A 72,089-nucleotide genomic window follows, 5' to 3' on the forward strand; every position below is an offset into this window, starting at 1 on the left:
GCCTCTAGGTTCCATTTCCAGGACCACACACACACAAAAAAAATTTCTTTAAGCCGGGAGTGGTGGCACACACTAATCCCAGTACTTGGGAGGCTAAGACAGGAGGATCACAGGTTTGCAGCCAGCCCCATTTACTTAGTGAGGCCCTCTGCAACTTAGTGAGACCCTGTTTCAAAAATAAAAAATAAAAAATAGGGCTAGGCATATAGCTCGGAGGTATAACATCCCTGGGTTCAATCCCCAGTAGAAATAATAATAATAATAATAATAATAATAATAATTTATTAATATCATTGTTATTTATTTTATTATTGTTACTTATTAATATTATTGTTATCCCCGCGCTTGGGAGGTAGAGACAGGAGGATCGTGCAGGTTCAAAGCCAGCCTCATGGCTGGGCATGGTGGCGCACGCTTGTAATCCCCTCACTTGGGAGGCAGAGACAGGAGGATCGCGCAGGTTCGAAGCCAGCTGTGCTGGCTTAAGAGACCCTGTTTCCAAAAATAAAAAGAAAATAGGTCTGGGAGTGTAGCCTGGAGAAGGGCTTCCAAGGAACCCCAGTACTACCAAAAAACAAAAAACACACACACAAAAAAAGCCAGCCTTGCTGCCTTAAGAGACCCTGTTTCCAAATAAAAAATTATAAAAAATAGGTGTCTGGGAGTGTAGCCTGGAGATAGAAGGGTTTCCACGAACCCCAGTACCACCAAATAATAATAATTTTATTATTTATTATATTATTATTATTGTTATTTCTTGAAATGTGTTGTTTATTCCAGGACTTTGATTATGCCCATCTATTCAATTCTATTCCAGGTTGTTGGTACAGCTGGCAGATGCTGGGGTGGGCCATTAGGACTGTAAAGATGAATAAGAACCTGGAGATTCCTAACACCTAGTATCTTTCCGTATGATTGAGAATGATTTTTATATAAATGCTCACCTTTTCCGTTGCTGTTTGGCGGTGCTGGGCCTCGCATCACAAAGGCAGTCTACTGCCCAGCCCCTCACAGTCCTGCCCTTGGAAAGGCCTCTTCACTTTGTGCTGCCCTGCGCTGAATGGAGCTGAGGCTGTGTGGTGGTCGAGCGCGGGCTTGGGTGCTAAGGTGCAGGCGCAGCCCACTCCCGAGCTGTCCTGTCGCGACTTTGTCAGCTGCCTTTTCCACAGGACAATTTGCAGAGCATCTGTTGCACTGAGCTCCAGAACAAAAGCATCTTCTGTCCGGGCATGGTGGCACACACTTGTAATACCCGTGCTTGGGAGGCTGAGACAGGAGGATCGCACAGGTTCGAAGGCAGCCTCAGCTACTTAGTGAGGCTCTCAGCAATTTGGTGAGACCCTGTTTCCAAATAAAAATATAAAATAGGTCTGGGAGTATAGCCCGGAGGTAGAAAGCCCCTGGGTTCCACCCCTAGTACCACCAAAAAAAAAAAGCATCTTCTGCTGCTCTAGGAGATAACATGCATAGAAAGATAAAATCCAAATAAACTAACCAGAGGGCTGCAGATGAGCCTTCAGGAGAGCCAGAGGGACAGCCAGTCATTCAGCTGTTACATCAGACGGCAGGGCTGCTGATGCGAAAGGACCAAGTGACAAGTGTTAACAAGCCTGCAAAAAGGTATGATCAAAGCCATGGAGAAGCAAGGGACTGTGGCCCAGATGGACAACTGAATTTGAACAGAAGAGAAAAACAAAATTTTCAGATTTTAAGAAGGTAGCAATGACCTTTATTTTTACAGATGCACTTTTCTTTTTTTCAAATGCACTGTTTCTTCCTGAAAGATTTCTAAGGCTTCTTTCAGGTTACTGTTAACAAAGAAAGGGCAGTAGGGATTGGTAAGGGCTCACTGGGGAGGTGTGCATCTATGTCTCCACCATCTTGCATCCCACTAAGATGCATGACTACAATGCACCGATAAAAAATTAAAAAACCAAAACAGAAGCAAAAACAAAGGACGGAGCTGCTGGTAAAATGGTCTAGATAAGGAGCACCTGGGTGAGGAAGCTGGACGCTTTCCACAAATCTCAGAAAGCACCACATCACTTCTTAGGTTGAGTTGGTGCATACAGAGGCATGTTACAAGACTGTAAACCCAATTACAGGCCAATGGCATTGGTCAGTCAATTAACAGAGCCTATTTCCAATGTGTTGAAATACAAAGGAAATAATTTCCTGCCATTTGGAAATGAATTATCAAGGTAATGAGTCTTGCCATTTTGAGAAGTAAAATATTTCATCTTGAAACTATTTGTTAAATGAGAGTATGAATGCTATTTGTTAGATGGATGGATGGATGGAAAGATCGATGGATGGATGGATGGATGGATGGATGGATGGATGGATGGATGGACTGTGCAACTGCATTAAATACTAAATGATGAAAATGAATTCCTAAGACATGGTAAAATAAGTAACAATGCTGTGCCATCATACAAGGACACTCTTGGGGACTCAATGTCATTTGGGACCATAGCTTCACTTAAGCAGTCCTCACCTGAGGAATCAGAAATAATGGAGCAAGTCTAGAGGGTCAGTGGGACTGGCCAACCAGGAGTCTTCTCTCAGAGCCACCTACTGAGAGAGCCCCACCAAAGAGGGAATGGGCACCTGGGTGTCCTGCCACCATCTTTAAGGTTCCTAGGCATATGGAAGCATCACCCTGGTCTGTGACTTCATCTTCACAGGACGCTCCCCTTCCATGCATGTCTGTGTCCAAATTCTCCTCCTTACAAAGACAGTGATCTTTAGGTTAGGGGCCCAGCCTACTCTGGTATTATCTCATATTAACTAACTACCTCTACAAAGACTCTATTCCAAATAAAGTCACATCACATTTTAAGATACTAGTTAAGATTTCAGCATGTGAATTTACAGTGATATAATTATAGGAGAGGAAAAGCTAACTTTTTCTCACTTTTTTGAGTTCTTGGCTGGGGCCTCTGTTATAGTTAGATATAGCATGTGTATATTTATATATATAGAAAGATCGCATTTATTATTTATGGTTAGATATAGCATTTATTGGTTTCTTTTTTTTTTTTTTTTTTTTTTGGTGGTACTGGGGATAGAACCCAGGGATCTTCTACCTCCAATAAAATAGGGCTATACTCCAAGCCCTATTTTATTTTTTATTTGGAAACAGGGTCTCTTAAACCAGCCGAGGCTGGCTTTGAACCTGTGCGATCCTCCTGTCTCAGCCTCCCAAGCGCAGGGATTGCAAGCGTGCGCCACCATGCCTGTCATGCATTTATTGGTTGGTGTTTGAGTTGATGTAATTAAGTTAATGAGGATTGTAACCTCTTAAGTAGATAAATCCATTGTACTGGCGGTAACCGATGCTGGTGGGGTGTGCTGGGGAAGGAGGGTCTCTGGGGGCGTGGCCTCATGGAATTTTTTAATCCCCTTGCTTACTTGAGTTCTCTGCTTCTGGCCTCCCTGATGAGAGAGCAGAGCCCATAGGCTCTCTGTCTGTGTGCTTTCCGCTGTCGTGCTCTGAGCTCCAGACCCTGGCCTCACTTGGGATGAATCCAGAATCCCTAAAAAACTGTGAGCAAATAAATCTTCCTTCCCTAAGTTGTGTGGTCCATCATTTTGTATTATACCAGTGAGTGCTGACTGAGCCAACCCATAAAACAAAAGCCATATGAACCCAGAAAAAATAAGCAGGTTTATCTGATAAATATACCACATATACCTGGGAGAAAAATAAGGGAAAGAGTAATTCTCAAAGAGTCGGCATAAACTACAGCTTAAAAAGCATCTTCAACAAAGAACAAGAACATTTTTAAGAAGTAAAGAGACAAAGGAAAGGAACCTTAGGCCTAGCAGGGCGTCAGTTTACGCGAAAGCAAATAAATGGGAAACTAATGGTAGGTGAAGGCCGGATGTGGTTTGTTAGGTGGATTCCTGTGAGATTGTCCCTGGCCTGCAAAGCATCTAAAGTTGTGTCCAGTGAGCAGCCTCTTCCTTCCTGGCACAGAGAAAAGGTAGAAAATCTGTATGACACGATGCTCTGCTTTTAGGCAAATAGCAGCGGAGTAGAGGGCTTTTCCTATTTATGCTTCTTTTCCCCAGTGCCTTCAGCTTTGGCACTATGGATTGAACTCAGGAGCATTTTACTTCTGAGCTACAACCTCAGCTCTATTTTATTTTTTAATTTTGTAACTGGGGTCTCGCTAAGTTACTGTGCTAACCTCTCCTGTGATCCTCTAGTCTCCTTTCTCCCAAATTCTGGGATCACAGGTGTGCGCCACTGTGCCTGGCTTACTTCTATTTTTTCCCACTTTCATTTTATAATATATAAACAAAGAAATAGACTCTCCTGGTCAATTTGACTTCCTTTACCCCAATACGACGGTGTTTGGGTACTTTTTTAAATGTTTCAATTATGACAGAGCAATTTAATACAAATATATTCAAACTTATGAATTCATATTCAGTCTTTTAGTCCTCTGGGTAACTAATCAAATTGTCAAGTTCTATTTTCTCTTCTGTTATAACTTCAGCTGATAATGCATCAGTGGTGTGTAAACCTATGTATTATATCTACTTGAGAATTACTGTCTTCTTTATTTAAAATTATCAACTGGAAGCTGGGCATGGTAGCACACACTTGTAATCCCAGTACTTGGGAGGCTGAGACAGGAGGATCACAGGTTTGAGACCAGCATCAACTACATAGTGAGGCATTCTGCAGCTTAGTGAGATACTGTTTCAACATTAAAAATTTGAAAAAATATTGAGGGTGTAGCTCAGAGGTAGAATGCCCCTGGGTTCCATCCTCACTACTACCAAAAAACAAAATCTCAACTGAAAACACTACATATCACCATTTGTTCTTGCCCTCATTTTTCATGCTAGGATTTTGTGATTTTCTTAAATTTTGTCTTTTCTGAGTTAACTCTCAGTAAATCAATATTTACAGAAGCAAATAAAGCCAGGAATGGTGGGGCATCCTTGTAATCCCAGTACTTAGGAGCTGAAACAGGATGATTCCAAAATCAGCAACCCAGCAAGACCCTTTTACAAAACAAAAAAACAAAATAGGTCTGGGAATGTAGCTCAGAGGTAGAATGTGCATGGATTCAATTCCCTACTTAAAGAAAAGAAAAGAAGAAGGAGAAGGAGAAGGAGAAGGAGAAGGAGGAGAAGGAGAAGGAGAAGGAGAAGGAGAAGGAGAAGGAGAAGAAGAAGAAGAAGAAGAAGAAGAAGAAGAAGAAGAAGAAGAAGAAGAAGAAGAAGAAGAGGGACTAATAAAGATTCTTTGGTATCATTGTATATTTTAACATTCACATGTACAAATAACAATAAATCTTACAGATTTATTTCAAATATACAATTAGGAGAAGCCATTGCCTCTGGCATTTGTTGATAAATTCTTTTGAATTTTGTAATAATAACCTCAAGAGCGCTCTAAAAGTAAAATATTTATTTATAATTCATTTTTTCTTCTCAACTGTCAACAGAATATTTTGATAATAACTAGGACTTCTCTTTTCTAACCATTAGACTATCTCTAATGCTAAATTAAGGAGTTTTTCATTTCTAAAAATTGACATATGCTGTTTTTAAGACCAAATATAAGGAACAATAAACAATTAAAAAATTCAAATGCTAAATAATTTGCAGTCTTCTTTCTTTCTTTCTTTCTTTCTTTCTTTCTTTCTTTCTTTCTTTCTTTCTTTCTGCAGTACTGGGGGTGGAACCCGGGGCATTCTACCTCCAAATGACACTCTCAGCCCTATTTTTTATTCTTTTTTTTGAAACAGGATCTCACTGAGTTGCAAAGGGCCTCACTGAGTAGCTGAAGCTGGCCGTGAACTGCAATCTTCCTGTCTCAGCCTCCCAAATGCTAGGATTACAAGTACAGCGTGCCACCATGTCTGGCTCTTTCCTTTTAATGAATTAGAAAACATCTTTAAAGAATAACTATCTGTGGGTGTAGCTCAGCGGTAAAGTGCCTGCCTAGCATGGGTGAAGTCCTGGGTTCAATACCTGGCACTGCAAAATAAACTATTGAGTCGGGCATGGTGGCGCACACTTGTAATCCCAGCATTCAAGATGCTGAGACCCAAGGATGACAGTTCACAGACAGCCTCAGCTACGTAGCAAGGCCCTTCGCAACTCAGTGAGACCCTGTTTCAAAATTTTAAAAATAAATAGGGCTAGGGGTGTAACTCGGAGGTAGAACGCCCCTGAGTTCCATCCCCAGTACCGCAATATATATACTGAGATCCAGGTATGGGGGAGCACACTTCTGTAATTCCAGTACTTGGAAGATTGAGACAAAAGGATCACAGACTCAAGACCAGCAACTTAGCAAGAACCTGTTTCAAAATAAAAAGGGTTGGTGGATATATCACCTGAGTTCAGCCCCAATACAACTCCCCCCCAACATGAATAACTATCAGGGACATACCTCACGATTCACCAACCTTGCGGGACCATTAACTTCTTCTCTTTACCTGAAATCTTCAAGAATAACGTAGCCTAAGTAAGGCTGGCACACGGATCATCACGCGTGTGTGAAGGAGGTGTCCCTGCTGTTCCTGCTGGTCAGCGCTGCGCTTCCTGCGAATGGCAGGAAGTCACTCTCCCCATTCCCATCCCCTTTTCACATAAAAAAGAGGAAAATAGCTGATTAAGAAATGAAATGTGATTTTTTTTATTGGTGCATTGTATTCATATGCCTCAGCTACTTAGTGAGACCCTGTTTCCAAATAAAATATAAAATAGGTCTGGGAATATAGACCAGAGGTAGAAAAGCCCCTGGGTTCCATTCTCAGTACCACACACACACACACACACACACACACACACACACAAATTCAATAAAGATAATGATAGCAAACAATAAAAGAAACACAACAGCCGGGCAGGGTAATGCATAAAAAAATGGAATCTGGCTTTTGGCACAACTGCTTTAAAAATGCCATCTTTTGCCGGGCGTGGTGGCGCACGCTTGTAATCCCTGCGCTTGGGAGGCGGAGACAGGAGGATCGTGCAGTTTCGAAGCCAGCCACGCTGGCTTAAGAGACCCTGTTTCCAAATAAAAAAGTATAAAATAGGTCTGGGAGTTTAGCCCAGAGGTAGAAGGGTTTCCAGGAACCCCAGTACCACCAAATAAATAAATTAATTAATTAATTAAATAAATAAATAAAAAATAAAAAATGCCATCTTTCTGGACTTTCCCCTGGCTATCACTACATTATGATGTGAGACTATAATGCGCCAATAAAAGTATAAATAAGTAAATAAATGAAAATACCATCTATTTTTAAATTATTATTTTTTAAGTTATTCAAAAAATCATCCCAACATCATTTGTTTTCAAAAGACACAAAACAGTGTCCACTCAACCAAGATGATGTTCTATCCCCCTCACTGGCTGCAGGGGTCTAGACTTGACCAAACTGGGCCAATCACGGTACCTCAACCCTGGGCACGAGAAACTGGCCAAGCCCAAGCCAAGACAGTCAGGTCTTCCCCACCACGCTTCACATGGAGCTGGGTGGAAGCATCACATCCTGTCTGTGGCAGCGTACCAGGACTCTCTTTGCCCCCGCCCCGAGCAGAACCAAGCCAGTGTGCAGAGAGAGCTGGGACAGAGAGCAGAAGGGCCTCCTCGTGGCTCCCGTGTTTGATTCCCGCCATCCCTGGGCCGGCTTGAGCCCAGCCTGTTCAAAGTTCAGATGTGCAATAAAATCTTCATTTGTTTTACTGTCCAATAAAATTTCCCCTTGCTTTAGGCAAGGAGTAAATTCTTCCATCACAATCCCAAGTCCTGAATTTTACTACCCAGCGTTAGGTTTTAACACAACTGTTTCCGCGTTCTGTTCTTACTCTCTGGGTTCGGCTGGGGCACCCGTGACCCACAGAGATTGCACAGGCCTGGGAGTTAGGAGAGTTTCCTTCTCACATCTCTTCAGCCCTGCTGGGGAGCAGGGAGTAAAGGCATAGACCCTGGAGTCAGAGGGCCCTGTCAAACCCCAGCTCCAGCCCCAGGAGCTGGAAGATAAAACCTCCCGCGACACCTGAAGAAGAGCGCGTTTAAATTGCTCCTGTGGAGTCAGCGTTTCTTTTCTTGCACTGTTTGTAGGCTGGTGTATCGCACAGCTCATAACTAACTGCAGTGCCAGGGCACTTGCAGGGCATTGTCTCAATAGAACATTCTCATTCTGTCAGAGCCATCCTTTTTAGCATTCCTACCTTGCCTATCCTTCTTATATTGCTATTATAAAATGATGCAAGGAAAGCCCAGAGAGGAGGCTCAGGCTTGTAAATCCCAGTGCTGGGGAGGCTGAGACTGGAGGATGCAGGGGCTGATCATCAGCCAAGGTGTCCTCAGGACTCATCCTCAGGGTTGCTGCTGACAATGCCGCTTGTTTATCATGTGTAGTTTTCTGGGGCTCCATCAGAAACAAAATGCTTCACAATCCTAGCTGGGGGGCTTATCAAATCACTGTCATTAAGGTTTATGGCAACTGAGTCATTTCTCAAGAAGGGGACATGTTGAACCTAGGAAAAGGACACTTCTTGAGGACCTGGGGTGATTTTTGTTATGTTTGTTATAAAATCATCTAAAAATAGCAAAAAAATTAAATCTTTATTGTAACTCTTAGAGTAAACCCCAAAGAACATGTCTTTCATGGTTTTTTGTTTGCTAGTTTTTGTTTTTTGGTACTAGAAATTGAATCCAGAGCCATTCTACCTCCAAGCTACATCCCCATCCCTGTTTTATTTTATTTTTTTATTTTTTATTTTTGCAGTACTGGGGATTGAACTCAAGAGCATTCTACATCCAAGCTACACCCGCAGCCCTATTTTTTATTCTTTATTTTTGAAACAGGGTCTCACTCAGTTGCAGGGGGCCTCACTAAGTAGCTGAGGCTGGTTGCACACCTGAGGCCCTCCTGTCTCAGTCTCCCAAATATTGAGATTATAAGCATGCACCACCACACCCAACTCCAAAAGATCATGGATACTTTTTCAAGCATTTGAAAATACCTGGAAAGAAGTGTTTATAACCCAGATAGCTAACTCAACACATTATCTAGCCTATGCACACTTGAGGTAGTTATGCAAAGGATTAATAAATAAGATTCTTTAAAAACAAATTCTGCCACAGAGTAGATGTCCTAATTGTAGTTAGTAGAAAATATGTAAAAAATACGGTCATCTAAAATATTATTTTTTAAATCCTGGGGACTTAGCTCAGTGACTGAGTGCTACCTACTATGTACAAGCCTTGGGTTGAATTCCCAAGGAAGATATTGTCCCTTCTTCTTCTCCTCCTATCAAGGTACCACTTTCCTCAGTCTCCTGGAGTTCCATGTGTACACATGTGTGGGTAGATAGGTAGCAGGAAGGTTTCTGAGATATCCATCTGGAAACTTCTATGACCATCAACCCTAGAACAGGCTTACTAGATCTTAAAACCTAGAAGGCCTTAGGTGTTAGGAAGGCTAAAGCCAGTTAGAAGCAGAGATGGGGTGACAAGAGTCCTGGGGTTGGCAGATCACTCAAGTCCCTTAGGAAAGAAGACCGCTCAGTCTGAAGAACTCCACTGCAGGCTGAGCCACGCTGCCAGGCAGATGCCCACCTCCGCCCACAGCTGCCAGTGTCAGAGCCTCTCCGTTTGTTCTGCAGGTGCACGTGTGATTTGGTTTGGTTCTGCTTGATAATTTACCACTGAAAGAAAGACCTGCCTGCAGGTCATGTACATGCTGTACTTAAAGTGTAGACAGGCTGTACCACCTCCTCCACCCCTGAGACGCTCCGGCCTCTCAGTGGGTGGCCCACCCTGCCAGGGTACTGATGGGGTGTGTCTATACAGCGCCTAAGGAGATTCGGCCTGAGCGGCCTACAGCCTAAAGCAAAACTTTAAGTAAAGTGATTCAGCAAAAAGGGGCAAAGATGGCGCCTGGAGGAAGCTAGGAAGGTGTGGTTTCCCCATTCATTATGGGTGGGGAGACTGAGCGGTTTTTCCCTTTCTACCTTTAAAGGAGCTTTCCGCACACATGAATGGCTCATGTACTGGCCTGGGATTGGCTGTAAACTACGTGCTAGTGATCTTTATCCCAGATAGGCTAGGCTATTTCTCATGGAAATTCCCCTCGTGGCTTGGTGCTGTATAAAGGACTGCTTGGAGAGAAATAAATGAGATCTCGCTTGACTTGACTCCCGGCTCGTGCGTGGGTTTGTGTTCGAGTCGTAGGTACTCATCATCTCGCCAAGCCCCGTCAGCTGTCGGGCTGGATTCCCGACAGGGTACCACATGCACGAAACAGAGGAGAATAAGGGCCGTGAATTCCACCTATCACAAGAGAATAAAGGGAGGACTAAAAAGAAACACATAAAAATAGCTTTGATAGAGCCTAGACTTGAATCAGAGCCTTTCCCCCCTCAGAATAAAAAATCATTAGTTCTCTTCTGCCCAGAGAGGGATGACCCCTAAGATCCCCAAAATTAACACGCTGTCCATCTCATGTGGGCCGAGTCTACCTCCCGAGCCAGTTTGAAATAAAATCTCTTGAGTGTTTAAGTGGCCCGTGATTGATTATATCTTCCCACAACAGTTTTCCCAGCCATCTGAAGAAAATTTCCTGTAAGCAGTCACTCGGGTGGCAGCAAGTCCCCGCTCTGTGACGCCGTCTCCGCTCTAGGGTTTGTGTTGTGGAAGCCCTCTAGTCTTATGGCTTTGGCAGTCAGCCTTGACTTCAGCGGAGAAACGTGGTTTTATGTTAAAATTCCAGGTGTCAAATCATAACTGTCCTTCTTGCAGTCCATGTTCTTATTTTAGTACAATTAGTGACACTTGAAATAATCTGGTTGAGCCCTGTTCTTTCCAAGGCCGAAGCACTGATATTCCAGAAGAAATGCAGGCACTTTAATGTCATTTTGAGCCTTTAGATTCATGTTCAATTTCCCTCATACTTAAAAAAGCAGAGTAACTCAGTTTCCACAGGGACCAACAGAATGGAAAGAGGGTCAGAAGAGCGTGCTCTCCTGAGTACTATCAGAGAGTGATTTTGCCTATGAAATGTGGTATCATTAAATCCTATGCAAAATGTAAAAATGTTTATTTGAAACAGCACACTATTAAATGTATTAGGTGTAAAATCTTAAATAACGTGAAATGCTTCACGTTTAAAACTCTTCGTCTCATAATTTTAAGTCTAGTGGTACATGTGGATTGAAGACTGATTATGTATAATCTCAGGGCTGGGCTGCTGTAGATGCCCTTTCTCCCTTGGCAGTCCAACCAATAGACGCAAGCGGCAGACAGACGCGCCGCCGCCGGCCTCAGGAGCTGGGGAGGGCCCGGGCCGCTGTGTGGGCGGTGTGTGACCTACCGAGGCCTTTCCTCCTATTTACCGAGGCAAGAACATTCCACCGAAGGGACTCACTTGTTTCTTCTTCAGTGGAAGCGGCGGCTGATGTGATGGCGGATGCCTATAATCTCTGTACTTGGGAGGCTGAGTCAGGAGGATCACAGGTTCACATCCAGCCTTAGAAACTTAGCGAAACCCTCATCAACTTAGTGAGACCCTGTTTCAAAATAAAAAGTGGGGGCTGGGATGTAGCTTGGAGGTAGAATGTCCCCGGGTTAAATTCCCAGTACAGAAGAAGAAGGAAAAGAAAAGAAGATGCTGAAAACTCTAGAACTTAAGGACACGTATCTTAAATAATCACAGGATCCTTGGAGAAAGTAGTCAAAGGAAAGCGTCTTGGTGCCTTGGGTATGGCAGCAGGCACTGGGTCACATCGCGCTGAGGTTGGGTATGGCAGCAGGCACTAGGTCACGTCGCGCTGAGGGGGTTCCATGTTCCCGTGAGCTTTACGGAAACTGGATGAGGATGTGTGTGTGTGTGTGTGTGTGTGTGTGTGCATTACTGAGGATTGAACTCAGGGGCATTCTACCTCTGAGCTACATCCCCAGTCCTACGCCAGTTTTTAGTGCTTATGATACACCAGGCATTGTTCCTAGCACTTGACATATGTCAAGTAATTTCATTGGCAACAACATCATGAGGTAAGTACTTTTACTACTCATGATAAACACGAGGAAGTTAAGACATAAAGAAAATTTCTTGTTCAGATTCATACAACTAGTAAGTGCATGGCTGGAATTAGAACGCAGGTCGTCTGACTCCAGAGTCTTTGCGTATGGGGAACACTTTTTCTTCTATTGCTATAATGGCTTGCTCACTTGCTTGTATGCAGGTGAGCACACGCCCAGGTTTTCCTGTGACAAGTACATCTGCTACCCAGAGTCAGCTTTCCTTTCCATCCTCAAAATCGTCCCTGGTTAAAAAATTACATCACACTTTTAAAGCTTCCTACTACTCATACTATTTGTTGAGTGCTTACTATATATCAAAAAATGTACTTATTATCTTATTAAACATCGTAAGAATTTCATGAGGTAGTGATTCTTGTTCCTCGTTTTGTCATGGAGGAAACTGAAGCTCAGAGACAGTAGTGGACTCGCCCCAAAAAGTGTAACAGTAATTACCAACCCAGGAGTCAAGGCCAGGTCCAAAAGCATATGGTCTTAAGTTCCGCCCTACATTTGAGCCTTATGAAAGGCAGGCAGCCACGGCTACTCACCAGCGAAGACCGCCACTGCCGCCTGTGCAGAGCTCGGCCAGAGCCGCCCATCCTACCACCTGGAGGGCCGTCCAGCAGTTACAGATATTTTCATGTTAATTTAGAAATATTATTTATCTCTTCTCATATGTTGACATATAAGCTTATAAAAATAATAGTGACCCAAAATGAGATACCACTTCACATATAGAATGGTTATAATTTTTTAGGGGTGTGTGTGTGTGTGTGTGTGTGTGTGTGTGTTACTGGGGATTGAACACAGGGACATGCTACCTCCAACTACACTCCCAGCTTTTTTCATTTATTCAAATTTTATTTATCTACTCATTTACTTATTATTTATTTATTTATTTATTTGCGGGTCTGGGGGTGGAATCCAGACGCCTTTAACCTCCGAGCTACACCCCCTGCCCAATTTTTTTTTTATTCTTTATTTTGAAACAGGGTCTCACTGAGTTGCAGAGGGCCTCACTAAGTAACTGAGGCTGTCCATGAACCATATTCCTCCAGTCTCAGCCTCCCAAATGCTGGGATTACAAGCATACGCCACCACGCCCGGCTTCGATTTTTTATTTTGAAATATGACTTCACTAAGTTGCTCAGGATGGCCCCAAATCTGAAATCTCCTATCTCAAATCTCCCAAGGACTGGGTTTACAGGTTTGTACCACCATACCCATTAGGATGATTATAATTTTTTTTTCAAAAATTGAATATAACAACGATTGGCAAGATTATGGAGAAGCTGAAAGTGTGTGTGTGTGTGTGTGTGTGTGTGTGTGTGTGTGTGTGTTCCTGGGGATTGAATTTAGGGATATTCTACTTCTGATTACACCTCCAGCCCTATCTTATTTTCTATTTTGAAACAGGGTCTTGCTAAATTACCACAGCTGGCCTCAAATCTGCAATCCTCCTGTATCAGCCTCCCAAATACTGGTATTACACGCATGCGCCACCATGCCCAATGGTATTGGATGAGTCCACCAAGCTGAAAAGAGGAGAGATACCAGGACTGGTCCCCAAGGCACACCCACCAAAGGTTCAGAGATGTGAGGAGGAGCCACAAAGCTCAGGGATACAGGAGGAACCAGCCAAGGACTCTAAGAGGGAGGGAGGAGAACGGTGAGGAACTGAGCGCACAGCAGCCCGGAGCCAGCGATGAAGAGAGAGGCTGTGGGTGCGTCAGGCGCCGCCAACCGCTCAGATAAGATGATAGAGCAATGGTGGGTTTAGCCAAATGGAGGTCTGTGGCCACTTGTTGAGGACAGTTTTGAAGACAGGAAGCAATAGAAGGCATCTCAGAGAGAGTCCAAGTGAGAAGGAAGCAGGAGTCAGAGACCAGGAGCAGAGCAACTCTTGGAGGTATAAAAGGAAGAACAAAGATAAGACATGTATGTTGATAGGAATGATATAATAAAGAGAGGAACATATTTTTGTATTAGAGGAGAATGCAGTAGAGAACCCAGGGGCGTTCCACCACTGAGTCACACCCCCAGCCCATTTATTTTGAGAGCTAAGTCAGGTATGGTGGCACATGCCTGAAATCACAGTACTTGGGAGGCTAAAACAGGAGGATCACAGGTTCGCGGCCAGCCACAGCTACTTATAACACACACACACTCACACACACTCACACACACACACTCACACACTCTCACACACTCTCACACACACTCACACACACTCTCACACACACACTCACACACCACACACACTCACACACACACCAAGAACTAAGCAAGAATGTTCACTTACATCATTCTCTTCAATACAAAACTGGAAGTATGAGTCACCCCAATAAGGCAAGAAATAAAAGGCATACAGAAACCAGAAACCTGGGCGAGGTGGTGCACCTATAATCCCTGCACTTGGGAGGCTAAGACAGGAGAATCACAGGTTCGAGGACAGCCTCGGCAAGTAGTCAGACTCATCAACCTAGGGACACGCTGTTTCCAAATAAGAAATAAAATCAGGCTGGGTGTATAATTCAAAGATAGAATGCCTCTAGGTTCAATACACACACACACACACACACACACACACACACACACACACACAGCATACGGATTAGAAAAGAAAAAATAAACCCTGGTGTGATGGTGCACACCTGTAATCTTAGTACTCAGGAGTCTGAGACATGAGGATCTCAGGTTAAAGGCCCAGTCTCACCAATTTAGAAAGGCCCTCACCAACCTAGTGAGACCCTGCTTCAAAATAAAAAATAAACTTGGGAATTGTGGTGCACACTTTTAATCCCAGTACCTGGGAGGTTAAGACGGAAAGGTCATAGACTGAAGGAAGGAGTACAGCTCTCACCAACCCAGTGAGAACCTGCTTCAAAATAGCAATAAAAATAGTGCTGGAAGTATAGCTCAGAGGTAGAATGCCCCTAAGTTCAATCTCCAGTACCACAAAAATAAAATAAAATTAATTAAAATAAAAGTGGGCGGGCATGGTGGTATGGTAGGGCATACCTGTAACCCCAGAATTTGAGAGACTAAGACAGAAGGATTGCAGGTTCAAGGCCAGCCTCTCAGCAACTTAGTGAGACTCTATTTTAAAAAATAATAATACAGCTGGGGGTGTGGCTTGGAAGTAGAGCACCCCTGGGTTCAATCCCCAGTATGAAAATAAAATAAAAGGAGCTGGGGGATATAGTTCGGAGGTAGAATGCCTCTGGGTTCAATCCCCAGTACCACAGTGGAGCAAGAGAGGTGGTCGAGGGGAGGAGGGAGGAGAGGGAATTAACAAAGCAGACACGTCTGTGAACACACGCGCATGTGTGAGGGCACCATGGCCGTCTCGATACCCTGTGTGGGGAAAAGGTGGGGGCCGGGGAGGGGACTCACCACGGGCTGTGTGTGTCACAGTCATTATTCACTACATTATGAGGTGACACTAAAAAATATAATGCCAATAAAAGTATATAAAAAACTCGCTACCAAAACCAAAATCCATTTATATGAAAAATAACAGACTAGACTTTTATCTAAACTTTTGCTCTGTAAAACCTGTAAAGAGAATAAAAAGACAAGCTACAGAGTGGGAAATTATAGTTCTTAACCATATATCTGGCACAAAAGTACAGTATCTAAAATATATAAAGAACTCTCAAGACACAGTATAGAAACAAGACCCAAGCGGAGCGTGGGTGAAAGACCCGAAGAGGCATTTTGCGCCGAGGACGAAGGTGGCGGGAGGCACACGGGCCGCCTTAGGAGCTGGGCTGGGTGGCTCAGCGGTGCCGCACTTGCCCAGCCGTCCCTGGCACCAACTGCACACGCACAGGTAAGATACCATTAGCCATTAGGAACCACAAGTTAAAGCTATGGTAAGATAGCACTACATGCATGAAAATATCTAAATTAAAAATTAGTGACAATAAATCAAAAAAAGCCAGTCTGGAAAGTTTGCATACCATATGATTCTAACCATACAGCAGTTTTTAAATGGTCCTAGGAATTGAACCCAGGTTATTCTACCTCTGAGCTATACCCCCAGCCCTATTTGTTTTTTTTATTTTGAAACAGGGTCTCACTACATTTCGGTGGGTCTCACTAAATAGCTGAGGCCTCAAACCTGATCCTCCTGCTTCAGCCTCCCAAGTCCTGGGATTCCAGGTGTGCACCACCACGTCCAGCTTCAACTATAATTTTCTAAAAAAGGAGAACTGTGGAAAAAGTAAAAGGATCAGTAGTTGCCAGGGGTTAGAGGGGGAAGAAGGATGAACAGGCAGAGCACAGCCATCTCTAGGGCAGGGAAACAGTTCTGTACGCAATGACCATGAGGGATGCCATTATATTTTCTCAAAACCAAGAATGCACCAAGAACGAACCTACTGTAAAGGAGACTTTAGGTGGTATTGACGTGTTGTAGGTCTGGTTGTGACAGCGCCACACAGGTGCAGGCTGTTGATACTGGGGAGGCTGTGTGTGTGTGAGACAAGGGCATAGGAGAAATCTCTGTACTTTCTTCTTAATTTTATTGTGAATCTAAAACTGTTTTTAGAAAATAAAGTCTTCTTTTTCAGACCTTCAGAAATGACAAAACTAAATGCTGGCTAGGATGCAGAATCTGAGTCACCCACGTTTCTGGTGGGAATGTAAAATGGCCGTTTCCTTAAAAACTAAAGATGCGACCACCCAGCCATTGCTGTCTCAGGCACATATTCCAAAGATATGAAGACTTACAGCCACATAAAAACCGATAGCATTTATAGTGGTTTTATTTGTAATAGCCAAACTTGGAAACAACCCAACTGTCCTTCAACAAATAAACAGTTAAAAATGGTAATACAATGAGCAATGGAGTACTAGTCACCAATAAAAAGGATAAAACCTACTGATGCCCGCCTGCCTCAGATAAGTGCACAGAGTATTGTGCCGAGGGTAGGAGGGAACCAGTCCCGACAGGTTGCATACTATAAGGTTCCATTAATAGAACATTTTTACATAACAAAATTATAGAAACAGAAAACACATTAATAGTTGTCAGAGGCTAAACAGGAAATGAAACAAAATGAAAATGGGTGTGTCTACATAAACGCAGCTTTACACAGGGATCCTTGTGGGTAGCAAGTTTTATAACTTCACGGTATTAATGTCAATACCCTGATTTCTCTGCTATACTACACATAGTTTTGCAAAGATGTTACCACTGGGGAGACTGAGTTAAAGGTCCATGTATTATTTCTTATAACTGCATGGGTATCCACAATTATCTCAAAATAAAATTTATATTAAAAATCTAAATTAAACCAGTCTATTGTTACATGGAAGTCAGTATTTGTTGCCAATCATAAAAGGTAAGCTTTTGAGCAAAAATTAGAATTTTGGAAAATTTATTTCTGCCACTATGAGCCAAACCAATTTCCCAAGACTTAATTTTTAATGAGATCAATAGTGATATTAATAAATGTTTTATTCTATTCTCGTGTGTGTGTGTGTGTGTTGAACCCAGAGGTTACTTCTATTTTTTATTTTGAGATAGGTTCTTGCTAAATTGCAGAGGCTGACTTCCAACATATTTTGTTGTTGTTGTTGTTGTTGTTGTTGTTGTTGTTGTTGTTGTTGTTTTGCGGTACTGGGGATGGAACCCAGGGGCATTCTACCTCTGAGCTACACCACGAGCACTATTTTTTATTCTTTATTTTGAAACAGGGTCTCCTAAGTTGCAAAGGTCGTCACTAAATAGCTGAGGCTGGCCTCAAACTGCGATCCTCCTGTCTCAGCCTCCCAAATGCTGGGATTACAAGCATGCGCCACCACGCCCGGCTCGACTTCCAACTTTTGATCCTCCTACCTCTGCCTCCTAAGTAGCTGGGATCACAGGCTCGCTAATGCTGTGTACTGAACAATGAAATCTGTCAAAAGTTGTAAGAGCTGCACAGCTCAAGAAAACAGTATTTTCTTAATGTCAACATAGACCAGTGGATTTTACTGGACAGAGTCCAACTGTTCAGTATGACTTCAGATTCCAATTGCAACTAACCTTTAAAAAATTACCATTTGTCAAATTTGCAAATAAAAATATAAATCAACACCCATCTTTTTGCTAAATTTTGTTGGATTACATACAATCATATACAAAATATGTTAGCATGTAATGATATTATTCCTTTTAATGATTAATAAGCACACAGTTTAAAATTTTTTGAGTTTGGGTTTCTAATAAGGTAAATATTCATCAGTGGAACTCTCTTAAGCAAAAGCTTTTTGGGGTCTTCAATTTTGAAAATGCAAAGGCCCATGAGATCTGAAACTTTGAGAACTGCTACTGCTACTGCTGCTACTTGAAAGCTTTTTTTTTTTACTAGAATAAGCTCAAACAAATTTGAAATTAAACAGGTATGGCCAATGATTATATAAGAAAACAATACAGTCACCAGTTTTGGAAGGAAACGCATGTCAAGGGGCCAGAAGAGCTATCCGCTGCCCCTCCCTGCTGCCTGCCGTGGGTCCACAGCACTGAGGCGGCTGAGGAGCCCCTGGAGGCCAACCGCCCCCACTGGGTGTTTTCTGCAGGTCTCCAGGGATCCCTTGTGAGGCCGCTGTGCCTCGCCCCAGCTCGAAGGACTCCTCGTAATTTGGAAAGCTGCCGCTAGCTGTGGCCCTCCTTTTATCAAGACTATTAGACTGCTGGAGGAGCCTGAATTGCTTCCTCTTTTTGAGGGAGAGAGAGATTTTGCCACTTTGACTTTTACCTAAAAATAGTGATTTATCGTCCATGTAGCTATTTACGCAGAAGAACCATTTTTAGAAGAATGAGATGATTGTGGTCCAGCTTAGGTGAAGTCCATGATGAAGAATCCTTTTAAATTTCATTTGCTGGCCGTATCGTTGAGTTAATCTTCAAAAAGCATATTGCTGAAAGGGGAAAGAACAATTGATGACTTCACTTCTAAATTAAAACCCTGCCACTTATGAAATGGTCTGGCTTTTAAATGAAGTCCCCATCAGCAGCCTCCTGGCAGCCCTCCCAGCTGGTGCCCTGGCCTGCCAGTATTTCGATGCCAAGAGTTAGGGTAAGCACAGGTGCTGGCCTAGAAAGGAGGTCGTTCTGACTAAGATCTAGACCAGGAATTAGCTGGAGAAATGCTGAGATTAAGGAAAACGTAAGCTGATTCCTGTCCTTGGGAATGTGCTTAAATGACACAGAAAAACACTTCTGTCATAAAATGGTGTGTGTGTGTGTGTGTGTGTGTGTGTGTGTGTGTGTGGTACTGGTGATTAAACCCAGAGGCATTCTACCTCTGACCTACACCCCCAGCCCTGTTTGATTTTTTACTTTGAAACAGGGTCTCACTAAGTTGCTGAGGCTTCAAACCTTCTATCCTCTTGTCTCAGCCTCCCAAGTACTGGGATTAAAGGCGTGCCCCGCCACACTTGGCTTCTTCCCTACTTTTAATCATTTTTCTATCATTCCTTTCCATTGTTACTGGATAAATCGTGGCTCTTATAATAGCTCTTACACTTTCCAGCCTCTAGTGGAATATCTTGGCAGCCCCATCCACCCAGCCAACCGGTCCTCCCGCCTCAGCCCTCTACCTCCTGTGCCCCATGTGACTCTGGCGGGGTGGGGTAGCTTCCAGAGCTTGGCCTACCAGTCCTGCCCAGCTGGCCTAAACCTTTCATTTCACTTCATAAAATAAACTGGAAATACCTGTTTAAGGGCAAAACAACCTGTTTGAATTTTAAGTACTTTTCTAAAAAGTCTGTGAAGTAACTAATCTATTGCCTTAAGATCAGCTTTAACATCCTTCTGAAGCCAGGTGTGGTGCTGCACACTTAGAGGCGGAGGCAGGAGGAGGGCAGGGGCAGCCAGCCTCAGCAGCATAGCGAGGGTCTCTGCAATTTAGAGGAACCCTGCTACCCTGCTTCAGAATAAAAACTAAAATAGTAAAATAGGGCTGGGGATGTAGGCTCAGAGGTGGAATGCCCCTGGGCTCAGTCTCATCACACACACACACACACACACACACACACACACACACACACACACACACACTATTCCTCACATTAAAGGAACAGAGCAGTGGTAAGGGAAAATACGATTACTTGCTTTCTATTTAGTATTATCGTCCATCTTTAGACTGACTTTGCAAAGTTATTGTACCTCGACACTATGTTGTCCTCTTTAAAAAAAAATCCTAAATTTTAAATATATCATGAAAATATACTCCTGCTTTGGCTAACTGCAGTATTTTTATTTTTAGAGATTCTGATAGAATGTGTGTGTATATTTCCTTTATTATACTAGCAATTTTCAGAAACTCTAATATTCAGTGAAGTAGAACTGAAGGAATATTTTATATTTTATATGTGTGGTGCTGGGGAATGAACCCAGGGGTGTTCTACCTCTGAGCTACACTCTCAACACTATTTTATTTTTATTTTGAAGCAGGACCTCATTAAGTTGCTGAGGCTGGCCTCAGACCTGCGATCCGCTTGTGCTTGTCTCAGCCTCTCGGGTACTGGGATTACAAGCCTGCGCCACCACACCCGCAGAACTGGAACAATATCAATACTTCGTTTTTAAGTAACATTCAGGCTTATGCCATTTATAACAACATGTGTCTACCTGTGGCCCTCTGGGCACCAAGTGGATACCAGGGTGGCTCTCAGTTCTGCCCTTCAAAGCAAAGGCTCTCCTGCGAGAAATGCCACCCCGTGGAGGCTGCTGTGTTGCGTGATTTTATGCCTACTCCCTGGGGCAGCTCCGGTCAACAGTGCTGCCAAGCTGAACACAGAGCCTGGCCTCAGAGCCATCCCAGCTGCAGAGTACTGCAGGAGGGGTCGGCGCTCAGCCACACCCGCGCCATGTCCCGACCCCACCCCGCCCGGTCCAGCCCCCAAAACCACCTGCACCGGAACAGCCATCTCAGCATCACCTGCCTGAGACAGGGCAGTTTCAAGAGCCCATGGTCACGGGGCATGGTGACCCAGGCCTGAAATCCCAGTACCTGGAAGGCTGAGACAGGAGGATTGCCAGTTCGAGACCAGACTCAGCAATTTTGTGACAGCTTTTTTGAAAATAAAAATAATTAAATCTGTCTAGGGATGTAGGTCAAAGTTTGTAGAATGCCCATTGGTTCAGTACCAAGAAGAAATAAAAGGAAGAAAGGAAAGAAGGGAGGGGTGAAAAGAAAGAAAGAAAGAAAGAAAGAGAGAGAGAGAGAAAGAAAGAAGAAAGAAAGAACTTGAAACTTTCTATCTACATATCTTGTCTTGGAATTAGTTACTTCTTATGAAGGTAGAATTAGCAGAAAGTGTCTAATTGGAAAAGCTTCACCAAAAATAGCTGCACCTCTTCCCTACAGACCTGAGTTGAGCCCCCACTGCAAGGCCTTGAGAATAAAGGCACTTATGAGCCACCATGTCCCCAGCATGGACCCTAGTTCCAGAACTGTTGATCAGTGGTGGTGATAGTAATCCATAGTCTCAAATCAGTTGTCCCAGCAAAGGAAACAAAGATAGGATAAAAAAGAGCAAATAAAAATTCTACCCCATAACAATTCATCAACTTTTTGTGTGTGTGTGTGATACTGGAGATTGAACCCAGGGGCATTCTACCTTTGAGCTATGCCCCAGCCCTATTTTATTTTTTATTTTGCAACAGGTTCTAAGTTGTGGAGAACCTCACTAAGTTGCTGATGGCTGACCTCAAACCTGCAATCCTCCTGTCTCAGTCTCCCAAGTACTTGGATTATCGGCGTGTGCCACCGCACCTGGCCACCAATAGGTTTTATGTTTGTTGTTGTTGTTGTTGTTGTTGTTGTTGTTTGTGGCACTAGGGATTGAACTCAGGGGCATTCTTCCTCTGAGCTACACCCCCAGTCCTATTTTATTTTTTACTTCGGAATAGAGTCTCACTGGCAAGGCCACTATTGAGGCCTCCGAGGCCGGGATCGGAGCCTGCCGAGTGGTTAGGCCGATGCCGGGGCCATCGGCTAGCATCGGAGCCTGCCGTGAGGAAGGCCGGTACTGGGGCCTCCGAGGCCGGGATCAAAGCCAGCTGAGGGGTTAGGCCTGTGTCAGGGCCAGCGAGACCAGAATTGGGGCCTCACATGAGGCAAGGCCACTGCTTGAGCCAGCGAGGTCTGGATCAGTCCACCGGGTAGCCAGGCCACAACTGGGGCCGTCAAGAGTGGGATCGGTATTTGCAATGCGGCATGCACAGAGAAATATCGCAGAAAATTAAAACCAGATGCTTCCCCTAATCAGCAATAACTAGGAGGAAAGGGGTAACAGGAAGAGGTCGAGCTGTAGAAAGGGCCCTATAGTGAAGCAATTAAGGTGACCAATCAGAGGGTATGGAATAGGGGAGGATGGAGCCTCTTTCAAACGCAGGAGGTACATAAACAAATGTATCAAAATTAATCACCAAACAAGCATGGGATAGAAGGAGGGGGAGGGAATGGGATGGGGGCTGGATGAGGGCTAATTGGATGATGTGTGCTTGTATATCCTCTCAAGTCTTGTATTCCAATGTGATGTATGATTACAATACACCAATAAAAATTTAAAAAATAATAAAAAAAGAAATAGAGTCTCACTAAGTTGCTGAGGATATTGCTAAGATGCTGAGACTAACCTCAAACCTGTGATCCTGCAGTCTTGGTGTCTCAAGTCTTGGGGTTACGGGCATGTGCTACCACGCCCGGGCATCAGTGGGTTATGAATAACCAAACGGTAGACACAACTTACGTTTTCCACACTCGTGTTTGCTGTATTTGAACTTTCCCTTCGACGATATTTCCTCCTGATACAATAGACGCTGACGAGGGTGACTATCAGCATGAGGACAAACACCGCGGCGGTGGAGGAGACAGTGATGATGATGGTGTCCTGGGTTGAGCCTCTCCTCTCACACCGCTCCCCCAGGTACCACCAGTCTTCCCCCGAGGGACACCTGTATGTTGGGACACGATGTGGAGTTAACATGCTGACAGTTAACTCTGGAACTCTTCACTGTCGAAGGTGTTGATCACTGTTAATCTATTTGTTGTTTTATTTTTGTTTTGGGGTACTAGGAATTGAATCCAGGGGCATTCTGCCTCTGAGTTTACACCCCCATCCCTGTTTTATTTTATTTTTTAAATTTTGAAACAGGGTCTTACTAAGTTGCTGCAGACCTGACTAAATTGCTGAGACTAGCCTCAAACCTGCCATTCTCCTGTCTCAGCCTCCCAACTGCTGGGATCACAGAAGTGCACCAACACACCTGGATCACCATTAGTCTATCTGTAAGTCACTAGCGTGTGAACTGCTTCACCCACGCTGGGATGAGGCATTAGCCTGGCACCAGGAGGCCACGCAAGAGCAAAGGAAAGAAAGAATGGAACGACTCCTAACCTGACACTAAGACAGCAGCTCCAGGTAGGAAGGGAGTGGCACAGGCAATAAAGAAAGTTTAGCCCTCCACCTTCATATGGGAGACAGGATCTTCATATAGGAATGGACACAGCCCTGCTTAAACGGACCCAACTGTGGTGAAGACTTACAACATACCTAACTTGTGAGGACTATTTTTAGGCAATTAGAATGTATGTGCTACTTTCCCAAACTAATTTCATTGTCTTCAGGACTATGTAAAGTTCTAAACAGAGTACAAAAAAACCCAAGTATTCTGCGAGTGGCTTTGAGATGACGTTGACCAGTTTCGTTCATATGAACTACTGGCATTTAATCCTACACTACGACAATGAAGTTTCCAGCAAGAGATTGGGAGGCGCCTCCCGCGCGGCCCCTACCTGCACTCGGCTCTGCCTTCGCGGACAGTGCAGATGCCGTCGTTCTCACAAGTGATCGCTGAGCAAACGTCACCAGTGCCGCCAGTGTCAGAGGTCGGGATGGGCTCGACCTCCGGTTGTGAAGAATTGAGGTGAGATACGTCTAGGGAAAGCAAGGAAAGAGCACGATGGGAATCAGCGTTTGCCTGAATAATCACTGGACTTTTAAGTTTCAAAACGGAAGTTTGGTTTTCAGGCTGGTAAGAAATTTAAGTAATTTTTTTTGTTGTTTTTTGTACTGGAGATTGGACCTCAGGGTGTTCTACCTCTGTGCTACACCCCAGCCCTATTTTTTTTTTTTTTTTTTTTTTGGTATTGGGAAAGGGTTTCACTAAGTTCTGAGTCTCACTAAATTGCCGAAACTGGCATTGAACCTGCAATCCTCCAGTTTCAGCTCCCCAAGTGCTGAGATTGCAGGTGTGCACCACCATGCCGGCTAGAAACTGAGGAGAACTTGATGCGTGGTCCAGCAATGTTCACTGGAGTGAAGAAACAGGGAAAGAGAAGCTGGGCCGAGCTCTGGGCTGCAACGTAGCTTAGCTGCTGAAGCTCTGAAGGCCACAAGCCCCTGACAGCAACCTCTAAAGACAGGTAAGGAAACCAAAGCTCAGAAGTGTAAAACAAGCCGGGCATGGTGGCGTATGCCTGCAGTCTCCAGACTTGGAAGGCTGAAACAAGAGGATCGCAAGTTCAAGGACAGCCTCAGCAACTTAGCAAGACCTTATTTCAAAGTTAAACAAATAAATAAAGGGCCGAGGGTATAGCTCAGAGGTATAATGCACCTGGGTTCAATCCCTAGGAACACACACACACACACACACAGTAAAAAGTCAAAGACTGCCCAAAGTCATGGATGGGTCTCTTGCTTGGTAAGATGGCAGCGATTTTAAGCAAGACTCCTGATGCTCTAATAACCAGTGCCAAATTCTTTGTTTTTTGTGCTTTTGACCAAAAAAGAACCAAAGAGAGTTTATACGTGATGTTTATCTCCACTGCATAAAATGTTTTCTCTTTACAAGAATCATTTTTTCACTGATGCATATTTTATAAAATAGGATTGTTAAGATACAGTAGAATATTTACAACTTCTTGTGATGTAATAGGAAGTCCCCTGAGAAGTATTATCATCCACCCGTGTTTCTCTGATTATGTCAAGGTAAAAAAAGAGTTGCTAAACTTCAAAATGAGTTTGCATGCATTTTTTACACATAGGCAAGCATTTTAATTTTTCATCATTATATGACACTGAAACAGTAGCTCCGAGGTAGGACAGGAGTAGCACAGGCAATAAAGTTTTGCACTCTACCTTCTTATGGGATTTTTTCGGGGGATGGGGATACTGGAGATTGAACCCAGGGGCATTTTATCTCTGAGCTACACACTAACCTTTTGGTTTTCTTTTTTGAAACAGGGTAAAGAGTCATTTTTGAGTAATTTTCCCAAGAAGTATAATACAGATTTTCTCTAATAGACATTGGAATCAAAATTTCATGGGTTTTAACGGCACCTCCTTACATCACAGCAAAGGTTCTGATGTACTGTGATACAAAAGAGTCTTTCATGATAGATGAATTAATTCTACCACATAAAACAGAAACCATAAGAATTGCTGGAAAACAACTTATTGGTCGCTATGAATAAGAAATTTCAAAAGACAATATACTAATGTTATATAACATATTATTATTTTATACTAGAGATATGTGTCTAAACATTTGCAGGTATGTATGTATGTGTGTGTATCTAAATCAGAAGATAAGACAGCCCATCTGCAGTTTAATTTCATGTGCTTTTGTGATAGTTTTATTTCTCAAATCATAAAGCATGATCCTAAGAAATATTAACTATATTTTAATTTCTTTTTTTTCTCAAATCATAAAGCATGATCCTAAGAAATATTAACTATATTTTAATTTTTTTTCAGTACTGGGAACTGAACCCAAGGACATTATATCTCTGAGCTTAGCCCTTATTTTTTCCTTTATTTTTATTTTGAAACAGGTTTTCACTGGTTTGATGAGAGTCTCACTACTTTCTGAGACTGTTTTTGAACCTGAGATCCTCCTGTCTCAGCCTCCCAAGTACTGGGATTATAGGTGTGTGCCAACATGCCCAGCTTGTATTTTAACTTATTTCTAAGGAAATTATCCAGCCTAAAGGTTTCTATCATTGCTCCATATGGTAGTAATTAAATTATTTTATCCTGGAACTTTTGTTGTCTCAAATGATTTTCATATTGTTAATGATTCATTCCAAAAAAATACCCTCACACATGCTCATTTCTTCCCACATCCCGTAATAGACCTAAAAATGAAACCCGGAAGAACACAGGGAATAACCAGTGGCCACAACAAAAGTGCTAGCTTAAATAAAACTACTTTTATTGACATACCTTCCACTGTCAATAGGATATAAACATCATTTCCTTTTATAAAATCTCTGCTTCTCAGCCTCTCCTGGGTTATAAAGGCACTGGTCCCATAGCCACGACTTCTGAAAAACTGAGTTCCATTAGGGAAAAACACCTCTGCTCCCACTTTGGAAGGCCTGTCCCAAAAATAGCTTCCATTACCTGAAAAAGTAATTTATATTAATGGACTGTGCTTAGCATCATTGTAGCTTTTGGTGGTAGGAAAGAGCTGGTAATGTGGAATCCAATTAGAAGAAAGCCCCAAATAATTAAATGACCTGTGATGCATTCCCTGGAAAATCCCTGGTGCTCGTTCATTTATAATCTGGAGGGAGTGAAATTGCCTGGCAGGGAGGTGTGCTCGACACTGAGAGGAGAGGTACCAGAAGTTCCGGGTGGGGATGTTACACCCACGGTGATTGGCTGGTGCAGAAACCCTTCTGAGTTACAGGGAGTCCTTTCAGCTGACTTAGTGAAAGAGGTTGGTGACAGAGGTTTTAATGTGAGCATAGGACAGTTGATCGCATTAACTGCTAATTGACCTAACAGAGTGAAGTCCTTTAGGACTAGAAGACAGAAAATCACTGCTCCTTGGCAAGGTGATGAGCCACACAGGCCTAAACCATTTTCAGTATCATTCAAGGAGGAAAATTTTGGAAAAAATTGAAAATTTTTTTTGAATGTCAAATCCCTGCAATCCCCTTCATGAATATTTTTTTTTCAATACTGGGGATTGAGCCCAGGGGCATTCTACCTCCAAGCTATACCCCCAGCCCATAAATTCCTTATTTTGAAACTGGGCCTCACTAAGTTGCAGAGGGACTCACCAAGTAGCTGAGGCTGGCCTCGAACTTGCCCTCCTCCTGTCTCAGCCTCCCAAGTACTGGGATTATAAGCATGCACCACCGGGCCCGGCTTTTTTCTATCCTATTAAATCACTTTTTGTTTCTATGCCACTTTGGTCTATGCTTTTTATTTATAAAATTTGGATTTAGCAATAATACTCAACTTGCCATAATTCCATTTTTTTCCTTTATTTGATTCCCAAAGACAAAGGATTATTGAAATTGGAAGTGTGACCTTTGCTTTCTGCCCACTGTTCCTTTTTGAGACTGGAAAGATGGGGCATGATGTCACTGTTGGCAAGTCCTTCAGGTCCCTTAATAAAAAGTTAGAACCCACTTCCACAGCCCTTCCACCGAAGCTCCAGTCCACCGGCCCCACGTCTCCCTTCTGATCCAGATCTGCCCCTGTCCCCAGAGCTGCAGTGTTTTTGGCGACCTCAGCTGCATGACCAGGTCCCTACCGCTTAAAGGGACTTAGCCTCTGAGATGCTACACACCAGACCCTTCCAGCAGCTTACATACTCCATCTGCACCAGTTCACGTAACAAATCTGCAGTATAATTATTACCGCCTTGGTTTTACAACTGAGAACACTGAGGCTCCAAGAGGATATTTGCTCAAGGTCACATAGCAAAGGAGAAGCAAAACTTAGATTTGAACCCAGGAGTGTCAGTGTAAAACCAACACCCACTGAGCAGTGCTGCCAATCAGGGAACTAACTGGTCCCCAGGAGGATCGCCAATACCTCTCTTTGTCCCAGTCCTTGCCCGCATTCCCATGAGTCTCCTGCTTTGAGATTCTGTCCTCAGGTATTGAAACCTTCCCCCTAAATATCTTCTGTTAACATTTGGGGCTCAAAATCCCCTTAGTAACCAACTGTGCAATCTCTCATTCCCTAATCATCTGTTCCTCCTGGACCAGTGATCGTGTTTTAGCAATAAAGAAAATGAGTCACAAACCAGTGGTCATGAATGGGTCTGTAGTTATACTCCGCTGGTTGGACATACGCTGCCGAATGTCAGGATTTTGATCCAAGAGCGTCATCGTGGCTTGTTGCCAAGGACATGGCCACTGTAATTGATCATCGTTGGCTCCAGAGATCAAGTGGAAATATATCCCAGCATTAGTCAAAGATTGTAGATCCAAGTAAATCTGAAAAGCATAACCTTTGGAAGAATAAAATGGAGGGCTATATAGAGTTCCATTTTGGCTGTCAATGAGCTGTGTGAAATTCCTTATATGCCAGATATGATGAGGGCACCGGGTTTCAGAAAGATTGATGTCATCAATCGACAAACCACCCGACGATGCACCGGAGCCTCTCAGTCCTTCAAATGCCACTCTAAATTTGTTGGTCACTTGCAGTGTTACATAGTAAAGTTGCCAGCTCCCAACGGGTATGTCTGCAAAAAGAATGAATATTTCAAAGACAAAAGACCATGCGTCACATGCAAATCAACATTAGAGGTCTAACCTTCATGAGCTAATGAATGCCCAAGAACTATTGATTCCTACAGGTCTGGGCTATGTCTTGTCACTTCTCCAGTTCAGGATCATTTACTTCAAGGTATTTGCATAGGGTCACACTATATACCTGGAATGTCTGAATGCTTCTATTTTTTCTCAGATAGGTCACCCTTTCCCAGAGATGGGTAAGCAAGCAACCACTGTAATTCATGAATGCTCCATACCCTACTGATATGTTACTTGCCATTCCTTTATTTATTTATTTATTTATTTTATTTGGTACTGGGGATTGAACCCAGGGGCCTTCTACCTCTAAAGCTACACCCCCAGGCCTTTATTATATTTTTATTATTTTTTATTTTTATTTTGAAGCAGGATCTTGCTAGGATGATGAGAGTCTCACTACTTCTTGAAGCTGTCCTCAAACCTGCAATCCTCCTGTCTCAGCCTCCTAAGTACTGGGATTCCAGGCCAGCGCCACTGCACTCAGCTTTACCTAACATTCTATATTAGTTAACAGTCAAGGAGTCCAATATTTAACATCTGTACCCATGTGCCCAAAGCTTTCTCTGATATATTTATAGTTTGATTGGAATACTGTCCTCACATGCACAATTTTTAGTCAACTTTTTAGCAGTATCAAACAGGGATCGATAAGCCTCAGAAGGCCACATCCTATGACTGACTCCTCAGATCACTTACTAGTGACTCTACTTTATAAATATTGATCTGATATTTGTTATTATCTCTCTCTCTCTAATCTGTACTTTCTTCTCAACTATGATCGTATACTCCACTAGCAACACATGTCATTTTGCGTTATTTTGTTATATCACATATTCCACATAAGAAGTAGTACACTAAAAATCTTCAGCAGCCCTCAGATGGACAACAGCGGAGGAATCATGTCACACTTGTAGTCAACACAATGATTATTATTTGTATTCATATGTGATACTTTTATATAAGGTTTTCATATGTTAATATACGTCCACATATCACATATAACATATAATCTCATATTTAATGCATATACACAACGTGAGCATATTTTTGGTGATATTAAGAATCTCACTGCTCATAGGTGTTCACAAAGAAAAATAGCACCTATATTTTAGACTGTACCTCATTGCTAAACAGAGGGTGAAAATGGCATAGTGTACAGCATAGTGTGGATCCACTTTTTAATAGTTTTGTTCAATTTATTCAGCCACAGGTATTATGTAGAGCAGAGAGTATTCCACTTGCCTCCCTCCCTTCCCCAGGGAGCCTCTTAGTCATCTTTTTAAATGGGTGGTCCATTGGACCATCTCTCTGACACATGATTGGTATGAAGGATGAGCGGAGTTACTCTCTGCTCAGTAACTGTTCCAACAGTTACAATTAGTCTAATCATAACAGAGTCCTTTGATGGGACTGATTTTTAAGCTGGAAATCAGAAAGAGTCCTCCTTCCACTCTGATGACATATTTGGTACAAGGTGAGCTGGGAAGCTAAACACCCAAAGTACCAGTCTACGAACAGGGCTTTCTGAGATAAAACACAATGCTCAGAGACAGGTCCAGTCCTCCTCATCCATTTCATAGACCCTCACAGTGAACTAGCCCTAACCCTTCCCCTTCGCCTAAGCGCCTTCACACTGTGCCTTTACCTTTTGTCAAAAACTGAACTCCACAATTCCAGAAGCTGAACTATGTCTCGTAACCAAGTGTCACATAATATAGAATGCAGAGGACCTTCCCTTTAGCATCCTTATAGAACAAGGATCAAGTTCTACCTGAACAGTACGGAATCAGCCCCTACTCTGTTCCAAGTTGTTGCATGAAGAAAAAAAATAGCACCTGTATTTCAGATTGTACCTCATTGCTAAACAGAGGGGGATGGAATTGGAATGTTGATATTATACCTGTTATTTTTTCCACGAGGATTAAACCACCCACGCCGCCTGTGGAGTACTCCCTGACATAGATGTTCAGCTGGTCGTTTTCACTTCCACTGTTGTACAAATAAAACTCCAAACACTGAAATCCTCTTTTAGGGTACATCGTTCTACTTTCCAACATTGCCGTGGCCCCCACATTCACAGAACTACGGTCAAAGTGCATGAAGAAACCAGAATCTGGTAAGAGAACAAAAGAGAAATTAAAAGAAAACAGACACTGGGTAAAAAAACAAAGATGAGGAATCCTTACACAGATCTAACAACAATATAGAAATCACAAGGTGGAAACCTCAGGAGCCCAAGTGTTTGATATCATACAGTAAAACTCAAATCTATTATTTGTAAAATTCTTATTTATAATAAAGGAAGTTTGCTTGTAGGCACTGGTCTCTGCTTATGTTCATTTGTTATGAGCTGTAAAGATATAGAAAGCTTAAGTGTTACAAGCTAATTTTTTTTTTTTTTTTTTTTTTTTTTTTTTTTTTTTTGCGGTACTAGGGGTGGAACCCAGGGGCTTTCTACCTCCGGGCTATACTCCCAGACCTATTTTATATTTGGAAACGGGGTCTCACTAAGTTGCTGAGAGCCTCACTAAGTAGCCGAGGCTGGCTTCGAACCTGTGCGATCCTCCTGTCTCAGCCTCCCAAGTGCGGGGATTACAAGTGTGCTTCACCACGCCCGGCTAACAAGCTCTTTTTAAAAATCCAATGTCATGGTGTCATGCCTAAGCAAAGGACCACAAGGCAGATTCTGGCCCAGCTGTAAGTGGGAACAGCTACCAGCAGCAAAACACTAACAGCTGCCCAGCTTTAGGATATGCACGAGGAAATGGAAATTAAGCCAGAGAAGGCTTGAAACCTGGGTACTTAGAAAGCTATAGTATCTGTGTGTCCCAGACTAATTTAAGTACTTCTGGAGAAGTAAGCCTGCTGTGTGCATGCAGGGTGCAGGGGAGGTGTTAGCTGATCTGCCATTTTATTTTATTTTTTAAAAAATACTGGGGATTAGGCCAGGTGTGGTGGTGCACGCCTGTAATCCCCACGCTTGGGAGGCGGAGACAGGAGAATCACGCAGGTTCGAAGCCAGCTGCACTGGCTTAAGAGACCCTGTTTCCAAATAAAAAAATATAAAAATAGGTCTGGGGATGTATCCTGGAGGTAGAAGGGTTTCCAGGAACCGCGGTACCACCAGGAAAAACAGCAAAACAAACAAATAAAAATACTGGGGATTGAACCTAGAAGCATTCTACCTCTGAGATTATAGGTTGCTGAGGCTGTCCTTGAACCTGTGATCCTTCCATCTTAGCATCTTTTTTTTTTTTTTTTTTTTTTTTGGTGGTACTGGGGTTCCTGGGCTACCTCCGGGCTACACTCCCAGACTTATTTCATACTTTTTTTATTTTTGGAAACAGGGTCTCTTAAGCGCTTCAAACCTGAGCGATCCTCCTGTCTCGGCCTCCCAAGTGCAAGTGTGCGCCACCACGCCCGGCCCATCTTAGCTTCTTAATTGGGGTTATGGTATGCGCCATCATGCTCAGCCTACCCATTTTTTAAAATGCTTTCTAAATTCTTAGGCTTTAAACAGATGAAGAAAGAAAGAAAAGGAGGGAAGGAGAGAGGGTAAGAGACAGAAGAAAAGGGAGGAAGGGAGGGAGGAGAGAGAAAGCAGGAAAGAATTCAACTTCCAGACGACATTAGAAGTATAGCAATCATCAGGTGAGGTCCACATTTAAATGTTTTAAAATGATCTTCACAATGAAAAAGTTGGGAATCATAATGGATGGGCTCAAGAATCCCAAAAGTCTCCCCAGTTCTTTGCTTCTACTATCTGCAGTACTGACTGGACCTTTTAAGTCGTCTCCAGTGGGAGACAGCTAGTGACTCTGGCGTGCATAGCCCACTTCCTTTACCTATAGCACACACGTGCTTTGTTCCCACTGCACGCAGCTTCTCTGCTCTGAGTGTGTGCTCCAGAGTTCACGTTTGGAAACAACTTTCAAGTGCTCATGTCTATGGCATTTGGAAGTGGGGCCTATGGGAGGCAATCGGGGCTCCGGAGCCCTCAGAGTGGGGCCCGTCATGGCGTGAGTGGCTTTGTAACAGAATAGAGATCTGAGCTGGCTCGCTTGCTTGCCTAACCTGTGACACCTTCTGCCATGAGTAAGAAAGCTTTGGCCAGCCACCACCAGGCGCCGGCTCCAAGCCCTCATGCTTGCCTCCAGAACTCTGAGAAATGAATTCTTTTCCTCATAAACTACCCAGCCTCGAGCACTCAGTTACAGCAACAGAAAACAAACCAAGCAGGGTGTAGTATGTTAAAACGACTGTAAGTGCAGAAAATTTACGAAAGAGACATTAGGCATCCTTTCTTTTACTACAGATGCTAGCTTTCAAAAACTATTATTGGCCCAGGGCGGGGGATCATTCTCCTGTCCTGTCCTGGCTTTTCCTTCCCTTATTTTTCCCTCCCCTCACCTCCTTTCGTCTGATGTATATAGTACTACTATCCACTGTCCATGTCGATTTAAAGAAAATGAAATAAAAGGTAATGCACCTGTTCACTGTTGGAGGCCTTCCCCCCACATAGATCATCTGTGCTACCAAGCAACAGTTGTCAGTTCTGAAGCCCACTTTCATATATTTGCTCTCAGAAGTGAACTAATGGAAACTTGGTAATGGTAGCCAAATGACTACTTAATTCTAAACAAAATTAAAATGGAAAAGGATGTTAATCTGAATAAAATGTAATATAGATTTTGCTCTCTATCTTCATTTTAAGTATTTTTATAACAGGAACACTTAATCATATCTATCTACAATTCTGAAACTGAGTGATTCACAACCCAGTGCTTCTATTAGAGGGAGTCTGTTTTATTCTGTAAGCTTCTAAAAAACATCACCACTCCTGAGATAAAAGTCCTTCTAGAAGGTTCAGTCTTCTCCTGCTCTGAGCACACCCCAGGAGAGTCCTCACAGGGCCCAGCTCTGACTCCAAAGAAGAAACATTCTCAGAGACGAAAAGCAAAGAGAGCAACCATGTCCTTCTAATGCCCAAGGCCTATTCTCTGTAGCAATCTAATGGATTGTCATTAATAATTCTGATATAAATGAGAGGCAAAACCCCAGCATTCCACAGCAGAAGGAAAGATGAGCCACTGAGCCTAACACCTGGAAGTCTCTCACTGCATTACCTTTGCACTGGCCCATGTTGGAGTGATCAGTCTCTGGCCCCCCGGAAACCTGTGAGACACGTCGCCAGTCAGCATTATCTTCTGAACTTTGGATCATACCACACACATTTTCCAGTTCAAAACTGCACGAATCCATAAAACTCAAGTAAGAGGCTACAAAATTAAAAAGATATGTGAACACACATACAATATGATAACCTAAGTTATAAAAACTGAGCTTATCATAGAAGTATAAGGAAGTTTGGCATTCCAGGGAATACCTGTTGATTCTGGGAGATGGTGCATGAAGACCTCTTTCTATCTGCAGAAGTCCTACCAAGACATCGATTCATTCTGTGGACCTGAATACACAGCCTGCAAAGTTTTTTTCCATCTAATTTTTTTAATAAACTGAGTCTACACTCCCTGTTATTCAAACCATTAAGCCACAACCCAAATAATTTTATCCCATTTCTAATACAACCGTACACCTCATTTTAGCTGAGAAGAAGTTTGAATGTCAAATTGGTCTACACTGAATTTGTAACCATTTCATAAACCTGCCCTGAACATATTCTTAAAAATATTTCAGCTGTTTTTTAGTTCTCAAGGCTAAATCTTATCAGAAGAAAAAGATACATCCAAGTTGTAGGTTGGAATCTGGGCATTATTTTGCTTTTTTTTTTCTCCCCCAAAATCAAACTCCTGAGCCAGTCATGGGGACACACACTTGTAATCTGAGCTTTTGGGAGGATGAGACAGGAGGATCGCGGGTCGCAGACAGCCTCAGCTACTTAGTGAGGCCCTGTGCAATTCAGTCAGACTCTGTTTCAAAATAAAGAATAAAATATAGGACTGGGGGTGTCGCTCAGAGGTAAAATGCCCCTGGGTTCCATCCCTAGTACTACCAAAAAAAAAAAAAAAATCAAACTCCTATAATCTTAGAAAATGCAAATAGTCACAGGCCATCACTTTTGCAACTGGCAGAGTGGGACACACATGGCTTTGTGGGACCAGTAACATACAGCAGTTATACAATCGGTTCAGCTTCAAGAGGTCGTAGTCACTGAAGTCCATTCTCTGGCCTATCACATCCTCAAAATCTGAGATTCTGGTTACAATTGTTGGCTCTGTTCCATTTTGGAATGCAGTTTTACTGTAGTGCATCACAGAAGTGTAATCATAGGGAACATTCAGGAAATCCGATACAGTATCATTGTATATGTTAAAATTGTTCTCTCGTCCTAAAAGATGCACAAAAAAATATTTAATTACTCTATGTTCACAAAACTCAATTTATCTTACTCTACTGTTCACTTAGAAATGGAGACTATAATGCTGCCGTAGTGATGCATACTTGTAGTCGCAGGAATTGGGAGGCTGAGACAGGAGGATCACAGGTTCTCAGCCAGCCTCAGCAATTTAGTGACGCTCTTTGCAACTTAGTGAGACCTTGTTTCGAAATAAGAGAATAAATTTGGTCTAGAGATGTAGCTCTGAGGTAGAATTCCCCTGGATGTCATCCCCAGTACCACACACACACAAAGACTATAATAAAGTAGAGCAAACTTTTCTACAGCTGATCTATTGTATTTCAAGTGTTTTATATATTCTTATTTTAGAATATAATATTCACACTTACAATTATGATTCCAGCAGCTATACTAAACATATCTAAGATTCTATTACAGCTCCAAGTTGGAATATGATGAAAGGGAGAGTTCTAAAAAGTGTTCAGGAAACAGCCAGGGTCATGGGCCAGGGCTGAAGGGAGTTTGAAGTGGTCCACAGCAAAGAGAGATAAAATGAAGAGGACTTCGGGATGGGTGGTTCAGATGGAACCTGGGGCTGATAACATAGACAAGAGTCATTAGCCAGGATTAATAGAGTCAGAAATGTCATGGTTACTGGAATATTTATAGATGTATTTAAGTTATGGTGACTGTAATTAATAATGTTATGCATCTTTAAATTGCCCAGAGTTATTTCAAATGTCCATAAAATTTCAAATACTCCATGAAAATGCTGATTAGCCTGGTTTGGTTGGTGTTGGTGTTAGTGTTGGTGGTGTGTGTGTGTGTGTGTGTGTGTGTGTGTGTGTGTGTGTTACTGGGGCTTGAACCCAGGGCCATGTTACCTCTGAGCTCTACTCCATTCCTTTTTATTTGTATTGGGAAACAGGATGCACTACTGCCTCACTGGCTTTGAACCTGTGAACTTTGTGTCTCAACCTCAGCAGTGCTGGGTTTACAGGTGTGTGCCATTGTGCCTGGCTTAATTAGTCTGTTTCAGTCATTCCATATTATGTATGTATCAAGATATCATTTTAGGCTGGGCATGGTGGCGCACACTTGTAATCCCAGCATTTGGGAGGCTGAGACAGGAGGATTGCAGGTGGAAGACAGCCTCAGCTATTAGTGAGGCCCTTTGCAACTCAATGATACCTTGTTTCAAAATAAAGAATAAAAAATAGGGCTGGGAGTATAACTTGGAGGTAGAATGCCTCTGGGTTCTATCCCCAGGACCACACACACACACACACACACACACACACACACACACACACACAGGCTAAAAAAATAGGGCTGAGGGTGTAGCTCGGAAGTACAATCCCCCTGGGTTTCATCCTTGGTACCACACACACACAAAAAAAATCATTTTAGCCCATGAATATATATAGTTACAATTTGTCTATTAAAATGTTAATTTTTAAAGGAACACTGTGACACCCACCCATAATTTAAATAAAATAAAAAGGCTGGGAATATAGCTCAGTGATAGTGTCCCTGGGTTCACCCTCCAGGATTAAAAATAAAATAGTTTTAAAAAACTAAAATCGCCGGGCGTGGTGGCACACACTTGTAATCCCCGCGCTTGGGAGGCAGAGACAGGAGGATCGCACAGGTTCAAAGCCTTAAGAGACCCTGTTTCCAAACAAAAATATAAAATAGGCCTGGGAGTATAGCCCAGAAGTAGAAGGGCTTCCAGGAACCCCAGTACCACCAAGAAAATAAAAATAAAAAAATAAATAAAAATAAATAAATAAAATGGATTTGTCTAGAGAAGATACCAGGCACTTAGCATGCTAGAGAGCATTGATCCCAACCTGAAATCAGATGATTCTGTGAACACAATAAGGTGCGGCTGATGCTCAAATCATATAAAGTTCTTATCAAAACAAAGCTTTGAGAAAATCAAGAGTAAGGCCATAGATCATAACCGAACACCCTTCATTTGCTCTAGACATCTCTTAACTTGCAGCTATGTGGCAATAGGTAGCTATAAGTTTAATTTCTTTTAACCTAGGACTTCCAAAGCTCATTTGACCACAGACTTTACTTTCTGCTGGACACCTGTGAACCTATGTGGGGCAGCGCTCCATAGAATTTGCTTTGGGAAATATCAGGTTGTAAAATTATATGCAGCTCAGAAGCACAGGTGTAGGGTTCTGGGATAGTAGCACTCCAACAAATTGAAGGTGCTTCAGTCTATACTGTGCTAAAAGCTAAACGAGGTAAGACATCAAAACATCAACATTTTTCAATGATTAACCATTGGCAGAGGTGGCAGGAAAGGATGAGTGCTCAGAAACTCAGTTTTTAACTAAAGCTGTAAGAAAACAAGAAAAATGTACCTGACAGAATTCTGTCCCACATGATGCTGACGTAGTCGTCCCGATCTGAACGCGACTGTTCGTGCCAGAACCCCAGTGCGTGGAGGAACTCGTGTTGGACTGTTGCTATCCGGTCACAGTTTTCCCCAATGGAAAGTTCTTGCTTCCCAGTGCGCCTGTTTCCTACATAAGACCAGCAGCTATGGAGAGACAGAGGAGAAGCATGAGAAGGTGCCCGCTGAGGCCCCGGCGGAGCCCACTGCTGCTCCACTTCCTCGCCCTCCTGCAGCCTGCCTGTGACTCTGGACACTGTGCTTTCTCTCAGAAGCCAGGAGAGGGTGGACAACTCTGCAGACCAGGTGATCTTTGCGGGTCACCTAACACTTACCTAACGTTTGTCCTAACACCACCTATCACCTACAGCCAGCGATTCCCTAGCCAGCCTGCCCTGGGGTTCCCTGGAACTTCAGAGTCAGAGCAGCAGTGGAATGCCTATGCCCATTAATAAGGATATTTACAGGGGCAGCAACCACTCAAAAGTGCTGGGCTCAAGACAAAAGGCACTGTCATCTTCTTAAGCAGTAAACTTTGCTAAGTTGAGATGAAATTAAACACACGCATGCACACACAACAAAGGTTTTGCTTAAATGGGGGAATAAAGAGGACCAGATGACAAATGGGCTGAAATGTACAAAAGGTTGTGGGAGAAATGACATGCAATTACACCTTATTTTAACATTGGTAGTTGGGTTACTTGAACAAAAACATTATTTATATGGCTCGAGAAGCAAGCTATCTTACTCTACAACAAAGAGCAAGGAAGCTGTGGCCCGGCCCTAAAAGTCAGTCTGTGGATAGTTGCCGGGACCTGATTCCCTGGGCACTGCGGGCTCCTTGGAACCCTAGAAGACTAGCTCTCAACTTACCCACTGCCCTTGAACACGGATATATAGTTAGCTTCTCCAGACCAAGGCTTGAAGTCAATGCACGTTTTTAGACGATAGCGTTCAAATGCATTGAGGATAACTCCTTTTGCATTTATTTCTGAAGGAAAGAAACAAATTAAAATAAATATGCCTATTAAAATAATCCCCATTGAAAATTTTACCATGGAAACAGGCCATGCAATCTATTACTCACCACCAGTGAGTCTCTTCATGATTGTTCAGTATTTTATTTTTACAAATATTTAACCAGGCGTGGTAGCACATGCTTGGGAGGCTAAGAGAGGAGGATCACAGGTTCGACAACAGCCTCAGCAATTAGTGAGACTTCCATCAACCTAGCGAGATCCTGTTTCAAAATAAAAATTTTAAAAATAAAGGGCTGGAGCCGGGCATGGTGGTGCACACTTGTAATCCCAGCATTTGGGAGGCTGAGACAGGAGGATTGTGTTCAAGGACAGCCTCAGCTACTTAGTGAGGCCCTTTGCAACTCAGTGAGACCCTGTTTCAAAATAAAGAATAAAATATAGGGGCTGGGGGTATAGCTTGGAGGTAGAATGCCCCTGGGTTCCACCCCCAATACATACATACATATATGTATGTATGTGTGTGTGTGTATATATATATATATATATATACACACACATATATATATATGTTTATAACTGGAAGTGTCACTCAGAGGTAGAATGCCTTGGGCTTAATCCCCAGTACCACATAAAATAAAGAAAATTTAGTATTAGTATTAATACCAATCATAGGTTTAACTATGTATGGGTGGTAGGATCTAGGCTGAATTTTTAACCCACTATATTCCGTTCATATGTATGCCTATCAATGTGTGTGGGAAGGGTAACTGGAGATTGAACCCAGAGGCATTCTACCTCTAAGCTATACCCTCAGCCCTTTTTACTTTTGTTTTGAAACAAGGTCTCACTAGGTTGCTGAGTGTCTCACTACCTTGCTGAGGCTGTTCTTGAACCTGTGATCCTCCTGTCTCCGCTTCCCAAGTACTGAGATTACAGGTAGGTGCCACCACACCCAGCTATCAATTTATTCTTAAAATATCTATCAGCTGCCTGATAATAATATGCCAGAGACTATTCTTACCTCCAGATTTGCAAGATAAAAAATAGCCCTATTCACATGGCATTCACTCTGTGGTTTATGATGTTGCTTCAAAACAGGGAAATGGAACTAGAATGGCTTCTGTTGGAATACATGGCAAAATAGCTTGAGATACAAACTAAAGCTTGTTTATCTCTCATAGAACGTAATTGGAAGAGTCATTTTTTATTTTTTATTTTTATTGTTGGTGGTACTAGGGGTGGAACCCAGAGGCTTTCTACCCACAGGCTATACTCCCAGACCTATTTTATATTTTATTTAGAAACAGGGTCTCACCAAATTGCTGAGAGCCTCGCTAAGTAGCTGAGGCTGGCTTTGAACCTGTGTGATCCTCCTGTCTCAGCCTCCCAAGTGCGGGGATTACAAGTGTGCGCCACCACGCCTGGCTTAAGGGAGAGTCATTTTTTTAAAAAAGAAACATTAAAAAAATTTTTTTTGGTACCAGGAACCAGGGATTGAACCCAGAGGCAGTTTACCTCTGAGCTACACACTCAGCCCTATTTTTTTTCATTCTTTATTTTGAAACAGGGTCTCACTAAGTTAAGGAGGGCCTCACTATGTAGCTGAGGCTGGCTGCAAAACTGCAATCCTCCTGTCTCAGCCTCACAAGTACTGGGATTACAAGCATATGTCACCACGCCTGGTTAAATTTTTAAAACGAAAGTACTTCAAATTTTTAAAATCAAAAGAATACGGCATAAAACTCTTTTAAATTGTTTATATTGGCTAGGCATGGTTGTGCACGCTTGTAATCCCACGATTTGGGAGGCTGAGATAAGAGGATCTGGTTCTAGGACAGCCTCGGATATTTAGTGAGGCCTTTTGCAACTTAGTGAGCTCCTGTTTAAAAAAATAAATAAATAGCCGGTCGTGGTGGCGCACGCTTGTAATCCCTGCGCTTGGGAGGCTGAGACAGGAGGATCACGCAGGTTCGAAGCCAGCCTCTGCTGGCTCAAGAGACCCTGTTTCCAAATAAAATATAAAATAGGTCTGGGAGTGTAGCCTGGAGGTAGAAGGCCCCTGGGTTCCATCCCCAGTACCACCCAAAAAATAAAATTAAATAAATAAATAAATAAGTATGAGCTGGTCATGGTGGTGGACGCTTATAATCCCAGCATCCAGGAGACTAAGACAGGAGGACCGCCGTTAGTGGACAGCCTCAGCTACTACTTAGTGAGGCCCCTTGGACCTCAGTGAAACCATTTCAGAGGTAGAATGTCCCTGGGTTCCATCCTGGGTACCGCAAAAAATAAATAAATAAATAAATAAATAAATAAATAAATAAATAAATAAAATGAAATAAAATAAAATAAAGAAAAAAATTAGGAAAAATAAATTTAAAAATTGTTCATATTGTTTAAATTCTTTTAATTGTTCAATGATGATTTAAATTATTTTAAACCTTTCAAGCTCATTCTGATTCCAAAAGTCAAGGAACATCTTTCATTCCTTGCAACCATGAGTTCCTTGTGGCTTCTAATCCTGTTAATTATTCTTGCCTTTGCTTTCTCCACCCTACCCTTGGTTTTCCTGGCCAGTCTTCCCTTTGCATTCACTTTGACTAGATCTTCCTTTTATTCCAGTTCCAAAAGAGGTATTCACACCAGGCGTGGTGGTGGCGCACACTTGTAATGCCCAGGCTTGGGACGCTGAGACAGGAGGATCACACAGGTTCGAAGCCAGCCTCAGCTACTGAGTGAGGCTCTCAGCAACTTAGTGAGACCCTGTTTCCAAATAAAATATAAAACAGGTCTGGGAGTGTAGCCTGGAGGTAGAAGGCCCCTGGGTTCCACCCCCAGTACCACGAATTTAAAAAAAAAAGGAAAAAAAAAAAAGAGGTATTCTCTCAGGCTGTTTCATCCTTGGCCCTCCTCTCAATATAATCTTCTTGGATCACTCAGTAGGACCCAGCCGTTTGTGGAGCACCAGGTGTGTGCGAGGCACTGCGCGAGCTGCTTATCCACAGCCATGGCTTCAAGCATCCCCTGCATCCAAGTAACTCTCAGCTATTTCTCCATCTTGAAGCCAGAACACTCGCCGGCGTGTTACTCGATAGCTCTATCATGGTAACACTGATGCAATTTGCATCTGCACATCAACTAACCTCCACCACCCTCCTCTATCCCACCCTCTTCAAGATACCTCCCATTTTATTAAAGACACTGCCATCCATCCAGTCGCCCAAGACCGAATCCTGGGTACCGACATTACATTACTAGAGCCACCTTCTTCTTGACTCTTGCATTCAGTCACCAAGTCTAACAATTGCCTCCTACATCTCTTTTAGAGCCAGGCATGGTGGCACATGCTTGTAATCACAGTACTTGGGAGATGAGATGGGAAGATCGCAGGCTCAAAGCCAGCCTCAGCAAGTTAGCAAGGATCTCAGTAACCTAACCAAACCTGTTTTCAAATTAAAAAAAAATTAGGTGAAGATGTAGTTTGGAGGTAGAATGCCTCTGCGTTTAACCCCCAATATCAAAAGAAAATAAAAATAAATAAATCTCTCTTAGGTTTACCCACTCTGTGTATCTCCCCCTAAAACAGTATTGGTTTAGACTTCTTCATTCTTTCTGAATCTCAATATTCTTCTAACTAATCTTCCTACTTCCTTTTTGCCCCACTAGTAGCCCATCTTCTGTACTGCAACCAGAATAATTATCCTAAAATGAAATTATAATTTTGATAGATTTGTATTACCATCAGCATATATACCAAATCCTCTAAGAGGGGAAAGATTCAAGTTCTTCCCAGTCTGGGTCACACCTTCCTTTCCACTCCCAGCCTGAATTCCAGATGGGAGTTTTCTCCCTTCTCCGTGGCTCGGCACATAGTGGTTCCTCTGCCTACCGCACCTTCTCTTGCTATCAAAGGCTACGCTAGCCCACCTGGTGCCTTCGTGCCAATTAGAAAGAAGCATCTCATGCTCCTGCAAAGAAACAGATGCCTCTTGGTGGACAGAACGCGCGCCTGGTATCGGCCCACGTGTCCCCACTTCCCAGCCCTCGGTATGTGGCCCTGCACAGTCCTCCGGGCAGCCTGGCTGCAGTGTCTCTGTTCCCCTCCTGTGCCTTATGTTAGGTTGGGAGAACGGCCACCCCAGCGCACTCTCTGGGCTCTTTGAATGTATTACTAACCACAGAATGTTTATTCTAAGTAAACTTTGATTTGCCTGAATCTCCATGGATATGCATAGTCTTTAAGGAAATAACATTTTTTTCCAAATCTCTTCTCAAATAGCAGTTCCCAAACTGACGCTGGTCAGTGACATCACTGTCATCAGTCCCCAGGTAAAATGAGGACCATATTAGAGCTTTTCATGACACCTAAATTTCTTCTATACAAAAAACTATCCTTAGTTTCTGATTGGATTCTTCTGACTTTGTAGTTATACTAAACTAAAAATGTCATTTATTTTATTAAAAAAATGATAAAAGATAGCTTTTTGTGTGTGGTACTGGGGATGGAACCCAGAGTATTCTACCTTTGAGCAACACCCTTGGCCCTATTTCTGTATTCTTTAGTTTGAAACAGGATCTCACTGAGTTGCAAAAGGCCTCACTAACACAGCTGAGACTGTCTGAGAACCGCAAGCCTCCTGTCTCAGCCTCCCAAATGCTGGGATTACAAGCGTGTGCCACCACACCTGGCTTGACAGCATGTTCTTGTTATGTTCTTGAGTTGGCAAAATAAAATGATGGCAAAACAATAGCAGACAGGAGGATTGTAGATTTGAAATTAGCCTCAGCAATTTACTTAGCAAGGATTTCAGCAATCTAGTGAGAACCTGTTTCAAAATAAAAAATTAGTCAGACGTGGTGGTGCATTTGGGAGGCTGAGGCAGAGGGATTGTGGTTCGCAGACAGCCTCAGCTATTTAGTGAGACCCTTTGCAACTCAGTGATACTTGTTTCAAAAATAAAGAATAGAGCCCGGTGTGGTGGCTCACGCTTCTAATCCCTGCGCTTGGGAGGCTGAGACAGGAGTATCGCACAGGTTCGAAGCCAGCCTTAGCTACTTAGTGAGGCTCTCGGCAACTTAGTGAGACTGTTTCCAAATAAAATAGAAAATTGGTCTGGGAGTATAGCCTGGAGGCAGAAAGTCTCTGGGTTCCACCTCCAGGACAACAGAAAAATAAAATAAAATAAAATAAAGAATAGAAAATAGGGCTGGGGGTGTAACTTAGAGGTAGAATGCCCCTGGCTTCCATCCTTAGTACTGCAAAAAAAAAAAAAAAAAAAAAAAAAAAAGGTAAATAAAATAAAAAGGACTGAGGGTTTAGCTTGGAAGTAAAATGCCCCTGGATTCTTTCCCCAGTAAGAAAAAAAAAACAAAAATAATGGCAATCTCTAAAGTTTTGTTTTGGTTGGTTATTTTATGTTGTTTATTCATATTTAAAACCTGAGTGTATGAGAAAATATTGTTTTAAAATACAAAGTAGCAGTTGGACCTGGTGGTGCATGCCTGTAATCCCCAAACTTGGGAAGTTGAGATAGGATGAGCACAGACTCAAGAACAGCCTCAGCAACTTAGCAAGACGTGTTTCAAAGCTCAGAGGTAAACCTCTGGGTTCAATCCCCAGTAGCACACATACACGCGCACACGCACACACACACACACACACATACATGGAGTAGCTGTCTAATTTCATGCTTTTAGTATCCAATAGAAAGTAGGCTTTCCATGAATGTTGGTTGAATTGATCCCTGTACTGACCAAAATGTGCCAAATATGCAGACAGAATCACTTATGTCCTTTTCATTGTTTGTCTTGCTTATTTTTTAAGTAAATGTATATTGATACACAAGAACAGAGAAAAATCTTAAATATAACATACCCTACCCTTGTAAACACTATAATCATATCTGTCAGGAACATTCATTAGTCATGGTACTCCAAGGTGAATACTAACCCAAGCTATCTTCTAGAACATATGGAATGGTGTGAGGCCATCTGTATGTTTCTCCAATGATGGAATTTCTTTCATGTGCCTGTCAGAAACAAATGAGAAAGGGCTAGTTAAATGAATTAGACAAAACCAATCAATAGTTAATCTGGAAATAAATGAAGTTTAAAGCTCTTCCAGCTAACCAAAACAAATTGTGTGTACCCTTACTTTTATCTTAATATAAAAAAGTTCCTAGGAAGAAATGACTAATTTCTATTATTAATTTTGCTGATAATGTTGAAGAAGAAAAATTCAAAAAATGTTAAAAGCTGAACTATGAACTGAGCATGGGGACACACACCTCCAATCCCAGTACTTGGGAAGCTGAGTCAGGAAGACTGCAGGTTTGAGGACAGCCTCAGCAATTTAGCGAGACTCTCAGTAACCTAGTGAGACCCTGTTTCAAAATAGCAAAAAGGGCTAGAAATATAGCTCAGAGGTAGAATGCCCCACGGTTTAATGCCCACTATCACAAAAATAAGATAAATAAGATAAAATAGGGCTTGGGGATGTGTCTCAAAGGTAGAATACCCCTGGGTTTAATCCCAGTACAAAGAGAGAGAAAGAAAGAAATTAACTATAGCTATTGGTAAATATTTAGAGCTTAAAAACACTAGAGGGCTGCGGGTGGCTCCGTGCTAAAGCAATTGCCTAGCTTGAGCAAGGCCCTGCATTTCATCCCCAATACCACACTAGCAGCCCTAGAGATGGTTGGGCTTAACAAAATCCAGTCATTCTCAAAGACTCCATATTTAACTTTCTGTGATTAATAAAGATTCTTTCTTGCACTGTTTCAACTTACCCTATCAAGTCTGATGTCTCCCTCAAAAAGATCCAGCCCCAAATCTAAGAGTAAAGTGAAGACAAAAATTCATGTTAGTAATTGAACTCAAACTCCCTACATAAAGATGATATTTTAAAAATCCACAAACCTTCATTGATATCGAATATGTCCCGGTCAATTCCACTGTCTATATCTTTGACTAAAATAACAAAGAAAAAAATCCACATTAAACATTATGTTTTTTAAAAAATCTTTATCAATCATGTAATCAGAAGTAAACTTATTTTGCCTGGTTAAGTGACTACCAGATTCTGATTCAATGCACATTGATTGATTAATTGATTGAGAACTTTCTTCAGACAAAAGAAAGGGCTCTGCATATATACTCTGACTTGTCCACATGCCTCAAATATCAAATGACTGAGGAATAGGAAATTTGTCACTCTGAACTGGGCGTGGTGGTGCACACTTGTAATTCCACTACCTGGGAGGCAGAGATGGAGAATCACCCATTTGAGGACAGCCTCAGCAAATAATGAAAATTTAATCAACCTAATGAAACCCTGTTTCAAAATAAAAACAAAATAGAGTTGGGATGTAGCTCAGAGTAGAATCCCCCTGGATTCAATTTCTAGTGCTACATTAAAAAAGAAAGAAATTTGACACTCTATATACTATTAATCTTAAATAATTAAATCAAATAGGAAACAAATGTTTAAAATTGGTCAAAGTAGCCAAATTTACCCACAAATGTATATATCCCTTATTAATGGTATACATTCAAATTCTCCAGCAAAAAAAAAAAAAAAAAAAAAAATTTGTGGTACTGAGGGTGAAACTCAGGGGCCTTCTACCTCCAGGCTACACTCTCAGACCTATTTTATATTTTATTTGGAAACAGTCTCACTAAGTTGTTGAGAGCCTCACTAAGTAGCAGCTGAGGCTGACCTTGAATCTGTGTGATCCTCCTGTCTCAGTCTCACAAGTGCAAGGATTACAAGTGGATGGCACCACGCCCTGCTTCCGGCAAAATTCTTAAATTAAACTTTAATTACTAGCTGGGTGTGGTAGCGCACACTTGTAATCCTAGCTACTTAGGCCCTTTGCAACTCAGTGAGACCCTGTTTCAAAATAAAGAATAAATATAGGGCTAGAAGCTGGGTGTGGTGGTGCACGCTTGTAAACCCTGTTCTTGGGAAGCGGAGAGAGGAGGATTGAGCAGGTCTGAAGCCAGCCGTGCTGGCTTAAGAGACCCTGTTTCCAAATTTAAAAAAAAATTATATATATACATATACATATGTATATATATATATACATACATATATATATATATGTGTGTGTGTGTGTGTGTGTGTGTGTGTGTGTGTGTGTGTGTAGCCCAGAGGTAGAAGGGTTTCCAGGAACCCTGGTACAAAAAAAAAACAAACAAAAAAACACAAAAATCATAGAGCTGGGGGTATGGATCGTTGGTAGAATGCCCCTGGCTTCCATCCTCAGAACCACAAAAAAAAAAAAAAGAAAAGAAAAGAAAAGAAAAAGAAAAAAGAAAAAAGAAAAAAGAAAAAAGAAAAAAGGAAAAAGAAAAAGAGCCAGGAATGGGCATGCTTGTAATCCAGCATTTGGGAGGCTGAGACAGGAGGATCGCTGTTTGAGGATAGCCTCAGCTACTTAGTGAGGTTCTTTGCAACTCAGTGAGAACTTAGTTAAAATAAAGAATAAAAAATAGAGCTGGGAGTGTAGCTTGGAGGTACAATGCCTCTGAGTTCAGTCCCCAGTATCGGAAAAAAAAAAAAAAAAAAACCTTTACTCTCTTAAACTGCAAAAAAAATAAAAAGGAAAAGGGGAGGGTTATAACATGGTCAATATCTAAGTGTGCAACGGAGTAGGAGTGTGCTGTACTCTTGGGTCCCTCTGATTTCACAGTCATAGCAAGCATTATGGAATGTCAGTGACACTGGATTTGGCCTTCCCTGAAGCACCACCTGTTTTTCTGCCGAACATATGGACCCTAGAACAAGGACAATAAACATCCCTGATAAATCAAGAGAAACCAGCATTAGATCAAAGTTCAGTGCACTCACACATCAGTGCTGCATATGCAATTATGCTTGGAATTAAATATGCCCTAGATTCTCCTGTTATTCTATTATCCACATAACCTTCTTTTACTGTCATCTAGATAAAAACTCAAAAGAGACTCACCAAAGTTTTCTGGAGTTGGCTAGGAAATAAACACATAAAAAAGTTTTATTATAATGCCTATGATATAAATGGTCTTCTTGGTTCCAATTTATAACTGAACAGTTATTGTTCTGTTTTTCATTAATATTATATATAACTTTCTAGATATAACCAAAACAGGTAAGGCCTAGAAGAAGATGATATTTTGACCAAAGGGTTTTCTCACTCCATATGGAAACTGAAACTGGCCAGGTGTGGTGTGGTGTACATCTGTAATCCCAGTATTTGGAAGGCTGAGACAGGAAGATTGCAGGTTGAGACCAGCCTCAGTAACTTAGAAAGTTCCTGTTTCAAAATAAAAAATGAAAAAGGCTGAGAGTGTAGCTTGGAATAAATCTCCAGTTTAAAAAAAAAAAAAAGGAAGGAAGGAGACTGCTTGTTAAATGAATTTGAAGGTAACAAAGAAACCAACTTCAAAATTGAAAAGAAGGCAGAACATAAGATTCTTGGCCCTCAGTGGAGGTTTTACCTCTTTCTTTTTTTAATTCTTTCTTTGGTGCACTGTAACTGTACATCACAGTGAGACTTAAAGTAAAATATAAGCCAGGCATGGTGGCCCGTGCTTGTAATCCCTGTGCTTGTGAGGCTGAGACAAAGATCCCAGGTTGGAGGAAAGTCTCAGCAAGTAATGGCACTCTCATCATCCTAGTGAGACCCTGTTTCTAGATAAAAACAAATAAAATAGGGTTGGGGATGTAGCAAGGACGAAGAATGCTCCTGGGTTCAATCCCCAATACCAAATTAATTAATTAAGTAATTAATATATAAATACACACACACTAGTTATACAAATGTTTATTTTTGTGTGTGTGTGGTACTGGGGATGGAACTCAGGGGCATTTTACCTCCAAGTTACACTCCCAGCCCTATTTTTTATTCTTTATTTTGAAACAGGGTCTCACTAAGTTGCAAAGGGCTTCACTAAGTCGCTGAGGCTGTCTAAGAACTGCGATCCTTCAGAGTCAGCCTCCCAAATGCTGGGATTACAAGAGTGCGCCACCACGCCCGGCACACAAATGTTTACTTTAAACATAATCTTCTAAAGGACTTATGAAGAAATGTTTGAAAAAATCATAAGTTTATTCCTAATGATGAAAAATTATTATAATTTATAACAATTGTTTTAAAAGAAATTTTACTGAAGAGAGCTTCTTTTATTCAAGACCTCAGCAGTCACATTATACTTTCATCTTTCTTCCAAGACTCTGCCTTCAAAGCAATACCAAATAGCTAAGGGGGAAAAAAGTAATGAGCATATTTTGTGATTTACAAAATAATTTTTTCTGCCGGGCGTGGTGGCGCACGCTTGTAATCCCAGTGTTTGGGGAGCTGAGACAGGAGGATGGCACAGGTTCAAAGCCAGCCTCAGCTACTGAGTGAGGCCCTCAGCAACTTAGTGAGACCCTGTTTCCAGGTAAAGCATAAAATATGTCTGGGAGCGTAGCCCAGGGGTAGAGAGCCCTGAACTCACCCCTAGTACCACAAAAAAAAAAAATTTTCTGAGAATAGTTTATCCCCAAATGATCATTGAAATTCAGACTATAAGGAAAAACTGAGTCAACTTGAGAAATTTCTAAACAAGTGTAATCTAACTTAAAAACTGATAGGACTGATAGACAGTAGATATGGATTATATTGCTAGCTTCACCAATAGTAAGTTAGTTCACCTTATTTTGATTATTCCATAAAATGCAGTCAATACCTGTTTTAAATGAGTATCACAAGGGTTATGTGACATAATGTAAAAACACATTGTGAATGTAATTGTTACACAAGTGTAAAGTACAACTGTATTCAGCTGCGGCCTACATGTCTAAGCAGAGAATCTTCGGTGTCACGGTTCCTGGACTGTTATGGTTGGGAAACTGTCCCTGGGGACCTTTGTGAGGCTCCCCAAGACTATTCCCATAAAACTGCAGGTTCTTGTCCTGAGCTAAGGATAGATATGCAATAGCCTGGACTCTTGCTGAAGATTTAAAGGAGTTTATTAAAAAGATAAAAATACAGAAGATAGTTACAGCCTCATGTTACCCAGGGGTAACATGAAGGGGTGCTTTGAACGAAATCTCTGAAGATTTCTGTGTACAGAGTATTTTATAGTCAGTTCTCAACCAGACCCGGCCCCTCTAGGGCCCGCCCTTTTGATGTGGGGGTTCCTTCCTGCCAGTCTGTCCTGGTTTTAGTACTGATCCCCAAATGTGTTATTTGATCATCAGATTCTGGTCTTTCTTGAAGGCTTCGGGCATCCTCCCATGATCATCGAAGTCTGGGATCTCCTGAAGGTTTATGGCATCCTTCCACTTCCTTGGGAAATCTTATCTTTATAATAAAAAAGGCCCTGAAACTACCTCTGTTGTTTTGTAATCTCCCTTGGTCCCTGGAATCCTGCAGCTTCTTTTTCTGAAGCTTCTGGCTTCTTTACTATCAAAGATATATTTGAAAAATTGAAAACCTTTTCCAATACTGGTACATTAATACATTTTGAAGCCTCTTCCCAATACTGGTATATTTGGCATGCTTAACAAGATTGGAAATGAACTAGTTAGATGGTTACCATCATTTTTTACTTTAGTGAATGCCTTGGTTATCTCAAACTATAACCACACACAGGTACACACTCACACCAGAGTGCCAGTGAGCCTACAAAATAAAGTTAATGAGTATTTGTTCCTAATTACAGGGTTTTTGGGTTTTTTTTTTTTTTTTTTTTTGGTTTTTGGTGTATGTGTAGTACTGGGGGTAGAACCCAGGGGCTTTCTACCTCCGGGCTATACTCCCAGACCTATTTTATATTTTATTTGGAAACAGGGTCTCACTAAGTTGCTGAGAGCCTCACTCAGTAGCTGAGGCTGGCTTCGAACCTGTGCGATCCTCCTGTCTCAGCCTCCCAAGCACTGGGATTACAAGGGTTCACCACCAAGCTCAGCTAATTACAGTTTTAACATGTATTAAATGGTATATCTTACTTGTAGACCTCCAGTTCTTATTCATAGATTTTCAGCTCAATATAATAGCTGTCATTTTAAATCAAAACTAAAAGTCTTCCTCCTGCTATTTGAGACTTTCTTTAAAACCCTGAGTTGGTTTGTGACACAAGCTATCACTGTAGAAAGTTTGATCTAAATTGATAAAGATGCAGAAGAGAAATCCCATGCTATAAAACTCAGCAAATATTGATGAAGACATTGGTCAGTCTTTCCAATTTTGTGCCATTGCCCTAGCAGAAATCTGTATTTTACTCAGCAGTAAAATAAATAAATAAATAAATAAATAAATAATTGAATGATTTTCAAAATTCACATTCTCTATCTTATCAAAAGAACACTGTGCCAGATGTGGTGGAGCACACTTGTGATCCCAGTACTTGGGAGACTGAGATAGGAGGATCGCAGGTTTGTGGCCAGCCTCAGCAACTTAGTGAGCCCCTGTTTCCGAGTAAAAAAAAATAAAAAAAATAGGGCTGGGGGGTGTGGCTTGATGGTAGAATAGCCCTAGGATCAATCCCCAATAACAAAAAAAAGAAAAGAAAAGAAAAGAAAAAAGAAAACTTAGGTTATCAAAAGAAAATCTGTTACACAGCAATAAAACTAAAAGAAAACATAACTTTATGTCAATATCTTTGATTCTCTTTATGGCAGGACTGCTTTCCATTTCCTATACCCCCACTGGCTTCTATACTTTCCCCCCCAAATTTTCTTTCATTTGAGATTAACATTTTAAAATATATAAAAGCCAAAAACCAAATAAGCAGTTCTTCTTTAATGATTGACATCAGCTGCCCCCAATTCTTCTATTTGTTTCCTACACATTGTTCTCTTACCAAGCCAGACACCACGAGAAGGGCACCAAAGAACAGACACCACTGCAGAGACCATAAATCCATGCTGTAGCTCCCGTTGAAAGTTGTCAACTCTGATACGCAGGTTAGAGTCTCCTTTTTAAAAGGCAAACATCATAACTTACAGCCTTTGATCTCAATGATCCATCCATCTCGCAGGTCATCTTGGAGCTGTAGTAAATTCTAATCAAGGAGGTAAAGTCCAGTATCCTAAACACACCTCTGTGGAGATTATTTTATTCCCCGCCCCCCGTGCCAACATTCAATAGTTAAGTGATTGGATAAGGTCTGTTAATGAAATGCATTCTCTAAGGTATACCTAATAATTTCCAGGACTGCTAAATACTATTTGAGCAAATGAAAATATTAAATTAATTTTTATTAATAATAAAAATAAATGTTTATTTTTTCAAATAATAAACATATATGATCCTTCTATTGCTCATATAGACATGTGCTGCTTGAATATATACAGTTATTTCCAATGGTTTTTATCATTCTTTCACTTAATAAGAACTTATTGGGCTAGGGGTATGGCTCAGTAGTAGAGTACTTGGCTGGCATGGATGAAACCCTAGGTTGGATCCCCAGGACTGCCCCAGTTTGGAGTGTGATGCTTATCTGCTCAGAGACTAGAGTATCCAGAAAGACTCTATGTGGCCAGAATAAATTATAATCCTAAAGAGGCGTGGTGGTGCCCACTTGTAATACAAGTACTTGTGAGGCTGAGACAGGAGGATCGAAGGTTCGAAGCCAAATTCAGCTACTTAACGAGGCCCTCTGCAACTTAGTGAGGCTTTGTTTTAAAATAGAGAATAAAAAACAGATAGAATGCCCCTGGGTTCGATCCCCAATACCACAATAAATAAATAAATAAATAAATAAATAAATAAATAAATAAATAAAGTTCACATAAACTAGGGGTTAACTTTGCAAGACTGCTGTTGTAGGTATAAAATATACCTTAGGCCAGGCGTGGTGGTCCACGCTTGTAATCCCTGTGCTTGGGAGGCAGAGACAGGAGGACCGTGCAGGTTCAAAACCAGCCATGCTGGCTTAAGAGACCCTGTTTCCAAATAAAAATATAATAAATAGGTCTGGAAATGTAGCCCGGAAGTAGAAAGGCTCCCAGGAACCCAAGTACCACACACAAAAAAAATTAAAATGTACCCTAAAAGAGCTCATTTATTAATGTTTGGAGTTGATACAATTGAGTTATGAGGGTTGTAATCTCAGAAGTGGATAAATTCATTGTAATGTATTTACCTGGGTGGCAGGCACCTGGTAGACTGATAAGTGAGTCCCTAGGGGTGTGGCCTTGGGGATTATATAAGGATCCCTCCTCCCCCTGCTCTTGTCCTCTTGCATACTGCCTTCGCCTCCCCTCCGTGATGTAAAAAGTGCAGCCCAGGTGTTCTTCTTCCCTCCACTCCTGCTACCCTGCCCTGAGACCCATGGTCCCCAGCCTTACATGGACTGAGCCTGAAACCTTAAGAAAATAAGTCTTTCCTTTAAGTTATGTGGCCAAATATTTAATTACGGTTGCAAGAATGCTGACAGATACAATTACAAAAAAATTTTAAAAGCACCTACAATTTTATTGAGTTATAAAATTCATCAATGTGCCTAGAAACCAGCACACTTGATATTCAAATAGAGTAGCAAAATAGTGACATCACTTACTCCTGAAAGTTCTAATTGAGTAAATACTGGTGAGAGTAAGATGAGAAGGGTAGAATTACCCACTGATTTTCCAATAATGTTCCCAGTCCATCTCTTAATTCTTTGATACTTTTTCCTTTTTTTCTTGGGATATTTATCTTTAGAAACAGCATACTACTGGACATGGTGGCGCATACTTGTAATCCCAGCATTTGGGAGGGTAACATCTGAAAAGATGCAAGAAATATTATATCTTTTGAATTTGGTGGTATTTTCTTTGTGTCCCAGGATGTGGTCTATTTTGGAGAAGGTTCCATGGGCTGCTGAGAAGAATGTGTATTCTGTAGTTCGTGGTTGAAATAATCTGAAAATGTCTATTAGGTCCATTTGGTTTATGGTTTTCTTTAGTTCTAAAGCGTCTTTACTCATCTTTTGCCTTGAAGATCAATCCAGTGGTGTGAGAGGCATATTAAAGTCTCCCAGAATTATTGTATTTGGATCTACTTGGGATCTTTTGTCCAGAAGGGTTTGTTTTACAAATGTGGTTGCACCCACATTGGGGGCATAAATATTTACTATCATTATATCTTCTTGGTGTATTGTTCCTTTTAATAAAAGGAAGTGCCCTGATTTGTCTCTTTTAATGTGTTTTAGTTTAAAGTCTGTTTTGTTGGATATCAGGGTTGCTACCCCTGCTCTTTTTTGGTCACCATTGGCATAGTATATCTTTTTCCACCCTTTCACTTTCAGTCTGTAAATGTCTTTGGCTATAAGGTGAGTTTCTTGCAGACAGGATATATTTGGATTATGTTTCCTAATCCACATTGCCAGTCTATGTCTTTTGATTGGTGAGTTAAGTCCTTTGACATTAAGAGATATTATTGAAATATGATTTTTGTTTTCTGCTATTTTGTGTTCTGTCTACTCTTGGGTGGTGTGATCTTTCTTCTTTACTTAAATGGTCCCTTATTAACTTCCTCTCTTCTCTGGTTCTGAAGTCTGCTTCTTTTTTCTTGCTTATGGTTTATTTCTTTAAGAATTTTCTCTAGTGTTGGCTTTGAATTCATGAATTTTTTAAGATTCTGTTTATCCTGAAAGACTTTGGTTTCACCATTGATCTTGAATAGTAGTTTTGCTGGATAGATGAGCTTTGGTTGGAAGTTATTTTCTTCCAGGGTCTGAATCACATCGTACCAGTCTCTCCTAGCATTCATGACCTGGGTTGTATAGTCTGGGGTGATTCTTATTGTTTTGCCTCTATATGTCACCCGTCCTTTTGTTCTCACTGCTTTTAAGATTCCTTCCTTGGCCTCTATGTTGGTCATTTTGGTTATTATGTGGTGTGGAGTGGTCTTTCTTTGGTCCTGTCTCAGTGGAGTTCTGTATGCCTCCTGGCCATGAAGGTCCAATTCTCTTTCTATATTTGGAAAATTCTCTGAGATTATTTCCTTGAAGATATTACAGATGCCCTTGGTCCATACCTCTATCCCTTCTTCAATGCCTATTATCCGTAAGTTGATGCTTCATATTATCCCATATTTGCTGGATGTTTAGGTTTTGTTGCTGTAAAGATTTCTGTATATCGCTGACTGTGTTTTCGGTTTGGGATGTACTGTCTCCTAATATTGATATTCTGTTTTCCATTTCATCTAATCTTCCAGAATTTCTTTCTATTGCTGTCTTTATTTCACTTATTGCCTCTTTCATTTCATTCCAGACCTCTTTCTGATTCTTTCTTAGTGTTTCTAACTCACCTTTCACCTCCTCTAGACTTGTTTTAAATCCTTTCATCATATTGTACATCAAGATTCTGAACTCCCCTTCTTGCATTTCTAGTAGGTCAGTATTCATGATTTCTGCTGTCTCTTCATTATTCTGGTTCTCATATTTATAGCATTCTCGGTCCTGTTTTTCTGATTTCTACCCATCATTTGTGAGTATTATGCTTAGTCCAATCTTAATATTAGGAGCTTAGAGGTATCAGCAAGTCAGCAGAGCTTTTCCAGTGTTGAGGGTGGGTGATGTGGAAGGAGCTGGGGTGATGGGTAAAGGAGTTGGATTAGGTAGAGGATATGTTTAGGTTGAGAAAGACTTTAAGTATGATAAGGTAATATCTTGCTGAGAATGAGAGAGACTTAACTAGTAGGACTCTTGTTGTTAGTAGAGTAAGTATGGAGATATGAAATACTTTGGGTATTAAACAAGGTATATTAAGGAGGTATATTATGGGGGAAACTTTTGGGGGAAGAGAGTATATAGGTTAGTGTGGGGAAGTTTGTAAGAGGGGTGATGGAAGGAGCAGACAAACATAAAAAAAATCCACACAAGGTGCCAAGACTATTATGTAATCCAAGAAAAAGAAAGGAAAAACCCCAAAAGAGGAGAACAAAAAAAGGAAGAAAAGAGGAAGAAAGAGGAAAAAAGGACAAGAATAAAATAAGAGGAACTAGCAGCTGTGTGAAATCAGAAAACAAGGTAAACTATCAAATATATATTAAAAAAAGTTAAAGTAAAAGAAGGATGGGGGAAAAAATAAAACAGCAATAACCATACCAAAACAAAAGCACTGTAAAAGCAAAGCAAAACAAAACAAAATGTCCACAATAAAAGTAAAAAAAAACAAACAGTCCTACTTATTTATGAATATGGGTTCGGGTCCATATAATATTTGCGTATCTGATTGCTTTGGTAGCTTTCAGAATATAATCCAATGTCTCTTAGTTTTCTTTGTACTCTATTTTTATCTTCTTAGGTCACTCTGGGTGTTTGGACACCTTTCTTTCCTTTAACTGCCTTGGGTTTATGTATCAGGATGTCTGGTATCACTGTTATTAGATTCTGTACAATTCCCAGGTTCTGCGTAATTCCAACCTGTAGTCAGCACCTCTGCACTCACCACCCTAGACTCTGGCCTGTGCTTCCCTACAGCAGGAGTGGAGGATGTCCAAAGTAGACTTGGAACCTCCCCCTGAGGTCCTATGCAGATATTGTATCTCAATGGATTTTCCTGTGTCTCTGGAAATTCTAACTGGGCTAGCCGGTGTGGTCCCAAGATGTGCCCTGGGCAAAGGGTTGCTGGTTCCTGGATGCCCACACTTACTGCCAGAGCTCTTCCAGTTCCAAGAGTGCAGGCTGGGTGCACTGCTATTACTGGACCCAGGTGTGAGTGGGTGCAGATGCCTAGTGCCTGCTGCTATGCTCCTCCAAGGTGCAGTGGGCTGTGCTCTAGACTAGAACTGAGTCTCAGGCTGCTGGGTGGGTGGGAACTCCCAGCGGTGGGCCAAGGGTGTGGGATAGGTACACAAGGGTCCGGGGGCACAGGTGCTGAATGGTGTCCAGCAATGATCTCTGCCTCCTGCGGGGTCTAGAAGCTGAGGGCCCGAGGAGATCTCACAGGCGCACAGAGCTTTCGCCACTTGGAAAGCAGGCCTTTGGCAAGGTGGATGTCTGGGCTCCAGTGGGGGGCGGGGACTAGGCACACAAGGTAAGCTCCAATTTTTGGGGTGGGGGTGGTGCAGGCACTGACTACTAGCGGGGTCCGGGGCGCAGACAGGGTGCGCAAGAACAGTGCTGGGTTCTGAGGCATGGGACAGATGCCCCGGGGCCAGTGCTGGGTCTCGGGTGCACGCTAGGACCTGCACTTTCCCTGGACGCACTCAGGTACCTGGCTTCCTTGGTCCAGGCGTCCGTGGGAGTCCCTGTGCTGTTGTGATCCAGTCGCTGGTGACCACACAGAATTCTGACGTGGGTGCTGCTTGCTGCTTAAGATGAGGCTCTGTGTCCGTTTTCAGTCTCGGATTATCTTGCTGCAGTGATTTCAGTCAGGGCTCGGGAGTGCAGTTTGGGCAGGCAGGCAGCCCGCGCAGGCAGCCCGCCGGCGGGCGTCCCAATTGTATCTGCAGCAGGTCTGGTGCCCGATCTTTGTTCTTCTTCTTCTTCAAGTTCAGGGTTTCCACCGAGGTACCTGGATCTGTTTTGGTTCCTGGGATGTATTTATTTTGTTGATTAAGACACTGCTTTCTAAGTAGTTGAACTTTATTTGTTTCACCTACTGAGAAGTGCTGTGTCCCTTAGTCGCCATTTTGAATCCTCCTCAAAAAAATATTAATGTACCAGTATTAGGGAAAGATTTCCAATTTTAAAAAATATATCTTTGGTAGTAAAGAAAGCCAGGGGCTTCAGGGAAAAGGGCCTTTTTACATTTCTAAAGAGAGGCAAAGTTCCTCAGGAAAAAGAGCCTTTTTACATTTCTAAACCCCAGATCCCAGATAAGCAACTTAACACATCTTGGGAGTGTAACAAAAGGTGTGGGGGTCTGCGCCTGAGAAAGGGCTGCACCCCCTGCCTCAGAGGGGGTGGATCTGGCTGGGATGGGGATGAGCAGGATACTAGGGTTAGAGTTAGGGCAGCACATCTACATATCAAAGGACCTGCCCAGATCTGGTTGGGCTGGCTATCAGAATGGTCTTCACATGTTGTATCTTTGGTGAATTGATTTGAAACCCCCCTCCCAGTGCCATTTCTGAATGGCATGGGGCTTTAACTGTCTTCTGTATTTCTATTTTTTAAATAAACTTCTTTAAATCTTCAGTAGAGTCCAGGCTAATGTGTATTTACCCTTAGCTCAGGACAAGAACCCAAACATTTTTGTCATTTTATCTTTTTGTGGTTTGAGAGAAATTGTGTCTGAGACCTTAACAGGGGTCCCCAGGGACAGTTTCCCTAAACCATAACATATTCCTAAAATTGTAAGACATAAATGAGAGGTTTAACTTTAGCCTTTCTTAGTCCTTCCAGTATGCAATATAAATCATACTTGTTGCTCACCTCCTGGGCTCCCTAATAAACTTTCTCCCTTTCTAAGGATGTTAGGGTTTGGTCTAGGAGCAGCTGTATGTTGCCTCCAAGTGAGGTCATATAAGAAGATTAGTGACTCAAAGACCTGTACATATTGGTCAGGGTTGATGTGTGACTACCTAAATCTTTTCTGATCTTTTTAAGCTTGGTGTATGGGAATGGTTTGTAGGCAATCTGGGAATCATAGTCTTCTCCTACTACTACAACAAAAGAAAATATTCCCATGGGTGTGAGGAAGGCTCCTTAGATGCTGTGGCTCTTACAGTACTGTTACTCTGTTTTCATGGAGTCAGTAGCTGGAAGCCCAGCCAGGGATGAGTCCATCTAGGCATCATCTGTAGACTTCATGAGAGTGGCCTCAGGGCCCACAAGGGATGGCCTCCATTGCCAGTTTTGCCTCTGCCTCACTTCATCCTCCCCTGCCTGCTGCCTCCCTCAGAGGGTGTGCTTGTGCTTTGCCTGTGCCTGTTGTCTCCACCTCTCTTTGTCTGGGTGGGGTCTCACTCATACTGGGTGTGTATATATATCTCCCAGGTATTATTGCTAAAACACTGTAATTTCCAAAACACCTGTGACAGCTACAATGGGTGGTGGCTACCAGGGCCTCCCTGTTGCAATCTCCTGTCTTTTTCTTTCTCAGGATTACTCCCATTTCTGTCTGGCAGGGCCAAAGACCCAGGATCCTAACCAGGTAATGACAGCCATTCAGGGTTATTTTTAAAAGAGTATCACATCTTAGATGTTGGCAGGATGAATGGATACTCATTGGGTCCTAACATGACAAGGATGGGTTTCTCTGGAGCCTCAAGGTAAACCGTGACACCAGTTTAGTCCCACTTGTACAGCAATAGGCTACAAGGACCTTACTCCAGAAGGTTTGGGTTCCAGGTCCCATACTGGCTGCTACTGAGCCATAGCAAGCACAGGCGAGGTCCAAGTTCCCTTCCCGCCTGCCCTACACTATTTATTGGGGAAGTTTCTCCTTCTGAGAATTCACCATAGGCCATTTCCGTGGCCAGGAGGCTCCACATCCACAAAGCCTAGCAGCACCAGATCCCATGGTCATTGCCAGGAGGGTTCTGGCCTTGCAGGTTGCAATAGTATCAGGTTTTAGATCACCATTGAGAAGAGTCAAGCCCCACATGCAGGGCACCAAACTTGTTATGCTTTTGGTCAGCCACCCGTGGATTCTTTCCTCAGTTCATACAGAAATAATGAGCCTGGACAGGTTGTTGCCAAGTTAAAGTAGGATTTATTGCAAAGTGAGAGAGAAAGCATCACACTAAGGTGATGAGGTGCCCCCAAAAGAAACATTGCTGCCTCTCTACACTCCAGGTCTTAAAATTACTTGGGAGGGTGAGATAGGAAGATCCCAGGTTCGAGGAGAACCTATGTAAGCAGTGGAATTCTCATCAAACTAGCGAGACTCTGTTTCTAAATAAAAACAAGATAGGGCTGAAGATGTAACTCAGAGGTAGAATGCCCCTGAGTTCAATCCTCATCATCACAAAAAATTAAAATTAAATGGTAGACGCCAGGCGTGGTGGTGCACGCTTATAATCCCCACACTTGGGAGGTGGAGACAGGAGAATCGCACTGGCTTGGAGCCAGCCATGCTGGCTTAAAAGACCCTGTTTCCAAATAAAAAGTATAAAAAATAGGTCTGGGAGTGTAACCCAGAGGTAGAAGGGTTTCCAGGAACCCCAGTACCACCAAAAATAAATAAATAAATTAATTAATTAATTAAATGGTAGAAATGTAACAGTTGAAATAATGCTACATATGTATGTTAAACTATCAATGCCAATCTCAAAGACATGTATGAGGAAAGGGAGGGAGGAGGTGGGACCCAGAGAGAAATGCTCCATGAGCTGTGTGCATGTATGTTCCTATCATTCTGTACCTGAGTATGATGTTTTATTATACTGCACAACAGAACAATTATAAATAAATAAAATAAGATAGAGCTGGAGGTATAGCTTAGAAATAGAATGCCCCTGGGTTCAATCCCCAGAGGGGAAAGTAAGAGAATAAAGTATATCTTAGGAAGAAGAAAATAACTTCTGTGAGTCCAAGAGCAGTGCTAAAGTGTCAGGGCAAGTCACCTACCCTGAAGCTATATGGCTAGGAATAAGGATATCTCCACAGCAGTCTGCACAGGATGGTGACTATAGACCAGATGGAGAGGCTAGATGTCAGTAATCAGATGAAGCCCTCCCAATGCCTGGGGACAAGTAAACTTAGGCACAAGCCTAAGGGTAAATTGTTTTATTGTGAATTAGCTGCAATTAAATTTCTACCACCTATCTGGACAGGGACCTACAATAATAATTAATGTTTTTTGTTTGTTTGTTTTGGGGTTTTGGTTTGTTTTTTATATTGGGGAATGAATCTAGAGGCATTCTACCTCCAAGCTATACCTCCAGTCCTTTTTATTTTTTGTTTTGAAACAGGGTCTTCCTAGGTTTCTGAGACTTTCTGTAAATTGCTTTGGCAGGCCATGAACTTATGATCCTCCTGTCTCAGCCTCCTAAATACTAAGATAACCGGAATGTACCACCATTATAGTGAGGAGATAGAAGAAAATAGGCAGATAGGGAAGAGGCCTTGGTAGAAAAATGGTTAATTTCCTGAGTTTCCTGAGGGGTGATGAATATCTGAAATTCCAAAGGCTCAGAGATAAGAAGGAGAGCTTCACAAAGCCATCGGTTTACTAATCAACAAACCCAGGAGCCACCGCCAGAGCAAGTCTGACACTTTACTGAAAGGAGATTCTTCAAAGGACTTGCAAATACCCTATGCAAATTCTGAGAGCTTCTTCCCAGAATTACTGGGATCCCAAAAGTCACCCTAACCAAAAGAGAACATGCAGACATCTAAGCAAAACCCTAGCCAGTCACCAAATTGGGGTTTTCCCTCTCGGGACTCCCTTCTGTTTTGGGGAGCTTTTCTCTCTCTCTCGCAGGTCGTGTTAGCCCTGAGAGAAGGCTGCTCTCAGGTAGTGACCTGAAGGCCTCTGCTGGACATCAAGGCTGACCAGGGCCCCTAGGGGTGACCTGCACCTCTATTCTGGCAGATCGCGTGTACCCTGGGAGAAAGCAGTTTGCAACTGACAGCACTTGGCTCGGGTGACACTCGGGTAGTGACCTAAAGGCAGCTACTGGACACCAGGGCCCTGACAGCCCCTTTGGGGTGTTCGGCCACTTTTCCCTATTCCCTTCTGGCAGATCGTGTGGACTCTGGGAGAAAGCAGCCTACAACTGAAGGCAATTCAGCTTGGGCTACTCTCAAGTATTGTCCTGAAGGCAGCTGCTGGACCCCAGAGTTCAGACAGCCCCTTTGGGGTGTTCAGCCATCTTTCCTTATTCCCTGCTGCTTCCAATAAACCATTTACTCCCCTTCCTGCAGTCTGCGGGTGTCATTCTTCGCTCACAGTAGACAAGAACCCGGTAAGGAAACGCGGAGTTTCTTTTCAAGAAACTCTGTTTCATCTTTGATGAAGCACCAGGTTTCTTCTCAGGAACACCCCCCCCCTATTTCATCTTGGGGGGCTCAGAAGAAACCCCCATTTCAATAGCACCACCTATAATTACTGTCAAAGTAAAAAAAAAAAAAAACTGATTTTGTGAGCTGAGATCTGGAACTAAAAGACCTAACTGCATTCTGGTCTCAAACCTGCAATTCTCCTGTCTCATTCTCCCAGTTACTAAAATCACAGGCATGGGCTACCGCACCTGATTTATTTTATTTGTTTGTTTCTTTGTTTGTTTATTTATTGGTTCTAGAGATTAAACTCAGGGGAATTCTATCCTAAGCCACACCTAAAGCCCCAATTTTATTTATTTGGAAATAGGGTCTTGCTAGGTTGCTGAGACTGCCCTGACTGCATTCTGTGTGTTGGGACAGGCAGATATTATTGTAAAGTTAGGAAAAGGAAGCAGGAAGAGTAGGAAGCAATGGTTCCTGGGATCTTGGTGTTTTGGTAAGTCCTACTTATAGCACATGGACACAACCTCACTAAGAATCTCACAGGAGTGAGTTGGCTGACTCCAACTCCAAATAAAATGTGTTTTGCCTACAATGAAAGGATGTCATTAACAGTTTGTTGTTTTCAGGGGGTGTAGATGCAACTCTACCGCAGAGGCTACACTTAATTGGTAGCTTCCACCACTGTCCTTCCTTTTGGAAGCCTTTGCAAGCCTCACAAAGGCACTGGAAGGCTGACCTCAGGACACTGCCTCTGCTTTTGCTTGTTGGTCCATGTATGGTCTTCATTTCTCCCCAGGCAACATCCTCAATAGGAACCTTAGGCTGGAGATTTACGCATTGCTTGGAAATCCCTGGAAACATCAGGAAAGTATAGTTCTCTTAGGAATGTGATTCTTAAAATTCCCATGGAATTTGAATACCTGTGAGTAGCAGACCATGAATGTAGAAATCTTTTAAACAAGAATAAAGAGACTGCCACAAAAGATTGAAAGAGCTGGGCGTGGTGGCACATGCTTGTAATCCCAGCATTCAGGGGGCTGAGATCGGAGAAACAAGTTTTGCAGACAGCCTCAGCTTCTTAGTGAGGCCCTCTGCAACTTAGTGAGACCCTGTTTTGAAATAAAGAATAAAAAATAGGGCAGGGTTGTAGCTCGGAGGTCGAATGCCCCTGGGTTCTATCCTCAGACCCTCAAAAATAAAATAAAATAATTAAAAAATGCTCTAAAAATAAAGTCTAACAAAAAATTAATTAGATAAAGACATCCGTAAGTATGTTAACAAAGCAATGTAAACTGAGTGTTAGTGGGTATTTAAGTCAGCAAAGGTAATATGGTTATAGGCTCCTATAACCCAATCCTAATATATATAATCCTATAGAAATAGGATTACCAAAATTTAATGATTAATTATTAACAACTAGTAAGTGCCAACTTCTATGTGTTTAACACTGCACATTAAATGTCTTACTTTTAACTAGGCCTAATGATGCACACCTGCAATCCCAGTACTTGGGAGGTTGAAATAGGAGGATCACAAGTTGAGGCCAGTCTCAGCAACTTAGCAAGAATTTCAACAACTAAGTGAGATTTCTGCTTTAAAAATGAAATAAAATAAAATAAAATAAGGTGTAGCTCAGAGAAACAATTCTCTTAGGGTCAATCCTTAGTACACCCCCCAAAAAAACTTACTTTTTGCTGTCATTGACTTGTTTTATTTTGCTTTTTGCTGTCATTGACTTGTTTTATTTTGCTTTATAGCATGTGCCCTTTGAGGACAGTCCCCTAGATCTCCTGGAATGATAAACTCTTTCCAAAGCAATAGATGACATTTACCAGGGTTGTGCCATAGTACAAGACTAGACTCTTGTCTTGGGTGTGAACTGGACTTTGCTCCAAAGTCTTCCCAGGGTGGCAAAGGGTCCATGGCCTTGTTTAAGGAGTTAAGGAGTAAGAAGAAAATATGCTAGATGAAAGCAAAGGGAATTTAAAAGAAAATTAGTCTTGCTGGGCATGGTGGCATAAGCCTGTAAGCCCAGTACTGGAAGGCTGAGACATGAAGATCACAGGTTCAAGGTCAGCCTTAGCAACTTAGTGAAGCTTTCAGCAACTTAGACCCTGTTTCCAAAAATTTAAATAAATAAAATAGGGCTTTGTGTGTGTAGCTCAGAAGTAGAATGCCCCTGGGTTCAGTCCCCAACACTCCCCCCCAAAAAAAATAAAAAGGAAAGAAAGAAGGAAGGAAAGAAAGAGAAGAACAGAAGGAAAGGAAAGGAAAGGAAAGGAAAGGAAAGGAAAGGAAAGGAAAGGAAAGGAAAGGAAAGGAAAGGAAAGGAAAGGAAAACTAGTCTGTTTTCCTTCTCTGGGTTCTCACTTTTAACTCACAGTGGCAGTTAATCTGGTCCACTTTAACCACAAAATTATTGGAAAAGAAGGGATTCAATGCGCGGTTCATTCTCTGCAGTCTGAGTAAAGGGTCTCCTAAGCCTTCTGCCAGCTGTGTGGTTCCCGTCCCTTCTTGTCACATATGCATTCCTCTGCTTCTGCCAATAGATTACAGTGGCAGTTCCCAAACCATTTTGTCTTGGAGCCTTAATTATTCTTCACAATAATTAAGGACCCTAAGGACATTTATTTTGAGGGTTTTTTTGTTTTTGTTTTTGTTTTTTTTTGTACTGAAGATGGAACCCAGAGGCATTCTACCTCTGAGCCACACCCCCATCTCTATATTTTTATTCTTTTTTGTAATACTGAAAGTGGAACCTAGGGGTTTTCTACCTCAAGGCTATACTCCCGGACCTATATTTCATGTTTTGTTTGGAAACAGGGTCTCACTAAGTTGCTGAGAGCCTCACTAAGTAGCTGAGGCTGGTTTCGAACCTGTGCGATCCTCCTGTCTCAGCCTCCCCAGTGCGGGGATTGCAAGCATGCGCCACCACGCCTGGCTTTATTTTTTTATTATTTACTTAGAAACAGGGTCAGCCAGGCGTGGTGGCGCATGCTTGGAATCCCCGCACTGGGGAGGCTGAAACAGGAGGATCGCACAGGTTCAAAGCCAGCCTCAGCTACTTAGGCTCTCAGCAACTTAGTGAGACCCTGTTTCCAAATAAAGTATAAAATAGGTCTGGGAGTATAGCCCAGAGGTAGGAAACCTCTGGGTTCCACCCCCAGTACCACCATACCACCAAAAAAAAAAAAAAAAGAAAGAAAGAAAGAAAGAAAGAAAGAAAGAAAGAAAGAAAGAAAGAAAGAGGGTCTCACTGAGTTGCAAAGGGCCTAAGTTTGCTAAGGCTGTCCTCGAACCGTGATCCTACTGTCTCAGCCTCCCAAATGCTGTAAAGTTATATTTTTTTAGATTAACTTTTTTTGACTTAAAGTTAACATTGACCTTATTAGAAATTTAAACATAAAATTAAATTTATTAATTCATTAAAAATAGTAATTATAAACTGGGCATGGTGTTGCATGCCTGTAATCTTAGTACTTGGAAGGCTGAGAAAGTGGATTGTAGGTTCGAGCCAGCCCCAGCAATTTAGCAAGGCTCTCAGCAACTTTGTGAGACCATGTTTCCAAGTATAAAAAATTAAACAGGGCTGGAAGTGTAGCTCAAAAGTAAAAAGCTGTAGCCAGGCATGTTGGCGCACACTTATAATCCCAGCATTCAGGAGGCTGAGACCAGAGAATCGCAGTTCATGGATACCCTCAGCTACTTAGTGAGGCCCTCTGCAACTTAGTGAAACCCTGTTCCATAATAAAGAATAAAAAATAGTTGTGGGGTGTATCTTGGAAGTCAAATGCCACTGGGTTCTATCCCCAGTACCACCAAAAAAAAAAAAAAAAAAAAAAAAAATATATATATATATATATATATATATATATATATATATATCCCAGCTGGGCATAGTGACACATGCTTATAATCCCAACATTTGGGAGGCTGAGATGGGAGGATTGAGGTTTGAAGACAACCTCAGCTGCTTAGTGAGGCCCTTTGCAACTCAGTAAGACCCTGTTTCAAAAAATTAAAATATAAAAAAAAATAAAAATAGGACTAAAAAATAGGACTGGGATGTATCTTGGAGATAGAATGTTCCTGGGTTCTATCCCCAGTACCACAAAAAATAAAAATAAAATAGGACTAAGCATGTAAATTGAAAGTAGAATGCCCTGGGTTCCATCCCCAGTACCACAAAAAAGAAAAAAATTAAGCCAGTGTATGCTAACATAAAATAACTTATTTTTTAAAAAGAAAAGTACATATTCAAAAACAAAAATAATGAGAATGGCGTTTTTACATTTTTTCAAATCTTTTAATGTCTGGTTTAATAGAAGACAGGTAAGTCTCACATCTGCTCTGCATTCAACTCATTGTAACATATTGTTGTGATTAAAGTATGTTAATAAAATGTGGCTCAAAGAGAAATGTAGGTGGAAAGGGAGGAGCACTTTAATAGCCCGTTAGCTAACTGTGACTATTCTGCTTAAGTGCCACACTCGGACTCAAGAAGCTTCAGTTTCTTAAACTACATCAGTGAACTTTCATATTCTGTTATATTTAAATTGATGTGTCTACTTTGCATTTTACACTTGAATGGAATCTTTACCCATATGTGATTTTGTATCATTTATTCGTAGGCAGATCTTCTATTGTTTGCACATTTGATTGTACCTTTAGATAAATTCCATTGTTAATATCATCATCAACCTCAGCAGAAAACTTAGTATTTGAAAGACTGTCAAATTCACAGTGGCTGATACAAGACTTGCAAAATTCAACTTTTATTGGGAAGCTGAGACAGGAGGATTTCAGTTTGCCTATAGCCTCAGCTACTTAGCGAGGCCCTTCGCAACTCAGTGAGACCCTTTTTCAAAATAAGGAATAAAAAATAGGGCTAGGGGTGTAGCTTGGAAGTAGAATGCCCCTGGGTTCTATTCCCAGTACCACACACACAAAAAAAATAACTTTTAAATGTCAAGCATTTAATTTAATTGTAAGAACCCAGTCTCAGTAGTGTGATAAGAAAGGTGATACACAAATAATCAAACAGGAAAGTACTTTCCCATAGTCTATATCTGGGGTCCAGGAGGTTAATTTAAAGGGGGAGATGAACTGTAGGGCCGGTCCAAGTGGAGAAGACTACACAGAGCCTCGTTCTAACAAGTTTTACTGTGTCACCAAAGTGCCCCTTAGTGCTAAAGGGGAAAGGTAGCTGCCCACCCACCCAGACCATGCTCAGTGCCTGTGGACGGGAAAGCGGGTCGTAGCAATGGTCCTTTGTATTGGCCTGTCAATCCCCACCCTAATGGCAAGAGGCTGGTACCTCTATGAGCTCACTGTGGGAACCCGAGAGTCTGTGACGGGACTCCGCTTTGACAGGTGTAGCTGTGGATATTGGGCCCTCAAGCTGACTCTGTGCTGAGCAGCCTGAATGGCAAGGTTGAGCTTTGGAGGTGGTGGGATGTGATTCACTGCAGGTTTTGGTTAAAAAAAGGGGGGGGGGGATGAAAAGTCCTTGCTTCCGAATTTAAGTGTCCTAATGAATTTAAGTGTCCTAATCAGAGTCACAGATTAGTGCTGTCACAAAGTTACTCCCAGATCAGAGCTCTAAAGGGTTACACCCAGGCCTCAAGGAAAAGGACAGTCCCATCCAGATGCAGAAGATTACGTCATCACGTTTTCTAACAGGACAGAAAGTACAGATTGCTGCTCGCTCCATCTTCACCTGAGAGAGGAGAGGGGGAAGATAATGAGAAACATGGAAATCCTGACCACAGTTACATGAAGGTGTAGATCCCTAGTGGAGCCATGACAGGCTTCATCCATACTGTAAACATGCTAGGCCTAAGTTTCAGTTTCCCAGGGCACCTGGGTCAGGGTGAAAAACTCCCAACCAACCCCAGGAGGCACGAGCCAAATGGGAGGTACCAAGTATCCTGTCTGTTGCTTGTGATAACAGCAGTAAAAATTCCTTTTGGTCTAAAGATAACTCCTTTGTAAATCACAGCCTGAATGACTGAAATGTATAAAACTGCCTTGGAACAAAGACTCGGGGTCCTTGTCAAGATTCCAATGCATAGGATGAGAATCAGACCCTAGCTCGAGCTAGTTCCCCAATAAACCCCTTCCAGTTTTTGCATTATTGTGTGTGGTGTTGGTCTCTGTCACCCTGGGGTCCTAGACTTTGAGTATAAAAAGTATAGGGAATTGCATTATCGGTATTAGACATTTCAAGTCTGAGGACCAGGGGACAAAGATAGCCACCAGCATGTTTGACAAAGTGATGTGAAAACAAGTCTTGCATAGTGGAATAACTTGATTTGATTTAATTATGCTGGAAACTTCTGAGGCTGACTTTATTATAGATGATCCTTTGCACTAAATGTAGCTATTTTTCAGCATGGGATATGAACATGGGGAGAATCTGAAGAGGGCGATGAGTTACATTTCTATGTTTACAGCATGTTCTCTTTTTTTCTTTTCTTATTGAGTACTAGGAATTGAACCTAGAGGTGCTCTACCTTCGACCCATACCCCAATTCTTTTTATTTTTTGGTTTGAAACAGGGTCTCATTGAGTTGCTGAGGCTGGCCTCAAACCTGTCTCAGGTTCCTGTCTCAGCCTCCCAACTACTGGGATTACAGGTATGTGCCACTGCCCCTGGCTTAGCATGGTCTCTTTTTTAAATGTGTAGTTATGTACCTGTGTGGATGAATGGGAAGGGGGATTAGTGGGTGGTTTGTGATAAGTAAAATAAAAAATTAAATGCGAGTAAAATAAAAATAATGTGCATACGGCGGAGTGTGAAAAACACGAGAGAGGTCCGGTACACATGGCATGTAAAGTTTTAATGGCACGGCTCTCCCGGGGATCAGGGCAAGGCACCGTGGGGCGCGCGCGCCTGTCCGAAGCTTGAGGACGCGGGCTCTCCTTTTAAAGGCATGCATCTCGCGAGATGAGGGTTTACTCGCAGGAATGCCCAATTCTCGCGGGGGTTTCAGCCCCTCCCTTGCCCTGCAGAGGTCATGTGACACAAAGTCACATGAGTGCAGGACCCAACTTAACATTCCGGCCTTTTGATGGTAGGGATAATGGATGACGATTGGACCCTCTAGCTTCTTCCTGCTGTCAAGGGGCGTCGTCAGGGGCCCCAGGCCGGGAGGAGTCGGGAGTTCAGTCCCCCAGAAGGGGGTGCAGGTGGGTGCATAGCTGCAGTGCGAATTGGAGGTTACCCTGGACAGCTTAGTGATGTGCGCTTGAGGAGGCTTGAACAGGCAAGGGCTATTAAAGAAAAAAACAAATCATGAGATTGAGCAGGCGACCAAAAAGGAGACTGGCTTACTCAGTACCTGGAGAGCTACCCTGAGCTGGCAAAGAGGATGGAGGTTGAGGGATCTAGGAGCCATCAGTCTTCAGCCAGGCTGAGTAGGGCCAGCGGCGGGGCCTGGTCTGGAAAGGTGCTCCCCCTGTGTTGAGGCACCTGGGGCTCACCCTTTTCCAAGGGCACTGTTCCAGTGGCCCTCCTGGCCACACGCCGAGCAGTCTGATTGGTAGGCGTGGCTTTGCCCCACTTGAGGCAGGCTCCTGGAGGTAGTTGTTGTTGCAGTCCTCCACACCTAGGTGGCGCTCCAGAGGGCTGAGCCACCACCGCCAGCCAAAGGGCAGCTACCAGGGATCTGCTTTTTGGCAAAGTCGGAGTGTATGCTCCATTTCCGCCTGTTTCTCTCTGGAATTAAAACTTAGATGCTATGTTAAGGTTCTGTCAGCTGTGACGGACCTATACTCACAAAGAGCGCGTCCCGGGGCTGGTGTCCGGCAAGAATGGCAACGCAGACTCCCCACGGGCAGAGGGTGTCGCCCCAGCCCCGGCGTTTCCCACAGCACCTAGGGCGCGCCCACGCGGGCCGCCCAGCAAAATTGCAGTCTGGCGTGGGCCAAGATGGCGACTGTGACATCACCAGGCAGTGACTACGCGCCATCACAAAATGGCAGCTGGCGGGAAAATAAATGGAAGCTGATGGGGGAGAGCATTTGGAAGGATACCAGACCGCTTATAAAAGTTCCTAACTATTCCTGGGCCACCGCAACCTATTTCCCAACTCGTATCAAGGCAGACAGGCTCTCAGGGCATCTGCTAGTATAAAGGTTCGACTCCCCATAATTGGTTCGCGGGCGGAAACGAAGAACAGGAAATGGGCGTCCCCGATTTCCCTGCTCAATCGTTCGGAAACAGAGGTTAAGAGATAGGGAAGAACGTCTTCATTCCTTCTCAAAACCGGAGGATGACCTGGTCATCCGCAGCGTGGTCCCAGTGGACCGGGGGACAATGGGTCACCAAGCGCTTGGATTTTTAGGTCCCAGTGGACCGGAAGACCCAAGTCCGGAACCCGCTAACCAAGGGAAGGAGGCAGTTTACCGGAGTATAGTGATGTCGGCCAGCGCTGGCTGTGACAGAAGCGCTGAGAAGCTGCTGGGGGCGCGGTGGAGCCAGGGCGCGCGGATGCCGGTGGCTGGTGTGGACGGCACTGGCGGCTGGCGCAGGTGGGATCAGTGGGGGTGCGCAGGCGGCATGGCTTGCCGGGCCCGCGGCGTGGAGACAAAATGGCTTCTAGGCACGCGCCAGACGCTGAGGCTGGGCCCCGAGGAGCACCGCCAGTGAGCCTGGCTCGGGGCGGGTGGGGCAAACCGGCCAGAGGTCCCGGCGGTGACCGGAGAACCAAGCTGGAACGGTGCTTTAGGAGGTCCAAGCGGCAGGCAGAGGTCCTGGCCCGCACAGGCGGTTGGCAGGCAGAGCAAGTGCCAAGCTGCCTGGCTCGGGCCGGAAAGATGGCCGCCGACTCCTAGGATTGGTTAGGAGTGGAAAGTGGGAGGGATTAAAGATTGTGAGGCCTCCAGTGAGGCCATGAGGTGGGAGGGGTTAAAGATGGCGAGGCCTCCAGTGAGGCCATGAGGTGGGAGGGGTTAAGGATGGCAAGGCCTCCAGTGAGGCCATGAGGTGGGAGGGGTTAAGGATGGCGAGGCCTCCAGTGAGGCCATGAGGTGGGAGGGGTTAAGGATGGCGAGGCCTCCAGTGAGGCCATGAGGTGGGAGGGGTTAAGGATGGCGAGGCCTCCAGTGAGGCCATGAGGTGGGAGGGGTTAAAGATGGCGAGGCCTCCAGTGAGGCCATGAGGTGGGAGGGGTTAAAGATGGCGAGGCCTCCAGTGAGGCCATGAGGTGGGAGGGGTTAAGGATGGCGAGGCCTCCAGTGAGGCCATGAGGTGGGAGGGGTTAAAGATGGCGAGGCCTCCAGTGAGGCCATGAGGTGGGAGGGGTTAAGGATGGCGAGGCCTCCAGTGAGGCCATGAGGTGGGAGGGGTTAAGGATGGCGAGGCCTCCAGTGAGGCCATGAGGTGGGAGGGGTTAAGGATGGCGAGGCCTCCAGTGAGGCCATGAGGTGGGAGGGGTTAAGGATGGCGAGGCCTCCAGTGAGGCTATGAGGTGGGAGGGGTTAAGGATGGTGGGGCCAAGATGGCGGCCCCCCAGTGATTCCACGTGTGCAAGATGGCGGGCCAAAGCTGGCGACCCCCCCCCCAGTAATTCCATGTGGCTGCTTACCGGAATGGCCAGGCCCAGGCAGCAGGGGTGGGCAGGCACAGGGTGAAGGGCTTCAGGGCGCGAGTCCAAGTGGAGGAACCAGCTGGAGCGCGGGCTGGACTTGGCGGGCTGGGGGCTGTTTAGCAGAGTGGCGGCCGCCTAGATGGAGGAGGCAGGCGGCCCCGGCAGGCGGGTCTAAGCAATGCCAGGCGCGGAGAAGACATAGGCGCACGGCGTGGCGCAGTCCGCGGGCGGCGCGGTCCCATTCCAGCGGCGGGCGGCGCGGGCAGGCGGGAACGGCGGTTTTAGGAGGTCCAAGCGGCAGGCAGAGGTCCTGGCCCGTGCAGGAGGTAGTCCACGCAGGCACGGGGCGGCAGCGGCGGCAGTGGTGGGAGCAACGCCTGCAAGCGGAGCGCTGGTGTGGGACCTCACAGTCGAGCTGCTGGCGGGTTGGAGAGTCCGGGGCTCAAAAAGAGAGTAAAAATAAAAAGAGAAAACAGAAAAAAAAATGAAAAAAAAATGGGGAGGGACCCAAGAGTTCTCCCGGTTCGGCACCAAATGATAAGTAAAATAAAAAATTAAATGCGAGTAAAATAAAAATGAGTACGGCGGAGTGTGAAAAACACGAGAGAGGTCCGGTACACATGGCATGTCAAGTTTTAATGGCACGGCTCTCCCGGGGATCAGGGCGAGGCACCGTGGGGCCCGCGCGCCTGTCCGAAGCTTGAGGACGCGGGCTCTCCTTTTAAAGGCATGCATCTCGCGAGATGAGGGTTTACTCGCGGGAACGCCCAATTCTCGCGGGGGTTTCAGCCCCTCCCTTGCCCTGCAGAGGTCATGTGACACAAAGTCACATGAGTGCAGGACCCAACTTAACAGTTTGGTGTGAAATGTGAACTTTATTACTAAAGATGAAATAAATGTTAGAGAAGAACTATAACTATAAATTCAGCACTTGCCCCAATTTGCCAAGCCAAATAATTAGAACAAGCCTTTGAGAAGAAGGAAAAAGAAATTTTATTGATTTTCTAATAAATCAGAGAACCTAGTGAACATACTGATAAATTGGGTCCTGCACTCATGTGACTTTGTGTCACATGACCTCTGCAGGGCAAGGGAGGGGCAGAAACCCCCGCGAGAATTGGGCGTTCCCGTGAGTAAACCCCCATCTCACGAGATGCATACCTTGAAAAGGAGAGCCCGCGTCCTCAAGCTTCGGACAGGCGCGCGAGCCCCATGGTGCCTCGCCCTGATCCCCGGGAGAGCCGTGCCATTAAAAC

General features: G+C 43.0%; 1 protein-coding gene across 1 annotated transcript; it reads right to left on the reverse strand.

Moving 5' to 3' along the window:
- Positions 1–10,617: 10,617 nt before the first annotated feature.
- MEP1B (meprin A subunit beta) lies at positions 10,618–51,277 on the reverse strand (the record flags this gene model as incomplete). Its single annotated transcript, XM_080714703.1, has 18 exons — positions 10,618–10,719; positions 12,616–12,674; positions 15,775–15,888; positions 18,613–18,775; positions 22,820–23,024; positions 23,866–24,007; positions 26,297–26,476; positions 28,119–28,562; positions 30,533–30,745; positions 33,759–33,911; positions 34,763–34,981; positions 37,372–37,550; positions 38,277–38,394; positions 44,334–44,412; positions 45,172–45,215; positions 45,302–45,352; positions 47,356–47,374; positions 51,215–51,277. The coding sequence occupies 18 exons, from the start codon at positions 51,275–51,277 to the stop codon at positions 10,618–10,620; spliced, it is 2,547 nt and encodes an 848-aa protein (XP_080570829.1).
- Positions 51,278–72,089: the final 20,812 nt, after the last annotated feature.

Source organism: Muscardinus avellanarius (assembly GCF_963383645.1).
Source record: "Muscardinus avellanarius genome assembly, chromosome: 17".
Lineage (NCBI taxonomy): Eukaryota > Metazoa > Chordata > Mammalia > Rodentia > Gliridae > Muscardinus > Muscardinus avellanarius.